The sequence below is a fragment of the Arachis ipaensis genome, chromosome B7 (assembly GCF_059453495.1).
Source record: "Arachis ipaensis isolate K30076 ecotype BB chromosome B7, ASM5945349v1, whole genome shotgun sequence".
In the NCBI taxonomy this organism is placed as follows: Eukaryota; Viridiplantae; Streptophyta; class Magnoliopsida; order Fabales; family Fabaceae; genus Arachis; species Arachis ipaensis.
Window position 1 is genome coordinate 119091319 of NC_142442.1, and position 72089 is coordinate 119163407.

The 72089-nt window shown below is 36.7% G+C and overlaps 3 protein-coding genes, 1 non-coding gene and 2 pseudogenes across 5 annotated transcripts; 3 read left to right on the plus strand and 3 right to left on the minus strand.

Moving 5' to 3' along the window:
- The first annotated feature begins 19872 nt into the window (after window positions 1-19872).
- On the plus strand, window positions 19873-21273 carry LOC148553891 (uncharacterized; annotated as a pseudogene).
- Window positions 21274-32742: 11469 nt separating this feature from the next.
- LOC107609941 (endoglucanase 2) lies at window positions 32743-36982 on the plus strand. 2 transcript variants are annotated; one of them, XM_016312007.3, is made up of 6 exons: window positions 32743-33849; window positions 34353-34636; window positions 35321-35758; window positions 35888-36035; window positions 36203-36369; window positions 36455-36982. In XM_016312007.3, the coding sequence occupies exons 1-6, from the start codon at window positions 33633-33635 to the stop codon at window positions 36785-36787; spliced, it is 1587 nt and encodes a 528-aa protein (XP_016167493.1). In that variant the 5' UTR covers window positions 32743-33632; the 3' UTR covers window positions 36788-36982. The 2 variants fall into 2 exon arrangements, with proteins under 2 accessions (XP_016167493.1, XP_088349393.1); XM_088493267.1 differs by lacking the exon at window positions 32743-33849 and adding an exon at window positions 34036-34163.
- Window positions 36983-38556: 1574 nt separating this feature from the next.
- LOC148553892 (serine/threonine-protein phosphatase 7 long form homolog) lies at window positions 38557-41008 on the plus strand. The gene is made up of 2 exons (XM_088492416.1): window positions 38557-39483; window positions 39576-41008. The coding sequence occupies exons 1-2, from the start codon at window positions 38557-38559 to the stop codon at window positions 40878-40880; spliced, it is 2232 nt and encodes a 743-aa protein (XP_088348542.1). The 3' UTR covers window positions 40881-41008.
- A 199-nt stretch (window positions 41009-41207) lies between these two features.
- Window positions 41208-43891, minus strand: LOC148553893 (uncharacterized; annotated as a pseudogene).
- A 19325-nt stretch (window positions 43892-63216) lies between these two features.
- Window positions 63217-64188, minus strand: LOC107607538 (uncharacterized). Its single transcript, XM_016309483.1, has one exon. It carries the CDS (start codon window positions 64186-64188, stop codon window positions 63217-63219), a length of 972 nt encoding a protein of 323 aa, XP_016164969.1.
- Window positions 64189-68550: 4362 nt separating this feature from the next.
- LOC148553894 (small nucleolar RNA R71) lies at window positions 68551-68654 on the minus strand. Its single transcript, XR_015893498.1, has one exon. It is a non-coding gene; the product is annotated as a small nucleolar RNA R71 (small nucleolar RNA).
- Window positions 68655-72089: the final 3435 nt, after the last annotated feature.

Sequence of the window (72089 nt, forward strand, 5' to 3'; positions counted from 1 at the left end):
TGCTTGGTTGTATTTTAGTATAGACTTTTCTCCTCTTTGGCTTTGGTAGAGTAATTAGTGACTCTTGAGTTATCTCATTCCTTTGTTGATTGATAATTAGAAGTTGCTAATTGACTTGAATGCCACTAAAGCTAGTCTTTCCTTTAGGATTTGGTTAGGACTTGTGGAATCAAGTTAATTTCTCCACTTGACTTTCCTCTATGGTTAGAGGTTAACTAAGTGGGAGCAATGGACAATTGTGGTCATAATTGAGAAGGATAATGAGGATAGGACTTCTAGTTCTCATACCTTGCCAAGACCTTTTCTAGTTGTTAGTTTATTTCTTTGGCAATTTACAATTCTTGTTTCTTATTCCAAAAACCCCAAAACATACTCTAACTAATAACAAAACACTTTATTGCAATTCCTAGGGAGAACGACCCGAGGTTTGAATACTTCGGTTATTATTTTTAGGGGTTTATACTTGTGACAAACAAATTTTTGTATGAAAGGATTATTGTTGGTTTAGAAACTATACTTGCAACGAGACTTCATTTGTGAAATTCTAAACCATACAAAAATTCATTCATCAAAATGGCGCCGTTGCCGGGGAGTTGCAATGGTGTTATGTTATTGGTTATTGTATATATGTGAATATTGTGACTAGCTTGATTTTTTGGATTGCTTGTTAGTTTTTTTGCTAGTTTTAGGACTTTGTTTCATTCTTTCTTATTAGCTTTTATTTTTATTTTCTCCTTTCATTATGAATTCTCACTTTGGCTATGAGTTTGGTTCTAACTATGTTGTAAGAAATGAGGGCTACAATGAGGATGTGCATCAAGGATGGGACAATCAAAGATGGGAGGAGCCATATGCATATGATCAATCCAATTGGCAACAACCCCCATCAATGCACTATGAACAAGAGCCATTCTATGATGCATATCAATCCAATGGCTATGGTAAATCCCCTTGTGACTTTCAAGAACCACCACCATATGCCTATGAGCCATATCCACAACATAACCCTCAACCATACTCACAAGTCCCTTCCTACCAACCACCTTCATATGACCCTAATCTATATCCATCATTCCAACAACCATATGAGCCATATGAACCACATATAGAGCCACCACCATTCCAACATCAATACTTTTAAGAGCCACCCTCTCCATACTATTACCAAGATGAACCACCTCCAATGTATGAAATTTTTCTCTCACAAGATGAATTCTACTTCCCACCACAACCTCCCATGGAAGAATACTCATGTCCATCGATACAAGAGCCATATGATCCTAATCATGTTATCCAAGCAGAATAAGAGTCAAGGGATCGTCTCAAGGAAGTATTGGATCAACTTCAAGCAACCATGGAGTGTGTTGTGCAACAAGTGGAAAAAGTGGAAAGTGTTGAACCACCACACCCCTACCAAGAAGAACTACCTTCCTACTATGAGTCCTTCTTCCAAGATAATAAACCCTTCCATCCACCCCAACCTCCAATGGAAGACATCCTTGATGCTCTTGTTCAAGGACAAGAGGAGATGAAAAAGGATGTGCAACAATTCACGGCCACCTTGGACGAGGTGGTAAGCCGGTTAGCATCCCAATGCTTGAATACTCAAGGAACTCCCATGGCTACATGTGGAGAATCAAATAAAGATCATAACATAAAGGAGAGATTGGAAGCCCTGGTGGAGAATGAGAGAAATTGCTTTGTATTGGACCAATTGGAGGAAGCTAGGATTGTTGAAGAGAAGGAAGAAGTGGTTGAGGACTTAGAAGATGCGGAACCCCCATGAGAACATAGAGTCGAAGAAAATCCCACCAACAAGATTGAAGTTGACGTTGAGGAGGAATGTGCACAACCTCCACGGTGTATCCCATATGAAGACTTGGATGGGATAGAGCGAGAATTGAGTTCCCTCGGTGATGAAGATCAAGCATCAAATCCTAGTGGTGAAGAATCCTTTGAACTTGAAGAACCTTCTCCTGATGAGATAGAAAGTAATGTGGAGGTAAAATTCTCTCACCCTCCCATTTATGATTTGAGTAAGGGAAAAGAGTTAGATAAAATTGTTGAACAAAGGATTGAGATTAAGAGATCTTGTGAGGAGGCGGAGGTCCTTAGAAAAAGGAGGATGGGATACGCTTTGTCAAGATCCTTGGAAGCTTCTTTACCTAGGTTGTCATCCACTCCTTCATTCGAGTGGGTAAAATTCATCTCTATTAGCTTTATTGTCCCACTTGAGTATGACTTGCTTTAAACGGATGGTCAACTTAGGATGCTTTGTGGGATGAAGCGTAAGAGAAAGATGTTTCGTGGTTGGCGTTGTAAATCAAGGGTCATTATGGTTGATACGTCAAGGATGAAATGTAAAGGTTGGAATAGTGCCCAACTAGATGGGTCTAGGAGGATTGTTGGGCACTTCATTGAGAATTCATCTTACTTGCCACCCGGATGGATTAATAATGATCAACTTCAAGACGGGTGTGAAAATAAAGTGTGGGATCCTGGATCGCACAAGGAGAATCAATTTTGGAAGCCCTTGTCTTGTGAAGAACTCCATCAAAGCTTGGAGCCATTACCTTTGAAGAATAGAGCTTATTGAGACTCAAGCATTGGTGGATGTTCAAGGATGAATTCAAGCACAAGCCACCTTGATGAGGAGCTCCCCATAAGTCCAACTTAAGGACAATAAATAAAAGTGCTAGGTGGGAGACACCCCACCATGGTAAACTCTTTCCATTCTCTTGTATATATACTTAATAAGTGATTTGAGTTGCCATTATAGGTAGTTTTCTTCTTTTCTATACTCTTATACATTTTGTTTTGATTGATAGGTTGTTGTAATGTGTTTTGATTAGTTTAGATTGTTGTTAAAGTTGGTTACTTGAAGTACAAGTTTTGTTTGTTTTGTCTTTGAAAATTTTTCAAAAACTTAAAGATTTTTGTTAAATTTGAATTTTGGTTGCTTTAGAATGTTTATATGTTAGAAGAGTGTTTATAGGTTTAGTTTAGTTTTGGAGAGAAAGTTAGTTTCTAGAGAGAGAAGCTCTCACTTCTCTCTAGAATTAGGATTAGATTAGATCTAGATTAGGATTTCTTAGATCTAAGTTAATTTTATGCTTTGATTCACTTTTCCTTTGCAATTTATTCTTCTTCTACCCTTCCTCACTCTAGTTTAGCATTTAATTCTTGTAACTCTTTACTTTTATGATGATGCACTTTTGTTCTTTCATTTTCATTTTAATGCAATTCATGTTGTGCCTTCCTTTATTGCTTTGCTTTATTGATGTTGATTCCTTGCAATTGAGTAGTGTAGATGCCTTCCAAGTATTTGATAAAATGCTTGGTTGGATTTTAGTATAGATTTTTCTCCTCTTTGGCTTTGGTAGAGTAATTAGTGACTCTTGAGTTATCTCATTCCTTTGTTGATTGATAATTAGAAGTTGCTAATTGACTTGAATGCCACTAAAGCTAGTCTTTCCTTTAGGATTTGGTTAGGACTTGTGGAATCAAGTTAATTTCTCTACTTGACTTTTCTCCATGGTTAGAGGTTAACTAAGTGGGAGCAATGGACAATTGTGGTCACAATTGAGAAGGATAATGAGGATAGGACTTCTAGTTCTCATACCTTTCCAAGAGCTTTTCTAGTTGTTAGTTTATTTCTTTTGCAATTTACAATTCTTGTTTCTTATTCCAAAAACCCTAAAACATACCTCTAACCAATAAAAAGAACACTTTATTGCAATTCCTAGGGAGAACGACCCGAGGTTTGAATACTTCGGTTATTATTTTTAGGGGTTTGTACTTGTGACAAACAAATTTTTGTATGAAAGGATTATTGTTGGTTTAGAAACTATACTTGTAACGAGACTTCATTTGTGAAATTCTAAACCATACAAAAATCCATTCATCAAAGCCAATACACTTAACTTCAACATCAAATATGCACTGTTAATTCATGCATTCAGAAAGTAAAAGGAAGGGCCACCACATCAAAATAGTTGGACTACTCTTATTATATAACTCGAGCTTATGTATCTCACTATTCTTTTTTCAAGAAAAATTTTCTTTTAAGCATGGTGAAGGATACATAGGATATTTTATAGCTTAAGACAATACAAAACTATGAAGGGACAAAATGCTAAACATGATCATGCACCAGAAATAGAAAACAGGGAATAAGGTAAAGGAAGGGGTAATGAAACTTAACCACCTCAGTTATGGCGACTGCTGATCTTCCATGAAGATGATTCACGTTCCTTTGGTGCTATTGATGATAGCATAAACCCAGAGCTTGATCTGCAACACCAAACTTAAAAAGTTTGCTTGTCCCTAAGCAAAGAAGAAATGGGAGGGAAGATTGAGTGGGACAGGTTTAAATTTGAAGTGGGTGGGGCATTGGGTGGGACCCACTGGCTGAGGAGGCTCCAAACTTTGAGTTTTTTGCCCCTCCTACCTGGCGTTCAATGCCAGGCATGTGTTCTTCTGGGGCATTGAACGCGCAGCCTTGCTCCCTGGATGGCGTTCAACACCAGACTTGTGCCTGTCAGGGGCGTTGGATGCCCAGAGTGGTCATTCTCTGGCGTTCGACGCCAGCTTCTTGTCCTCTATGGGCGTTGAACGCCCATTTTCCTCCTTGTCTGGCATTCAACGCCAGCAAGGGGATCTTCCTAGGGTGTTCTGTTTCCATCTCCAAATGTCTCTGTCTCTGTTCTAAGTACTACACATGATCACAAACATTAGAAAGCAAGAAAAAATTTTGAAAATAAACTAAAATAAACTTAAATGAAAATAAACAGAAGAAATAAGGACAAAAATACTCTACTCATGGTTGGGTTGCCTCCCAACAAGCGCTTCTTTAATGTCATTAGCTTGACACTCGATTGCTGACTTTCTTCCTCTTCTTCCAGTTGGTTAGCATAAATGACTCCAAAGGGGAAAAGGAGGAGATCAGTGCCCTCAGATTTGAATTCCTCCTAACAAGCTTTCTTTTATTGTTATAAGCTTGATTCTCCTTGCTTGTTAGGGTAGGGGTTGTACTGTTTTTCCATCCCCTATGCATCTTCCTCTTGGGACCTTCCTCCTTAGTGGGTGGTGACTGCCCAACACCAAACTTAAGTTTGATGTCTGGGGAAACTGTATGATTTTTCACCAAGGGAGGAGGCTTCAGTATTATACTCTGCATGGAAGACCTCCTCTGTCAGGGGGTAGTGGAGGTTTAAGGACTTTGATAATCATGTAATCCTTCTGTAACCTCATCACCAATTTGCCTCTCTCAACATCAGAGAGGTTTCTTCCAGTAGATAGAGACCATTGCTCCAAAACATCAGAAAAAAAAATATTGATTTGCAGTTTCTTAGAACCTTCCAAGGATTATGAAGGTGTGGTTCTTCAGGCTTCCTTCTCATGAAAGGGGCGTGTAACAGTGTACTTCCAGCCTCTTCTTGAGTCTCTTCTTCATCTAGTTCCTCAAAATTGTGTACCATCTTAGGCTCAGCCTCCTTGGTATTAATGAGGGCCTTACACTCTTCTCTTGGATTCACTTCTGTGTTTCTAGGAAGAGTGTTAGGGAATCTCTGAAGTTTCTGAGGAAGGTTCCTCTGAATGACTACACTGTGCTCCTTAGTAAGCACCATTGTCTCTACTTCCCTCCAATCCCTCTTGTTATTCAGTATTTCCTTCATGAACTTAGCATATGAAGGCATTTATTCAAGAGCCTCTACAAAAGGGATTTTGATCTCCAGTTTCTTGAAAGATTCTAAGAATTTAGCAAATTACCTATCCTTTTCTGCTTTCTGGAGTCTTTGAGGGTATGGTAACTTGGCCTTGTACTCAAGGGCCATGAGGGGTGCAGGGTGAGTGTCTATAGTGCCTATAGAAGGGCTACCAGCTTGCTTAGGAGAGGTGGTCTCAGCACTTACACGTGTCTAGCCTCCCTTGAACTGGTATTCAATGCCTGGGCTGCCCCCTTCTAGGCGTTGGATGCCTGGGCTGCCCCCTATTGGGCGTTGGACGCCCTGGCTGCCCCCTCTGGGTATTGGATACCTTGGCTGCCCTCTTCTGGGCGTTCAACGCTCTCATGAGTGTCTTGAACTACAGCTTGTTCACCTTCTGCCAGCTCTTCTCCCTGCCTCTTACTGTTTTGAGACTGGGTGTTCAGGGTACTCCTTAATTGAAGAGCTTGGCACTCTTTCTTATCTATTCAAACAAGTGTTGTTTAGCTTGGTTCAACCGTGCTTCCATATTCCTTATGGAGGCTTTTGTCTCCTGCACGAAGCCTTGTTGGCTCTTTACAAGTTCTGCTATTGCAGGTGCCAGGTCAAGAGTACCCCGAGGCTGTGGAGGCTGAGGAGGAGGGTTGTTAACTGAACTTTCCAGGCTCAACACTTGTTGTATGAGAAAGTTCAGCTGTTGGACTAAAGATTCATTTTGTTCATGGATAGTAAATTCGGTTGACACTCCTTTGTCCTCCCTTTTCATTGAGGTCTTCTTTGATGAGTATAGGTATTGGTTGTTAGCCACCATCTCAATGAGTTCGTTGGCCTCTTCTAGAGTCTTCTTCATGTGTAAAGAGCCACCCGCATAATTATCCAGGGATGCCTTGGCTCTTTTAGAGAGTCCGTCATAGAAGATATCTAGCTTGACCCACTCTGTGAACATTTCAATGGGACATTTTCTGAGCATCAACTTGTACCTTTCCCAAGCGTCATAAAGAGACTCATCATCCTCTTGTTTGAAATCTTAAGTGTCCAGTCCTAGCTGGGTTAGCTTCTTTGGGGGAAAGTACTTGTTCAGAAATTTGCTGACTACCTGACTCCAGGTATTCAAGCTCCCCTTGGGTTGGACATCTAACCAATCCTTTGTTTAATCTCTCAAAGCAAATGGGAAAAGCATCATCTTGTAGACTTCAGGATATACTCCCTTGATCTTTACAGTATCACAGATCTGCAGGAAGTCAGAGAGGAATCTAGTGGGGTCTTCCTGAGGAAGTCCATGAAACTGGCAAGTTTGTTGCACCAAGATGATCAACTGTGGGTTGAGCTCAAAATGAGCTACTCCAATAGGAGGTATACTAATGCTCCTTCCATAGAAATAAGTAGTGGGAGCTGTATAAGATCCCAAGGTTCTTCTAGGTTGTGCATCCTCATTTGGATCCATAGTGATTTTAGTGTTCCTGCACAAACAAGAGACAATAAAAAGTGGGAGTCTCTATGTCAAAGTCTAGAGAACTCTCAGTGAGATATCCCAAAGAAACAAGAAAAGAAAATTTTTTTCGAATTAATTTCGAAAATAAATTAAGAAATTGGAAAAGAAATGATTAGAAATTTTGAAAACTAAAAAGAGAAAGTCAATTAAAGATTTTGAAATTCAAATTTGAAAGAAAGAAAGACCAATGAAACACCAAACTTAAAATTAAAATAAGATAAAGCAAACAATTAATTAAAAATAATTGAAAATAAGATAGAAGATATGATTTTGAAAATTTTTTAAATTTAAAAAGAAAGAGTCAATCAAAGATTTGCAAAACTGAATTTTGAAAAGAAAAAGTCAACAAGATAAGATAAGATTTTAAACTTAAGACAGAAGATCTGTAAATTTTTTTTTTAAATAAGGAGAGAATTAGGTGAAGGATTTTCGAAAAATATGAGAGAGAAAAAGGGTAGAAGATTTTTGAAAAAGAGAAAAGAGAAAGGAGTTAGGAGGTTTTGAAAAAGAGGAAAGAGAAAAGAATTAAAGAGAACCAAACTTTTAAAATTAAAATAAGATAAAACAAGTAACTAACTAACTAACAAGATTTGGAAATGATTTGAATAAGATAAAAGATTTTATTTTAAAATTTAAAAAATCAACAAAGATTTGAAAATAAGATAAAATATTTGATTTTGAAAATTTTGAAATTTTAAAAAGAGAAAGTTAAAAGAAGATCTTGAAATTTAAATTTGGAAAGAAAAAGTAAAACAAGGAAAGATAAGATTTGAAAGATTTGATTTTGAAAATTTTTGAAATTGAATTTGAAAAAGATTTGATTGTGAAATTTGAAATTGATTTAAGATAAGATAAAGATTTGAAAAAGATTTGAAAAGATAAGATATGATAAAGATTTGAAAAATTTTTGAAAGGAAAGATATGATAAAGATTTGAAAAGCTTATATCTTAAAGTTAAAATTAAAAATTGAAACTTTACCAACAAGAAAACACCAAAGTTAAAATTTTTAAATCAAGATAAGAAAAAGTAGCAAGATTTTCGAAAATTTGAAAAAAGATAAGATAAATATTTTTTTTGGATTTTCGAACTTTAAAGAAAAATAACTAAGAGACACCAAACTTAAAAGTTTTAAGATCAAAGACACTAATTTTTGGAAAATTAAGAAGACAAACAACTAAGAGACACCAAACTTCAAATTTTTTTAAGATCAAACAAAGAAAAACACCAAGAACAATTCGAATACCAAGAAGAAAAAAAAGAACAATTTTCCAAAAACTCAAGAAAAGACAGACCAATAGAAAACCAAGAAAAGGTTCCAAACTTAAGAACTGATATAAGACTCAAATAAAAGAAAAAGATTACTAAGGAGAAGAAAAGGTTTTGAAAATTTTTTTAAAAAGAAAACAACAAACACAATTGAAAGAACAATTAAACCTCAAAAAGTATCTAATCTAAACAGCAAGATAGTACGGTAGTTTGTCAATCTCAGAACAATCCCGGTAACGGCGCCAAAAACTTAGTGCGCGAAATTGAACTCCGCAAATTCTGCACAGATGAACCGGCAAGTGCACCAGGTTGTCCAAGTAATACCTCAGGTGAGTGAGGGTCGAATCCCACGAGGATTGTCGGATTGAGCAACCAATGGCTATCTTGAAAATCTTAGTAAGGCGGATAGAAAAGATAGTGGTCGTGAAAAACACAAAAAAACAGAATAAGGAAAGAATTACTGAATTGGGGTGAAAACAGTGATAAGAAATCAGTTGAGGCTTCGGAGATGCTTCTTCTTTCTGAATCAACTTTTCTTACTGTCTACTCCAACAATGGATGAATCATTCTATGGCAAACTGTAAGTGATTAACGCCGGGGCTAGTGGTCATTAATCTCCTCTGCTTCAGATCACACACCGGTGCTAATGGTCATCCAATCTGAACGAGGGTGAAGCTCTAGCAATTCAACCCCTGGTGATCCTACTCAAAATGCCACAGACAAGGTCAGATCTTCCGGATCGGAGAATGAAGCTTTATGATTCTATTCTATTCCACAAAGGCGCTAATCGCCCCGTACCTCGGCTGAACAGATATTCCCATATCCCTAACGAAGTCATGGATTATCCGTCTAAGAGATGTATAATCAAGCTTGTGATTCAATACTATCCCGCTAGGGACACGCAAGAACCCATGTAGAAAACGAGTCATACTCTCGTTCCACCCGATTTCATTAGTTTGAAGAACGAAGATACATCTTAGAATGGAATCAAACATAGATTGAAGTAGAAACAGTAATATTATTAATCCATGAGAATCAGCAGAGCTCCTAACCTTAACCTAGGAGGTTTAGTTGCTCATAGCTTACAGAAAATAATAGTAGTAATGTGTCTGTGCTTCTCCCCTTCTGGGAGGCATAGTCCTCAGGAAGAAGGAAATCCTTTATTTATAATAAAAACTCTAAGACTAAACCTAAAAGATATTGTTTTTAATTAAAAATTACAAAAGGGAAATAAAATAAGCTACGAAGTGCTAAAATCTACTTTGGGGCCCACTTGGTGAGTGTTTGGGCTGATGTCTGGCGTTCAAATTAAGTTCTGGGTGTTTCCTACTCCCCTTGGGGCGTTTGAACGCCAGTTTGGGTGTTCAACTTGGGAGGTTACTCCCTTTGGGGTGTTGAACGCCAGAAAAGGGGTAAGTTGGGCATTCAACGCCCATTTTGGGCCATCCAATTTAAAGAAAAGTATAAACCATTATATATTTCTGAAAAGCCCTGGAAGTTAGCTTTCCAACTCCGTTGGGGGCGCTTCAATTGGACCTCTATAGCTCCAGAAATGCTCGTTTGAATGCATGGATAGGGACGGACATAAGGGGGGGCGAGTGGCGGCCTCGGCCCCCCAACTTTTTTTAATAGTAATAAGTTATTATGTATAATTTAATTTTTTTAAAGAATATTTAGTATTTAGTCTAATATAAATAAAAGTTTAGTCTAATTTAAATATTAATAATTTTTAATATCTAAAAAATAAGTAACAATATTAAAAAAATCTGAAAAAGATATTATTACTAATATTTTTAATTAAATAAAAATTTTTAAACCTCATAAAGTGAATTCTTTTTCTTCTTGTGGCCGTTTTTTTTATTCGTTTGGTATTAATTCTCTCTGTTTCAACTGCCACAATTAAGAGATCTTTTTCAACTATGAATATTGTGAAAAATAACTTAGAAACAAAATAAAAGATGAATTTCTTTCTAATTGTCTTTTAATTATATTGAAAAGAAAATTGTTGAAAATTTTGACACAAATTCTATTATCGATGAATTTTATGATACGAAGAATCGACACTTCGTTAGTAAAAAGTATACGCATATTTTTTTTACTTTAAAATATATTCTCTATCCGTATATTTTTATAATACATCTTATATTATATAATTTTTTTACATAATTTTTAATATTATATGTGTTATTGCCCTCCCCCCCCCCCCATAATATCATTTCTGGATCCGTCCCTGTGCATGGAGGTCAGGAGTTGGCAGCATCTACACTCCTTTCTTCGCCTCTGAATCAGACTTTGCCAAATTCACCCAAAATTCACCTAAAATCATATGAAAACCAAAAAAGACTCAAAGTAGCATCCAACAAGTAATTTTTGCACTAAAACATAATAAAATTTAATCAAAAATACTAAAATTAATAAGAAAATAATGCGAAAAAGCGTATAAAATATCCACTTATCAGAAGGTTTGGGGTTAGGTTGGATGATATATCGTGGTAGTAAAATAGAAATGTTGGATTTTGAAGAGATTTTTTGATGAGGCTAAACTCACAAGGATTAGAACTAGAGTTCTACTTCGCTCTTCCTGAGAGAGAAAGTTGCTCTCCTGAGAGAGAAAGGTCCTATCCTTAGTTATTAATATCTTAAAATCTGGTTTTATAGCTCCACGTGTCGTATCCTTCTTCATGAAGGTTTTGTTTGTTTTCCTCTATTGGGGTTAAAAAGTCATCAAATGTGGTGAAACTATGAAAGATAGAAGTCTCCAAAGTCTTACCAGCTAAAGTCTTATCACGTGGTGGTAATGGATGAAAGTTTCAACACCTAATTAAAGTACCTGTTAATTCAAAAAAATAATAAATATAAATTCAAAGCATTAAACAAGTGTGTCTAAAATTTGGCCAATTTGTTCTGAAAATCTACTCTGTCACATACATCATTGATGTAAATTTTACCTATAAAAAGAAATAATTCATTAATCAAAAAGGCAAAATCTTTTTGAGCAAAAGAACCCAATCCATCCAGTCCCTCTTTTTTTATTACCTATTTTCTATGCATCACAAATTTTTCATTTGTCCAAGCATCACTATTATTTGACACAATTACTTCATTATCATTCAGACAGTCACAAAATATATTGAGTATACATAAAAGATTATCTTTGATTTTGAACATGTGGTTGCTGTCTTTCGAGATTGGTGTGTCATCAAAAATTCTACATGAATAAATCATGGAGCTGTTGTTCCTCTCTCCTTCTTCCTCCCTCTCTGACTGAAGTCTCCATTTGTTCTCATTATCAAATTCTCCCTCCTCAAGTTATTAGTAAATATGTGTGATTTAAACAAAAAATAAGACAACACATACCCCTTGATATTTATTTACTTTTTTACTTGGGCCAAGCAAATATGATTAAAATAGAACAAGCTCACTGCAATAGTCCAAAACAACAATGCAACACATTCCTTTTTTCATTATTTATTTGTTTTTTTTTTTTCAAAAACCATGAATGGCAAGAAACCACCTATCTTCAAGGATTAAGTCAAAAACTTTAATAAGTATAACTTACCAAAAATCTAACTAAAATATCTAAAGTATGACAACCTAAATCAATCTGAATATATAATTTGTAATGTATTTTTTGGTATCTGAAAATAAAAGAAAAAAAGAAACAAAAAATAAAGAATAAGCACTCTCTAAATGACAATAAGTACATCACAACGCAGCAGAAAAATGTAATATATTTTTTTTAAAAGCAACAAGCTCAAGACAACATAGTGGAACAAAGAAGAATGTAATATGTAAAATAACGTTATTGAATCTATTGAAGTAAGAACCATTAGATTGAAAACATAAATTTAAAAGCACATGCAAACAAAGTGTTGTAATACTGCAGCTCAAGAAGAAAAACATAAATTTATAACAATTCCATCAACAATCCAGCATTCCAACATACATAACAATTCCATCCATCAACAATAACATAAGTCTCAATGAAAACATAAATCTAATGACATAGAACATAAGATACAGAATCACTGGTGGGCAGATTTTAAAGTAGTTTAAGTCTCAAGTGGATTGAGTTTCGATGTGTGTTCTAATTTTTTTGTTTTGGGTCAGTTTTGTTGGCACCAAGTCCCAAAAAAAAGAGAATTAAAGTTGTATTAAATTTTTAAATTAAAATTTAATATTTAAAATAAAATATTATTATATCTTGCATTTTAAATGTTACATTATTCATTTTGATTATTAAATTTTTACAACTTTAAATAAAATAATTTTTTTAATTTTAAATTTTAAATATGATGTTAAAATTTCTTTTTAAATTTATTTAAATGGATCTAAATTCAAGCTAACAAATTTTAAATTTTTATATTATTTTTAAAGTTGTATCTATTAATTTAAATTACATAGTATTTAATTCTATATTATAATTTAATATATCTTAAATAATACAAAAATATTTGTTAGTGATTTTTTATTTTTTATTTTGATGCTTTATTTTGTTAGACATTATCAGTATAAATTTTTTTCTTGTGTTCACCATTATCAGTTTTGTTTTTAAGCGATTTTTTTCTTAAGCTCAACATGGTATTTATAAGTTTTACTATTTGTATTATAAATTTATCCTTTAAAATATCTTTGGATAATTTAGTATTCAAACTCAAGGATTTAATATTCACATTAAATAATTGGTTAAGAAAAATAATTTAATTAATTATGATATATGTAGATTTAATAATTTAAACAACACTAAACTATTATTATATTTGACCTCAACGTTTAAATTAGCATCTTTTATAATTTACTAATATTTATAGTATCTATAGGATGTAGGTGATGAATTGCATATAAAGAAATAAAAGAATCACCATATAGAAAGTACTTATGGTGGTTAACTTACTCATATAAATTTTAGAGTTTGTCAATTGAGACATAGAGTTTATAATGAATATAAATGTTGCCTTAATTGACCTCAATATTTAAATTAGCATTTTTTTAGAGTGCAGTAATATTCGTTATATATATAGAATACAAGTGATGAATTGCATATAAAGAAATAAAAGAGTCGTCATGTAATTAGTATTTACGGTGATTTAACTTACTCATGTAAATTTTAAAATTCATCAATTGAGAGGTATGGTAGTTTTGTTTTTAAGTATTTTTTTTCTTAAACTCCACATGGTGTTCACAAGTTTTATTATTTTTATCGTAAATTTATCTTTTAAAGTTATTTTTGGATAATTTAGCATTCACTTCTAAAATTTAATATTTTAAATTTTGGATTCAGACAGTAAAATGTTCACATTTGATAATTGGTTAAGAAAAATAATTTAATCAATTAAGATATAGGGCAAAAAACCATATTAAGCCACATGCAGAAGAGTTTAACCAAAATACGCCAAACAGAAATTTGTTTCAGCAATAAGCCAAGAGACATTTTTATATAAATCGAACCAGCAAGGTTCGAACTGTATTAGCTAGTAATTCGAACCAAGTTGGTTCGAACTAGTATTGGAAAATTTTGAATAATTCGAACCGGATAGGTTCGAACCAAGAAAGCATATAATTCGAACCTGGTTGGTTCGAATTATGGGGAGAGAGCTTGGTTGTAGTAATTCGAACCAGGCTGGTTCGAATTACATGCTTTCTTGGTTCGAACATATCCGGTTCGAATTAAAGAGAGGTTGATTGTAGTAATTCGAACCAGCTTGGTTCGAATTACGTGTATCATGGTTCGAACCAGGTTAGTTCGAATTAGTACGAATCAGAGCTCTATATAAACGCTGTAAACGTGAATTGCTCTCATTAGAGGACGTAAGATGGCTAGTGAGGAGGAGAGTTTTGCTGTTTTGGTACACCATAAAGGATCCATCAAGAGGAAAACTCGGTCCGGAGTGAAGTTCACAGATAAGAATCCTCTCTATATTGTGGTGAATCGAACGACAAGCTATGATGACTTGGTTAGAGCTGTGCTGATGAAACTTGGCCTGGAAGGTGCGAAGCGGATTAAGAAGTTTTTCTATCGCATTCCAGTCACGATCCTGCACGATACGGTGAAGTATGATTGTCTGACGATTGGTAGTGATGAGGACCTCCAAGTCATGTTTCTTTGTCGGAGACAGTTTCCGGAGGTCCGCACACCAGAGTTGCTGGCAAAGCTGGTTGATGTGGTATCCAGCTCAGGGGGTTCGAACCGGAATACCGCCAATGTAGCCACGGCAGCTGGCTCCAGTTCGATGGCTGCTGTGGCTTCTTCCTCCGTCCCAGTTTACGAGCCAGCGGCCCAACTTGTCGCCTCTCCGTCATTTGCTGTTGATTTGAATGACGGCGTCCGCGACGAGGTAGGATCCTTTGATGTTCTGGCAAACGCTTTACAGGGCGTTCCACCGGTTGGCGTCGGAGACGGAGAATTGGGTGATCCTGATGAGGACGACGTTGAGCCCGAAACGATTGAGGACGATAGCGGGGACGAGGTTCAAGCGGCTGGGCCTGCATTGGCTGGCGGTGGTTCTAGCTCTGGCACACAGCAATATCCACCATATTTTTCTTCTCTGGACCTGGACGCCATGACGCATGAGGTTGCGCTAGGTCACCCTGTTGGATTCGGAGCTAGAGATGCGGAAGGAAATGCTGGTCTCACAGAGTTCCAGGTTGGTCAGCAATTCCAGGATAAAGATGAGGCCCTGTTAAGTGTGAAGACTTACAGCATCCGGCGAGGGGTACAGTACAAGGTGGTGGAGTCCGATCACCGCCGGTATGTGGGCAAGTGTTCCGAGTTCGGGAATGGGTGCACATGGTTGATTCGGCTCAGTCTCCGGAAGCGGAAGGGCATTTGGGAGGTCAAACGGTACAATGGCCCTCACACTTGCCTGGCCACATCCATATCAAGTGATCACAGAAGTTTGGATCATTCTGTGATTTCCGCGTTCATTATGCCAATGGTCAGGGCTGACGCATCGGTTAGCATCAAGGTGCTCCTCAACGCCACGGCAGCGCATTTTGGTTTTAGGCCGACTTACAGGAGGGTTTGGATGGCGAAGCAGAAGGCCGTTGGCATCATCTACGGTGACTGGGATGAGTCATACAGCGAGATACCTAGGTGGGTGTTGGGTGTCCAGCTGACGATGCCTGGTACTGTTGCGGTCCTCAGGACGAGCCCGGTTATAGTTGGAGGACAAGTTGACGAGTCTCAAGCTTATTTCCACAGACTTTTCTGGACTTTCCCTCCGTGCATCGAGGCATTCCGGCATTGCAAGCCGCTAGTCAGCATTGACGGCACACATCTATATGGTAAGTATGGGGGAACGTTGCTGATTGCGATTGCACAGGACGGGAACTCCAACATTCTACCTGTCGCATTCGCACTAGTAGAGGGTGAGAATGCGGAGTCGTGGACATTCTTTCTCTCGCATCTACGGCAGCACGTGACCCCGCAGCCCGGTCTGCTGGTTATATCGGATAGGCACAACGGTATCAAGTCTGCGCTTGAGGCCCCGGACGGAGGTTGGTTACCACCATCTGCGTACCGTGCATTCTGCATACGACACGTAGCGGCTAATTTCGCCCTTACCTTCAAGGGCAAAGACGCTAGGAGGCTTCTCGTGAATGCAGCGTACGCGAAGACTGAGGTTGAGTTTGATTACTGGTTTGATATACTGCGGTCTGAAGACCAGGCGATGTGTGAGTGGGCGAACCGTATTGATTACTCCTTGTGGACGCAGCATCGCGATGAGGGGAGGAGATTCGGTCACATGACGACGAATATCTCCGAGTGTGTGAACTCAATCCTGAAGGGTGTAAGAAATCTTCCTGTAGCATCCCTGGTGAAGGCAACATATGGTAGGCTGGCCGAACTATTTGTTCGTAAGGGGCGAGAGGCTGAGGCCCAGATGGGCACCGGACAGCAGTTCAGTCAGCATTTGGTGAAGTGTATTGAGTCCAACTTGAAGACGGCCAGGTGCTTCACGGTGACGTTGTATGACCGTGATAACTCCGAGTTCACCGTAGCGGAGACCACTCCGACTGGTACTTTCTCATTGGGTACTTACCGAGTATCGCTTGCCTCCCGGACATGTGACTGTGGGTACTTTCAGGCGCTTCATTTCCCGTGTCAGCACGCACTTGCATGCTGTGCCTACGCGCGTGTGAACTGGAGCTCCTATGTTCATAGCGTCTATCAGATTAGCTCGGTGTTCAATGTCTATCGGATGGGATTCACACCTCCAATCCCGGAGGGCTTCTGGCCACCCTACGATGGGCCCACGGTGATTCCGGACCCAAACAGAAGGCGTGCGAGAGAGGGGAGGCCTAGATCCACAAGAATACGGACGAATATGGATGAGGCAGATCCAAACAGGCCCAAACGGTGTGGCCTTTGTCGCCAACCCGGACACACTAGACGTAGATGCCCACAGGTAGTAGGATCGTCTCAGACAGGGCGAAATTAGTTTCCATGATGTTATTGTTAGTGTTGTTTACATTTAAGTTGTCTTGTTAGATGCATTGCTTGACCACGAATGTACCTTGTTGAGATTAATGCATTGAACTTTGGTATTTGTGAGTAGTAATGAATATGTTGTCTTTCATTAGAAGTTATGCTACAAGACTCGTTCATCCTCATTTTAATAACTAAACGAAATCATTATATATCATCATGTTTCATTTAATACAAATAGTTAGGAACAACATACATAAACAGAGCACTACATAACAAGAAAACTACACCTAACTATCATACATGACTGAAATAGAGGAAACAACATACATGAAATGTGACTCATCTAAACAGATCTGTCAGCCTTGCCAAGATGGTATAGCCCTGCCATCTGCAAGTATGGAACGTATCTGTCATCAAGACGCATGCCCTGCTGCCGCCTCATGCTCCTAATGCATCGCTCAGGCTGCGCATGAAAAGAACCGCATACTGAGATATATAACTACACAGGTTTTACAGTAAACCGGTTCAAATAAACCGGTTCACAGTAAACCGGTCTACGTAAACGGGTTTACATAAAACGGTTTCCATAAACAGGTTTACATTAACCATTTTTCTAAATTAAACAGCATAACATTACATGAAGGATAACTAACTGGAAAAGAAACCCATAAACCACACAACTAAACCGCTAGCATATACCACAATTACCGAGACCCATTAACAAGAAACAAATTCAATAAACCGGCTTACTTAAACCACCTAGCATTAAACAACTACCATAAACCACATAAAAAAACCGCTTGCAAAAACCGCTAACAAAAACCGCTAACATAAACCACCAACATAAACCACTACCAAAAACCACTGACTTAAACCACTAACAAAAACCACTACCCTAAACCACCACCCTAAACCACTAACATAAACCACTAACTTATACCGCTAGCTTAAACCACTATCATAAACCACCTACAAGATCCCCTCACCTAAACCGCCTACATAAACCACTAACATAAAGTACCATCTAACTAAGATACAAAACCACTAACGCACAAGTAACGCTAGGATCAAAAAAAATTTCCGTACTAACCTCGTCGTTGATGACCCCGGCTATATGAGCGACTCCGTCCAACCGATATAACCGTGCCGGATCGTCCTCCATCAGCAGACTCGTCCGTTCAGGTCTTTCTCGGAGAGAATCTGGGTCGTTTTCTCTGGGATTTTGTGGGGTAGGGGGGAAGGATAATGGTTCGAATGAGGGTGATTCGAACTCCTTTTATAGTCGAATCACACATAATTCGAACCAGCCTGGTTCGAATTATGAAGGAGTGCATTGGGAGTAATTCGAACTGACCTGGTTCGAATTACATGGACTAGAATACAAAGCATAATTCGAACCACCCTGGTTCGAATTATGTGTTATTCAAGTTCGAACCACACTGGTTCGATTTATGTATGGGAGAAGTTCGAACCACCTTGGTTCGAATTATTCAAAAACGTAGAACACTAAATCGAACCATCTTGGTTCGAATTATGAGGGAGTGCAATTCGAACCACCTTGGTTCGAATTGTATTAAAATACACTTTGGCTCATTGCTGAAACGAAATTGGATTTGGCGCATTTTGGTTACAAGTTTCTTGCTCTGGCTCAATATGGTTTTTTGCCCTAAGATATATGTAGATTTAATAATTCAAACAACATTAAGCCACTATCATATTTGAGTACATTTAATTTGTATTTCTTTATACTTTACCAATATTCATAGTATTTATAAAATGTAGGTAATAAATTGCGTATAAAGAAATAAAGAAGTTACTGTGCAATTAGTATTTATGATAGTTAACTTACTCATGTAAATTTTAGGGTTCACTAATTAAGACATAGGGTTTATAATGAACATAAGTATTAGGTTAATTGACCTCAATCTTTAAATTAGAATTTTTTAAGAGTGTACCAATATTCATGATATATATAGAATATAAATTATGAATCGCATATAAAGAAACAAAAGAGTTGCTATCTGATTAGTGTTTACGGTTGTTAACTTACTCATATAAAATGAATATAACTGATAGGTTAATTGACCTCAATATTTAAATTAGCATTTTTTTTAAAGTGAACCAATATTCATATAGAATATAAGTGATGAATCACATATAAAAAAATAAAAACTTGCTATATGATTAATGTTTACTGTGGTTAGCTTAATCATATCAAGTTTAGAGTTCACCAATTGAAATATAAAATTTAAAATGAAAATAAAAATTAAAATAATTGACCTCAGTTCAAATATAAGAACAATATAAGCTATATATATATATAAACAAGCCTTGGACACGGTTCGGTTTATTTCAACTGTTTCCCAAACAAAACGGTCAGTCTATTAGATGTCAACATCCTCGACTTCCTTTTCCTTAACATCCGAATTCATGGTCTTAACATGAAGGAAGGATCTATCCCAGCAGCTTTAATCTATAGGATTCAATATAAGGTCATGAACACTTGTAATTCTAGAGTCCTTCTTAAATTCCAAGACCGTGAAACCACTTTGTTTGTTACAGACATAACAAAAGCCAACGTCACGGTCCCAAGGCTTATTAGGTGGGATGAAATTGACCTTCCTAAGTCATGGTCAATTGATCGAGCCATTTCTACCCAGACAAGCACCTCTCTTACGAGAAATAAAACAGGATGAATCAGGGAAAGTAGAGATTTTCTTTGATAGACAAAACTCTTTTTCCTCTAGATCTGAAGCAGAAACATCTAATGATTTTGCTTCAGCAAGAAGATCCTTTTCAGTGACTTCTCAATCCCAGTTTTCAAAAATTTCAAGACCCGTAAATTCTGAAATTCATATTTCGGGATTACAAAATAATTCAAACATCTCTCAAGCGGTTTACCAAACCGATGATGATGTTGAAGTTGAAGTAGAATCTTCTATTCAATCTCCAACATACTCTTCTATGGTGCCCAATGAGTAGCACAAAATTTGTTATAAACAGAGAAGCTTTACGTAAAAACCTTTACTCTAAGGAGTATGACCTCAACAGAGAATGGTATTTACGTACGTATACAGCTACTCAAATTTCGTCATTCAAAGAAAAATACTACAATTTTCTAAATGATGTTAAAATGCATATTCCTTTCTTTGAATGGTTTCATGCTTATTCCATAAAAAATTATATTGATTATCCTTTCAAAACTAAACAAACTTCGCTTTCAGCAAATATTATTTCAACTTGGAAAGTCAAAGATGGAAACTTAGTTAGATCTGAGTTTCCTCCAAAAGGAGCTTTTATTATTTCAAATACGGAAGGACATAACCCTGTTATGGCCTCTCCTTTTAAATCAAAGAATGTAGATGAAGCTGTCACCCCAAAAGATATTAAAAATCTTATTGAGCAATCAAATTATACCAATAGATTTTTACAATGCTTGGGTGACAACCTTTCATCTCCAGGATCTAGTTTCTCTTTGAAAAATATTTTTGAAGCTTCTACTTCTAAAAGTATTGAGAAACCCCTTTTTAAACCTTTCAAAATGAGTAGTAAGGCAAAACAGAGTCTTAAAACCTCTATTTTAAAACAACAATCTAGTGATTCAGAAGTCATGCAAAAGATCGACCAACTTTTAAATCGTTTTACTACTATCCCTGAAACTCCTACAAACTCTGGTGAATCTACATCTCGTATTCAAACTCGCTCATCCAAGGCCATTAATGCCCTTGGCCATAATTCCAATGAATCTTCCTCTGATCAGAGTGATGATTCGGGCAAATCATCCCTTAAAGTCAGCCCAATTATGACCAACTCTATAACCCAGTGGAAGGGCCTAACCAAACCTTCTGCATACGGTTATAATCGTGTCTCCTCCTCGGATCTAGCTCTCAAAGAAAGAGAACTAGATTTTGTCAGCTTCAATGCCAATAATGTCTATGAATAGAACATAGACGGCAAAACCGAATATAACATTATGAGTATGCTTCAGCATATGACTATGGTAGGCACAGCTTACCAAGCTGCTCATGAAACCTCTAAAGAAGTAATAGCCAACGTTATTGTTTCTGGGTTCAGTGGTCAACTCAAAGGATGGTGGGATAACTACCTTTCTGATAACCAAAAACACTCAATCTTTTCTGCCATAAAAGTCAATGATCAAAATGAACCCATCATTAGTGACGACGGGGAACCTATCCCTGATGCTGTCAACACCTTAATCTTTACTATAGCCAGCCACTTCATTGGTGACCCATCTCTTTGGAAAGATCGTTCTGCTGAATTACTTTCCAATTTAAGGTGCAAAACTTTGTCTGACTTTCGATGGTATAAAGACACCTTTCTTACTAGGGTCTATACCAGAAAAGACAGTCAATAGCCTTTCTGGAAAGAAAAATTCCTTGCAGGACTTCCCAAATTCCTGGGAGATAAAGTAAGGGACAAAATTCGCAGCTTAACTCCAGACGGGATAATACCCTATGACGAGTTAAGTTATAGACAACCTATTTCTTTTATCCAAAAGGTTGCTCTAAAGATTTGTCAAGATGACAAAATCCAATGGCAACTTGCTCGAGAAAAAACACAGAATCGTATCGATCTGGGAACTTTCTGTGAACAATTCGGTCTTCCTGCTTGCCATCCAAGGAAATCTAAGAGACCATCCAATAAAAAGGTTTTTAAGCCCAATCCTGAAAAAAAATTTTAGGAGATCTAGAAAAGGTTTTCAAAATTCTAAGAATGAAAAAATTTTTCAAAAGAATTTTCAAAAGTATCCACAGAAAAACTCCATTATTTGCTATACATGTAAAAAACCAGGACATGTTAGCAAATATTGTAGGTTAAAAAGAAAGATTAATAATCTGAACCTTGATCCTCAGATTGAGGATCAGATTAACAATCTTTTAATTGAAAGTTCAGATAATGACTCTGGACGAGAATCTTCGGATGATATCAACAACATCCAAGTAGATGATATTGAATCATCCTCAGATTCCGATGTTAAGCAGATTAGTGTTTTATCCAAAGATCAAGATCTCTTGTTTGATGCTATAGAGGCTATTGGTGATCCTGAACAAAAGAAAAATTTTCTTTTGAAATTAAAAAAATCTTTACAAAAAGAGAAAAAACCCAAAAATTTGGTCCTTAGCAATAAATATGATGTCAAACCTATTTTCAAAAAATTAGAAAAATAAGTTATTCATCCTATAACCATCCAGGATCTCCAGACTGAGGTTAACAACCTCAAAAGAGAAATCCAGGAAATCAAAAGAAATCAAGACAATCATCAACTCATTCTCTCACAACTAATGCAAGAGGAAGAAACTGGTGATTAAGAACTTGATCCTCTTATAAACCAAACTGAGTTTTCTAACAAACAAGAAAATGAAGTTTCTAACGACAATGAGGGAAAAGAAATCCTGAGAATAATAAATGTATTCTCTTTTATGAAACATCGTGTTCATATCAAATTGTATTAAGGAAGGTTTGATCCCCACGAAATATTTTGAAAAGACTACTGAACGTCTTAGCTCGATAACGGGTGAAAGACTAAATATCAAATTCAAAATAACCGATGCTTTTGTTGAAAAGGGTAATCTTAGGATTCCCACCAATTTCATCATAGAAAAGGATATTAAAAATGATGTAGTCTTAGGGACACCTTTCATAATCCTTTTGTTTTCTTACCTAGCGGATTTTCCTGGACTTACCTCTTTTGTAGGAGGGCAGGTAACCTTCTTTGAATTCTTAGACTCACCAACCTAAAAATCCTTAAAGCTAATTGAATCCAAGACCAAACAAATTTGTTTTTTGAAGGAAGAAATCTCTTTTAAAACTCTTGAATCTCAACTTTCCCAGCCAAAAATTCAAGATAAAATTAAGAACCTTTTGAATCAAATTAAGAACTCTATCTATTCGGATCTGCCTCATGCATTCTAGAATAGGAAAGAACATGTTGTTGATCTTCCCTATGAAAAGGATTTCAAAGAATAAAAAATCCCTACAAAAGCCCGCCCCATTCAAATGAATGAGCAGCTTTTGCAGCATTGTCAAAAGGAAATTAAAGATCTTTTGGATAAAGGATTAATCCGTCCTAGCAAAAGTCCTTGGTCTTGCTCAGCTTTTTATGTAAATAAGCAAGCTGAGATAGAGCGAGGAACCCCCAGACTTGTCATCAATTACAAACCTTTAAATCAAGCTTTGCAATAGATTCGTTATCCTATTCCAAACAAAAAAGATTTACTCAATAGATTAAACTCAGCAAATATCTTTTCAAAGTTTGATATGAAATATGGTTTTTGGCAAATTCAGATTAAAGATTCTGACAGATACAAAACTGCATTTACAGTCCCATTTGGACAATATGAATGGAATGTAATGCCGTTTGGTCTGAAAAATGCCCCATCTGAATTTCAAAAAAATCATGAATGATATTTTTAACCCATACTCAAACTTCACAATCGTTTACATAGATGATGTCCTAATCTTCTCCCAAACTTTAGGAGAATATTTCAAACGTGTTAAAACCTTTATGTACATCATCCAGAAGAACGGACTTGCTGTTTCAAAATCAAAAATTGTCCTTTTCCAAACAAAAATTCGTTTTCTTGGTCATATGATTTCCCAAGGAACAATAACCCCTATCAAACGATCAATACTGTTTGCAGAAAAATTCCCAGACTATATCCTTGACAAACCTCAATTCCAGAGGTTCCTAGGATGCCTTAATTATGTCTCGGACTTTATCCCAAATCTTAACAATCTCATTAAGCCTCTTCATGATAGGCTTAAGAAAAATTCTCCGCCATGGACGGACAAACATTCTGACATCATCAGATTTCTCAAAACCAAAGTTCGCAATCTCCCTTGCCTTTACCTACCTGTTCCTCATGCATTCAAAATTATTGAAACAGATGCATCTGACTTAGGGTATGGTGGTATTTTGAAACAAAAACTGCATGATAAAGAATGTATCATTGAATTCGCATCAAAGCATTGGAATAATACTCAACAGAGCTATTCCACCATCAAAAAAGAAATTTTAGCCATCGTTTTATGTATCACAAAATTTCAGTCTGATTTACTCAATCAAAAATTTTTAGTCCGAGTTGACTGCAAATCGGCCAAAGATGTTTTACAAAATGATGTTAAAAATCTCGCATCAAAACAAATTTTTGCCAGATAGCAAGCCATTTTAAGTGTCTTTGATTTTGATATTGAGCACATCAAGGGTAACTCAAATTCTCTCCCTGATTTTCTCACATGTGAATATCTGCAGGGAGACAAGCACGGACATGACGATGCCTAGAAAGGCAACTTTAGCCTCTGCTAAAGGCAGAGGCATCCGCCTAGCTCTACCTGGGCCAATCAGAAAATCAGGGTCTAGCACCCTAACTGGGTCTTCTACCCAACAACCTACCCAATAATCCTCCAAAGGCTCAGCCCAACAATCAATTGAACCAGCAATCACTCAATCCAAACAAACTATGGCAGACTACGCCTTCCCAATCGAAACCATCCTGGCTCTACAAGACCAAGGTCTCACAAAACTCAACAAAAAATCTTGGGCCGACATTTGTAGTGAGTTAGATGAAGAAATCGACATAACTCAACTGATATCCCAAATGGCCAGCCAAAAAACAGTAATATAAAACCCAAAAGAAAAAGCTATTACCCAATCACCCCAAACATCCTCAAGCACCATCAAAAAACAAAAAGCCCAAACCAATTACATGTCCACAAACAAGACCTCAAACATTATCCATATGGAGTCTGAATTTTGGGATAGCTCACCAAACAAAGTCATCCCAAAAATTTTTCTCACTGGTTTCCACTTCAGGCCTTTGGCACCCAACAAAACCTGCTAATTTTATGAATTCATCCTAATAGATACTGACTCAGTGTCTATTAAGCATTACAAAGACAAAACCAATCCTGAATTTATAACCCATTCAACCATCCAAATCCTCAGAATCTTGTCCCCAAAGCAATTTGGGAACAATTTAAACAAAATTCAAAAATTTTCTCAAAATTATGACCCAATAGGTTTTAATTATTAGGACTACATGGAAGCCTGGACTAAAGTACTTTGGTTTCAAAATACTCAGTACAAACATTCATGGTTAATCTATTTCAAAAGAAATATCAATTATGTTTTTTCAAATTGGTTCTACCAATGATGGGACTTCTTTGGGCCAATCCCAGAATTCTACCCTCACCAACAGATGAAGGGTATAAAATTTTTCTCAACTTTTTCACTGGCATGGGTATTTTCCTGGCAATACAAATATGCCAAATCAGGCCACCCCAAATCACTTCCAATCCTACAAAGGCATGGTTACGTAAAATGGTGGTCTCAATTTGATTCAACAATGGCCTATCCAGAAAAGGTTAGAGAATGGTTCAAAACCAATCCAGACAGTCAAAAGATTTCAGACCCAGAAACGGCTTCGTTTCTCAATCAGAAAGCCCAAATCGCTGCAGCCCTCGTAGGAGCTCAATCAAAAGAAACCCTAGCAAAGAATCTTCAGCGAATCATGCAAATGATCGAAGAAGATAAAAAATACAAAGAAAATCCCACTTCGTCAGCAGAATCCTCTAGCGGTTATAACCAAAATGAAGATGACTGCTTTGGAATTGACCTCGGGGAGGATTAGTCTTCAATCTCTAAATATATGTAATCACAAAAATCAAAACCTATACTGTAGAAATAGTACCGGTTATCTTCACCTGTACTGTAGAAACAGTAGAATCTTTGGCTATAAAAGGAGGCCTCGTTCTCATGTTGAGGCACCTTTCAGTTTTACATAACATACAGAGAAGTTAGAGAAAAAAGCTCTGAGAGTTCCCTTGTAAGCTCTCCAGCTCTTCTTCTTCCCTCTTCTTTCTTTTTCAATCTCAATCCTTCAATAAAAATTTTATCTAGTTCTTCAATTTTGTGTTCTTCATTTTGCATTTCCTGCATCTGCATTTGCATATGCGTGCGGACTACTGCTGCATCTAACATCATACTAACTTGCATATGCGTGCGGACTACCGCCGCATCTAACTTCAATTCTACTTCCTTGATCTTGCATATCATACTGCATTGTTACTGACTTTTACTTTCTCGCCTTCTTCCCCTTTTCCTCCTTGATCCGCTTCGGGACATCTGGTATCAGAGCCTTGTTTATATATATATATATATATATATATATATATATTAGTAGGAAAGTAATAATAAAAATTATTAATTAAATTAATTACATAATAAAAAATACAAATAATTCTTTAACCAAAAAATAAAATTATTATCTTCCCATACTATATTTTTAAAAAAAGAATTAAAAAATAAATTAACTCTTAATAAATTATATATTAAATATTATATATATATATATATATATATATATATATATATATATATTATCAACTATTTTAAAATAATTTAATTCATATTCTTATTGAATAATATTTATTTAAAATTATCATTTAAAGCACGGTGTTGTAGAATAAATAAATAAGGAAGAGAAAATAGATTTAAAACAAGAAATATAAATAGATAGCCTTAGTATTAATATTATACCTATCAATATAATTACTCAAAATAATAAAGATAATTCATATATGTAAATATATGTAGCAACGTAAAAGAGAGGAAGAAATATTAGTAATGTATAGAAAGAGTATTATTGTTGTATATAAAGGGAGAGAGAATAGTATTTATTATTGATCGTAGTGTAGTTTCCATTGAGAGGCTTAAGCCTCTATTTATAATGAAACATTTTCAAACTACATTTAATAGAGTCATTCTTGGTAAAGAGAGTTTCATTATAAATGGGCATCCACATCAGTACTTATCACAACACTCCCCCTTTGATGACGATTTAGGATTATTGCCTCGTTAAAACCTTACTAAAGAAAAACCCAGTGGGAAAAAACTTTAGTGAAAAAAAAAGAGTACAATATCCTTTGGTGATGGGACTGCCTCATTAAAAACCTTGTCAAGAAAAATCCAATGGGAAAAAAAATCTGACCAAGGAAAAAAGAGTACAGTCTCCCCCTCTTGCCGACATCATTTAATGTCTCGAACTCGGCACATCCCAATCTCATGTATCAATCTTTCAAAGGAGAATTTTGGGAGTAACTTTGTAAATAAATCTGCCAGATTATCACTTGAGCGGATCTGTTGGATATCAATTGTCCCTTGATTTTGAAGATCATGAGTGAAGAAGAATTTGGAAAAAATATGCTTTGTTCTATCACCTTTGATGTATCCGCCTTTAAGTTGAGCAATGCATGCTGTATTATCTTCAAACAGAACAGTTGAAGCTATCATATGATCAATCAGTCCACATGATGACAGAATATATTGGATCAAACTTCTGAGCCAAAAACACTCACGAATTGCTTCATGAATCGCTAGTATTTCGGCATGATTAGAAGATGTTGCAGCAATTGTCTGTTTCCTGGACCTCCAAGATATAGCCATTCCACCATATGTGAACAGGTATCCTGTTTGAGATCTCTCTTTATGTGAATCAGACAAGTATCCAGCATCTGCATAGCCAACTAGTTGTGACTTGGATCCATATGGATAAAACAATCCCATATCAATCGTTCCATGAAGATATCGAAAGATTTGTTTGATTCCACTCCAATGTCTTCTGGTTGGAGAGGAACTATATCTTGCTAGTAAATTCACAGCCAATGATATATCGGGTCGCGTATTATTAGCAAGATATATTAGCACTCCAATGGCACTAAGATATGGTACTTCAGGACCAAGGATATCTTTATTTTCTTCTTTAAGACGGAATTGATCCTTTTTCACATCCAAAGATCTTACAATCATTGGAGTACTTAATGGATGTGACTTATCCATATAAAATCTCTTCAAGATCTTCTTTGTGTATGTCGTTTGATGAATAAAGATCCCATTTTTTATATGCTCGATCTGCAGGCCGAGACAAAATTTAGTTCTTCCAAGATCTTTCATCTCAAACTCTTCTTTTAGAGTTTTTATAATTGTTGGAATCTCTTCAAGAGTCCCAATGATATTTAAATCATCAACGTACACAGCAATTATAATGAATCCAGATGCAGATTTCTTTATGAAAACACATGGATAGATATCATCATTCTTGAATCCATTTTTGGCCAGATAATCAGTAAGACGATTATACCACATTCATCCAGATTGCTTCAGACCATATAAAGATTTTTGTAATTTGACTGAGTATAACCCTTGCGAATATTCATTGGATGGTTTAGATATCTTTAGTCCTTCAGGGACTTTCATATAGATATCCCGATTTAATGAGCCGTATAAATAGGTTGTTACCACATCCATTAAATGCATACGCATTTTGTGATATGCGGATAAACTGACCAAATAACGCAATGTTATCGCATCCACTACAGGGGAATACGTTTCTTCATAATCTATACCGGACCTTTGTGAAAACCCTTGTGCCATGAGTCGGACTTTGTAGCGCATAACTTCATTTTTCTCATTTCGTTTTCTCACAAATACCCATCTGTATCCAACAGGTTTTACATCTTCTGGTGTACGGACTACAGGTCCAAAGACTTCATGTTTTGCAAGTGAGTCTAATTCAGCCTTCATGGCTTCTTCCCATTTTGGCCAATCATTCCTTTGTCGACATTCTTCGACTGGTCTTGGCTCAAGATCCTTACTTTCATGCATGATATTTAATGCCACATTATATACAAATATTTCATTAACAATTGTCTTATTTCGGTCCCATTTTTCTCCTGTAAAGACATAATTTATCGAGATCTCGTCATTTTCACAATTTTCAGTTACCTGAACGTCTTCTGGCGTTAAAACTATATCAGAATTTTGGACAACTGCAGATGTCTCTACTATGTCTTTTTCAACAGGAATAGTATTTACCTCTTTTCTCTTTCGAGGATTTTTGTCTTTGGAACCGACAGGCCTGCCACGCTTCTGGCGCGTATTTGCTTCGATGGCAATTTGTCCAACTAGAACATCAATTCGAATTGGGGCATTTTCCTCTGGTATATAAGATTTGGTTATCCTCTTTGTATCGAAGAATGCATCAGGCAATTCATTTGCTATTCTCTGTAAATGTATAATCTTTTGAACTTCTAGTCCACATTGCCCTGATCGAGGATCTAAATGCATCAACGATGATGCATTCCAATTAAGTTCTTTTTCAAGAAGCTTATTCTTTCCCCCTAATGTTGGAAATTTTGATTCATCAAAATGACAATCCGCAAATCGGGCTTTAAATACATCTCCCATTTGTATCTCAAGATACCTCACTATAGAGGGAGAATCATATCCATCATATATCCCCAATTTTCTTTGGAGTTCTATTTTGGTGCGATTAGGTGGTGCAATGGGAACATATATTGCACACCTAAATATTCTTAAATGGAAAATATTTGGCTGCTGGCAAAATGCTAATTGCATAGGAGAGAACTGATGGTAACTCGTTGGCCTCAAACAAATAAGTGCTGCGATATGTAAAATATCATGCCCCCAAACTAAGGTTGGAAGATTTGTTCTCATAAGCAAGGGTCTAGCAATTAATTAGAGGCGTTTAATAAGTGATTCTGCTAACCCATTTTGTGTGTGAACATAAGCTACTGGACGTTCAACACTTATTCCATTAGCCATACAATAAGCATCAAAGGCTTGGGAAGTAAATTCACCAGCATTATCAAGACGAATTATTTTGATTGAATTTTCTGGAAATTGTTCTTTTAATCGAATAATTTGAGCCAGTAATCTTGCAAACGCCAGGTTGCGAGAAGATAATAAGCACATATGTGACCATCTTGAAGATGCGTCTATTAGGACCATAAAATATCTAAAAGATTCACATGGTGGATGAATAGGTCCACATATATCACCTTGAATCCTTTCTAGGAATTCAGGGGACTCAAATACAATCTTTATTGGTGATGGCCTTAAAATTAACTTCCCTTGATAATATGCAGCACAACAAAATTCACTAGTTTTTAGAATCTTCTGTTTCTTTAGTGAATATCCATGGGAGTTTTCAATAATTCTCCTCATCATGGTTGTTTCCGGATGACCCAATCGGTCGTGCCAAGTTATAAATTCATTTGGGCTAGTAAACTTCTGGTTTACAATGGCATGTGATTCAATTGCACTAATCTTGGTATAATACAACCCAGATGAAAGTGAGGGTAACTTTTCTAATATAACCTTTTTATTTGAATCATGAGTTGTGATACATAAGTACTCATGATTTCCCTCATTCATTGTTTCAATATGATATCCATTTCGGCGAATATCTTCAAAGCTCAACAAGTTTCTTAGAGACTTGGTAGATAATAGTGCATTATTTATTATGAATTTTGTTCCTCCGGGGAACAAAATTATAGCTCTTCCAGAGCCTTCAATCACATTGCCTGAGCCAATAATAGTATTAACACATTCTTCTTTTGGCATCAGATGGGTAAAATATATATCACTTTTGAGAATAGTATGCGAACTTGCACTATCCGCAAGGCATACATCTTCATTATACATCATTGACATTCTCTTCAAAGATAAATAATAATAATAAAATAAGTAGTATGCACAGTTAAATTGAATACTTGATCGGAATTATTTTTCTAAGAAACGCTATATATAAAAATAATGTCATATACTAAAATTTTATTTTAAATCTTGACATATTTAATGATTTCAAAACATAAACATTAATATTTCATTATTTATATACATCATATTTAAAACTTAAATACATAGAAAATAAAACTTAATAATAAGTTCTTTACATTATTTATTTACATGGATACTTAACAATCTCACATATTAAACTATTTCATCATTGATCAAATGACCAATATTTCCTTCGGGATCTTTAAAGAAATCAGATACATCATAATGAGTAGTGAAATTTTCAGCATCATTTGAAACAAAATTTGTTTCCTTTCCTTTGTCATCTTTTTTTAAAAATACTTGGTAAAGATCGACTAGGTGCCTTGGGGTACGACAGGTACGTGACCAATGGCCTTTTCCACCACAACGGAAACACTTATCCTCTGTTGATTTGTTTTGCCCAATATTTCTTTCTTTATCCCACTTCTGGTGAGATCCTCTCTTTTGAATATAATTCATTTTCCTTTCATAATTTTTCTTGTTATTAAAACCTTGCCATTTACCTCTTCTAGGGCAATTTGCCGCATTTACCTCAGGAAATGAGGTGGCGCCAGCTGGGCGCGCTTCGTGATTCTTTAAAAGTAACTCATTGTTGCGTTCAACAACAAGAAGGCAAGAAATTAACTCAGAATATTTTTTAAACCTTTTTTCTCGATACTGCTACTGCAGGAGCACATTCGAGACATGGAAGATTGAGAAAGTTTTCTCCAACAATCATGATCAGTTATCTTTTCTCCACATAATTTCATTCGTGAGGTGATTCGAAACATTGCAGAATTATATTCATTTATGGATTTAAAATCCTGTAGACGCAAGGGCGTCCATTCATATCGGGCTTGAGGAAGTATCACCGTTTTTTTATAATTGTACCTTTCTTTAAGGTCTTTCCAAAGATCTGCAGGATCTTTTAATGTGATATTCATTTTTCAATCCTTCGTCAAGATGACGACGAAGAAAAATCATGGCTTTAGCTTTATCCTTCTAGGATGCATTATTTTCAGCCTTAATGGTATCTCCAAGATCTATTGAATCAAGATGAATTTCAGCATCTAATATCCATGATAAATAATTGTTTCCTGATATATCAAGAGCATTGAATTCAAGATGAGAGAGTTTCGACATAATGAAAATTTGTTACCTGTGTCTTCCTAAAAATTTGATCAGAGTCTCGTGCTGATAACGTGTTATAGAATAAATAAATAAGGAAGAGGAAATAGATTTAAAACAAGAAATATAAATAGATAGCCTTAGTATTAATATTATACCTATCAATATAATTACTCAAAATAATAAAGATAATTCATATATGTAAATATATGTAGCAACATAAAAGAAAGGAAGAACTATTAGTAATGTATAAAAAGAGTATTATTGCTGTGTATAAAGGGAGAGAGAATAGTATTTATTATTGATCGTAGTGTAGTTTTCATTCAGAGACTTAAGCCTCTATTTATAATGAAACATTTTCAAATTATATTTAATAGAGTCATCCTTAGTAAAGAGAATTTCATTGTAAATGGGCATCCACATCAGTACTTATCACAACACACGGGAAATAAAACTAGTTTTCTTACAAGTCTAGAACTAGAACAAAACAAAATTTTGCCCTAGCGTCCCCCATTCACACTACTCATTTTTTTTTTTGAACATGGTCATGGGCCAGAAGCTAAACCCGGCCTAGAAACAAAACCCGAACTCGCTTAAACCCAGAAACCAACCCAAACCCCCATTCACACTACTCATTTGTATCATTTATTCTTTTAATTGTTTTTGGTTTGGGTCAACTTTTATTGAACAGCGAAGGACAATAAGCCCAAAAATACATTATTGGGCCTAGATAATGAACCCAGATTCGTGAACCACAAAAGCCGTATGCAATTAGCGCCAAGCCGCCAACTCCATAAATCTCGCATACATTGATTTGATAAATCAGTATTATGAACTTACCAAAAAAAAAAAATCAGTATTATGAAAGTTGTTAAAATGGATATGTTATTCTTTTTCATGCTACAGATCTGACTTCTGTGATGCTTTACTTTTTTCAAAAGGAAAAGGATTGATGATGAGTACAATAGAAAACAACTCAACAACACTAATTTACAATGTGGAATTGAAAATTGACACGAACCTCTCCCCCTAAGAATACTTCTTGCGGTATGCACAAGTCAAATATGAGATTAACGTGAAGACCACCACTCATCAAAACTACAAATAGAAAGTGCAAAAAAATGCCATAAAATAAGTAGCAACACGGGAAACAAGTATGTCCTAATACTAGTGTCTACTACCATAAAACAAGTGATGCATCTTCCACCCACCGTTTGCAGAAATAAACGACAAAAAAAAAAAAAAAAAACAAAACAAAAAACAAAAAAAAAACAAAGGAATTGCGTTAAGTGTTTGATTAAGGTTTAAGTAAAATGAATGGTTTAAGCTTTAATGTGGTTGCTTAAGATGAAGGGTCCTTCTCATTATAACCACTCGACGGTCCAAATTCAATAACAACTCCACCGACGAAGCTCGCATCAGTCACATGGTTTTGACTCTTTATTGACTCTTATGCCCCTCAATAGGCCAATACCCACCGACGCAGCAGCAAGGGCACAATCGTCATTTACCACGCAAAACCACAAGATCTCAACTACGCCTACCTCCAACGAGATCCTCTAGCGGGAACATTGGTCGTCGTAGACTATTCTATTCCATTCCAATTCAATCCACGCTCCCAATTTTCTGCATTGTTTCGATCCATTCAGCTACGCTGTTTCCACACTGTACTATTACAGGCTGTTACTTCTTTTTCCCCTTTCTGTTGATTAATTTGTTATTTGTTAATCTGAAACTGAATTGTTACCGAAGATAGGCATTGCCATTGTTATTGGTCATAGTAAAATTTGGATTCTGTTTCTCTCTTTGAGGAAGAGGGAACAACCGGCATTGTAGTTAGCAAAATGGCAATGCCTTGAGTTTGGGGGTGGTTTTGTTCCGTACAGATCCAAGTTTTCCTTTTTTTTTTCCCCCAAACTCTGCGGTGGAGTTTTCATTTTTCAGCATTGTGAAGCGCATTTTGCAGAATGGGAGAGAAATCGAAGTCAGGAGGGTGCTGTGGCTGGTTTATAGCCTTTTTGATTCTCGCTCTGGTGGTCGGTGCTATCGTTTACACCGTTAAGAAGAAGATCGATCACTCCCATTCCGATAAGCCACTTCCGGTACCTGGTCCTCCCGGCGCCATCGACCAGAAATATTCCTCTGCACTCAAAACTTCCATGCAATTCTTTGATATACAAAAATGTATGCTCTTTTCGTATTTGGATTTTACAATGCTGTTTGTTTGCGATGCGTCTTAATCAATTTATTGTTTCTTTTCTATCAGATTTATCATGTTGCAGATTATTTCTATCTTTTTTTATTTTTTATTTTTTTATTTTGCTCATCTTGACTCTTGACTCGGCTTAAATTATTGAAAGTAGTTAAGAGGTGGAGACCGACAAGAGAAAGAGATTCAATTATTAAAAAGTACCTAGATTTTAATGTGTTAAATTGAAAGACGACTTGTGAAAAGATATTATCGTCTTACTCTTATCTAAATCGATGGGAAAAGACTGGTAATAGTAGCTGATGTTGTTTGTTTTGTTTTACTTGTTGCATCTTGCATGTATATATCACTATGAGATCTAGAATGTAACAAGCTTCATATTTTGTTTACTTGTTTTATTGGGCGTATTGCTGATCTTATTTTCCTACTATCTTGGATTTTCTATATGTTGAGTTAACAATCATATTTCGTGATGCAGCTGGAAAGTTAACTGACAACAAAATATCTTGGAGAGGAGATTCGGCTCTAAAGGATGGAAGCCAAGCAAATTTGGATCTGTCAAAAGGAATGTATGATGCTGGGGATCACATGAAGTTTGGGTTTCCAATGGCTTTTACTGCTACTGTGTTATCTTGGGCTATTCTGGAATATGGAGATCAAATGGATGCTGTTGGCCAGTTGGAACCGGCCAAAGATTCCCTCAAGTGGATCACTGATTACCTTATCAATGCTCATCCTTCTCCCAATGTTCTTTATATTCAGGTTACTACTGTGCTCAACAAATCCTATTTGATGCCCTGGCTTTATATTCTAGTTATCTGGTTTACCCACATATAGTTATTATATCGATCTATCTTCTACGCTTAAAAATGACATGAGCACACTGGATACCTCGTGATTCTTGGACTGTATCATTGGTACATTAGAATTCGATTTTAATTCATTCACGGTGAAAACATTTTGAAGTGTCAATAATTCATATGGAGCGACTGATTTGGAAAACAGTTACAAGCTTCACCTGGAAGTGTAAATATTTCTTAGTACGACAATGATGTAGCTACATTCGTGTTTTCCTTTAGTTTTAAAACATTGATCAACTTAAAAATGAAAACTAGATTGTTTTTCATTATGGTTTTCAGTTTCCAACATAATTGTTGTTTGTGGTACTAATGCCAGGACAGGCCATGAGATTTGGTAAGAGATCTTGTTCATGACAGTCTATTGATTTGGGATTTGCCAGACTGTGTACTGTATATCCCTTGATTTCTAGACTGTTGGATAGGCATATGGTTATGAATAAATTTGGAGAATTTTTTGTCCCTGTTATGTTTTGCCCCTTCAACCATTGTCTTCTGTAATTAGGACTCTCAGGATTTTTACACGCAACTAGTTCTGTTAAACCCTTTCCTAACTAGTTTCAGTTCCCCAAAATCATTGGTGGTACAGGTGGGAAATCCTGTTTCAGATCACAAATGTTGGGATAGGCCTGAATCCATGACTGAACCACGGCCTCTCACACAGATTAATGCATCTAGCCCTGGATCAGATGTTGCAGCTGAAACTGCAGCAGCAATGGCCTCGGCATCTTTGGTCTTCAAAAAGAGTGATTCTACATATTCAAGCACTCTCCTCAAGCATGCAAAGGAATTGTTTACTTTTGCAGATAAAAATAGAGGAATATATAGCGAGACTATACCTGATGTTGCAACATACTATAACTCAACTGGATACGGTGATGAACTTTTATGGGCAGCTAGCTGGCTCTATCATGCTACGGATGATGATTCTTACCTTAAGTATGTGACTGGTCAAAATGGAGAAGATTATGCACAATGGGGAAGTCCAACCTGGTTCAGTTGGGACAACAAGCTTGCTGGAACTCAGGTATCTGTCACTAAATCACTAATAAGGAATATGTTTGATTTTTAATAACTGAATACAATCACTAGATGTTATAAATGTTGCTATAGAAAAAGGATTATGCTTGAGCAATAACTCATGTTCTTGGTGCAGGTTTTGTTATCCAGATTAAGCTTCTTTAAGGCAAAGGACATTTCAAGCTCATACGGTTCTGGCCTACAAAATTACAGGAAATCAGCTGAGGCTGTAATGTGTGGCCTTCTTCCAGATTCTCCAACAGCCACAAAAAGCAGAACAGACAGTAATTTCCTTCTCTAATGCTATATTATTGGATACTCGATGGTAGCAAGGGAGCGACACTACCATTAGAGGAAACTATTGAAATACTTCTTTTTTCTCTCTTTCTTTTTCTGCTGCTATGTCTTCTCTAACCCCCGTTTCATGTGATTTAATTTCTCTTCAATACAGAGGGCCTCATATGGGTTAGTGAGTGGAATGCTCTGCAGCATCCTGTTGCTTCTGCATTCTTGGCTGCTATTTACAGTGACTACATGCTTACATCACAGACCGCAAAACTAAAATGTGATTCCAGTTCTTATAGCCCATTAGATCTTCGAGACTTTGCCAAATCTCAGGTACGTATCCATTTATTATTTGCACAGATATCCATCCCAGAGTAATTGATGCGTGTCCATATTGAAAATCTCATTACACTTGCAGGCTGACTACGTACTGGGGAAGAACCCTATGCATATGAGTTTTCTAGTGGGATATGGAGATAAATACCCGCAATTTGTACATCACAGGGGTGCTTCGATCCCTGCTGATGCAAAAACTGGCTGCAAAGATGGCTTCCAGTGGCTCGACTCAACTGATCCTAATCCCAATGTTGCTACTGGAGCACTTGTTGGTGGACCATTCTTGAATGAGACTTTTATTGATTCCAGGAACAATTCTATGCAAACAGAACCAAGCACATATAACAGTGCTGTAATAGTTGGCCTGTTATCAAGTTTAGTCACCACATCTTCTATCGCTCAATCTCTTAAGTAAGCTGTAATTCCTCGCCATCCTCAATTCTACTTAAAAATGGATGAAAAAGATTGGTGCTTAATGTAGTATATTATATTTGTATCACTATGTTTGTATGAGTGTAATCTTGTGGCTTTTGGATAGGTTAGTCGTTTGTATATGTAAAGTTTGATTTGGCATTATTAGCGCATTAATTGAGCTTCTTTTTGTAGTGGTGCACGTTTGTAGAACGTATCTTTAACATTTTTGTTTCCGAAAAATCGTATGGTGATCACCGTATAGTGGTGATCCTTGGTTGCATTAAATTGTACGAAAAATCTGCAAACACAAATCTTGGAACATTCTACATTACTTTGCCATCAAAGATTAAGATACCTTGTAAGTTGTAAGTTGTAACTACACGGCTAAGCTAGATCCGTTATTGCTAGTGACACCAGAGAGATTCGGCTCCCAGTAAAAACTCTATATATATGCATTTTAAAGGAATACAAACAAATTGCTAGGGTAAAGGACTTTGGTCTATTATGGTTTATGTTTGAAAACAAAATCGTCTCAAGTATTTTTTAATTTGAGAAATATTTTTAGTGTTACAATAAATTTTTGAAATAATCATTCTGTTTAATGAGATTTGATTAGGAGGATAAATTGATAAATTTAATTATCTTTCTAACTTTATAAAATTGACACTTGTTAAAATTTTATCCAATTCATAACATCAATTTTGTATTCCTATTTTACCCACAACTAATAAAATAAAGGGCAAAATACTATAATAAGCCAACGTCAATCCAAATTTACCTATATGAGCCAAAATGAAAATCGATACAGCAATGAGCCAGATCATATTTTTATGTAATTCGAACCAGGCTAGTTCGAACTCTATCTTCAAGTAATTCGAACCAAAGCAGTTCGAATTTCAAAGAAAAATTGAACGTAAATCGAACCAGACTGGTTCGAACTACCTATACAAGTAATTCGAACCATTCCAGTTCGAATTATGGGGAAATAAGTTCTGCATGTAATTCGAACCACCCTGGTTCGAATTACGCTTAAGCAAGGTTGTTAGTAATTCGAACCACCCTGGTTCGAATTACTAGTGATTCGGCTATATAAGGAGTTCGAATCAGCCTCATTCGAACCATTCTCATCTTTCCCTGCCCCACCAAATCTCTGAGAAAACGACCCAGATTCTCTCCAAGAAAGACCTGAACGGAATACTCTGCTCATGGAGGACGATCCGGCACGGTTATATCGCTTGGACGGAGTCGCCCATATAGCTGGGGTCATCAACGAAGAGGTTAGTACGGAAATAACTTTATTTTACCGGTACATGTGAGTTAGTGGTTTGGCATGCGGGTTAGATGTTGGTTTAGTTGGTGGTTTATTTTAGCGGTTTATGTTAGTGATTTCTGTTAATGGTTTAGGTTAGTGGTTTTTGTTAGTGGTTTATGTTGGTGGTTTATCTTAGTGGTTTATCTTAGTGGTTTATCTTAGTGGTTTATGTAAGCGGTTTACATTAACAGTTTACGTTAGTGGTTTATGTTAGTGGTTTACGTAAGCGGTTTAGTTGTGGTTTTATAATGTTAGATCTTTGATGTCAGTAGGCTATGGTGGTTTCTAATTTAAGTTTCTTATGCAAATGGTTCTCGTTCTTGGATTTTTAAGCGGCTATGCATAGTAAGATTTTTTGGTTTAGGGATTATCGTGTTGATTATGTTTGTCACCGGTAATTAAGTTGGTTCTAATAATGCGGTTCATTTCTTCCGCAGCCTCAGCGATGCATCAGGAGCATGCGGCGGCAGCAGGGCATGGTCCTGGATGACAGATACGTTCCATACCTGCAGATGGCTGGTCTTTACCATCTTGCAAGGCTGAACGATAGATGGTTCAGGTTGGACGAGGCCATTGTGAGTGCGTTTGTTGAGCGATGGCGTCCGAAGACGCACACTTTTCATATGCCGTTCGAAGAGTGCACTATCACACTGCAGGACGTGGCATACCAGCTGGGTTTGCCAGTGGACGGGCGTTACGTCAGCGGCTGCCTATCAGAGTTCCATGTATACATCGATGGTGGCCGTCCAGCCTGGGTTTGGTTCGAGGAGTTGTTTGGAGTGGTACCTCCTCCTAGCCAGGTTCATAAGTACGCGGTCAACTGCAGCTGGTTTCAGGAGACGTTTGGTGAGTGCCCGGAGGGAGCTGATGAGGATACTGTGTGTCGTTATGCCCGTGCGTACATCATGATGTTGTTGGGCACGCAGCTTTTTGCGGACAAGTCGGGCAACCGCGTTCACATCAGATGGCTTCCGTTTGTAGCTAGGCTGGAGGAGATGGGGACCTACAGCTGGGGTTCTGCAGCACTGGCATGGTTGTACCGGTGCATGTGCCGTGTGGCGAACAGAAATGTTATCAAGCTAGCGGGCCCACTTCAGCTACTTCAGTCATGGATTTTCTGGCGATTTCCTCGGTTTAGGCCTGCAGGATTTGAGACGTTCAGCTGGCCACTGGCCTCGAGGTACTTCCCTAATCTTTGTCTATTTCAATTTACTACACATAACCGCGTGTTCATTCATAATGTATTGGATACCCTAAGCACACATATAAGTAGCGGTAACACATGTGCATGTTGCAGGTGGTCAGGTTACATCCCTTCCAGTAGCGAGAAGGGTCCTAGAGTTCAGACGTGGAGGCTATGGATAGACCGGTTGCAGGATAGAGAGGTCAGTATGTTACTTAATAAGTTTTTTTATTTAACCACAATTTACGAGTTGGCATCACGAGTTGCCCTGACATTGTATCGTTCTGCGTGCAGTTTATCTGGATGCCGTACAGTAGCCCTGACGTACTTCAGGTCGTGCATCCCGAGGTTTTGGAGCCTCGACATATGGTGCTGTGGCGGTCTGTTACATCGCTTATCTACTTTGCCGTCATAGAGTGGCATCAGGTGGACAGAGTTCTTCCGCAGTTTGGAGGGGTGCAGCCTCGTCCACAGGCTGCCCTGAACATCGACTTTCTGATGTCGAAGGACGGCAGAGGCGGCGATCGATGGTTCCCGTCCCATTTGCAGAAGTGGCATCAGTATTGGGAGGACCGTACGGAGAGCGTGCTGAGATTCGATGTTGTTGCTGACCCTGGTCCGTCGCATCAGTTCTTGGATTGGTGGACTCAGCACGGGAAGAGGTTTTTGTCTCCGGATCCGCAGTTGGGCGATCCGAGAGCCGTTGCTATTCCTGTTGAGGCCTCACAGCGGGGAGCTGGGCAAGTACCTGAGATGGATCGGCCTGACGACGTGCCGGATAGGAGGCGGGTTGATAGGAGAGCTCGCGTGGGCACACGTCATAGCCAGCGTGACTGGGGTTGGCTTGAGCGTGCTATGGAGGCTGGCGACGAGGCCGGCCCCGCTAGGGGTCGACGACGACATCATCCTGGCAGAGGTAGAGGGCGTGCTGCGGTTCATGCCGCTGCACCTGACCCTCAGGACGATGACGCTGATCAGCATGGGCCTGAGGGCGGGGATGGTGCAGGGGCGGCCTCAGTTGCTGGTGGTAGTACCCAGGATGGGGTTCACGGAGGTGAGTGGTATGACTCCGGGATGGGTGACGGGGCTGAGCCTAGTGACGCTGGACTTGGGTCCGGTCCTTTTGGACATTACTTTGTTGGAGTACCCACCGACGACCAGCCTCAGCAGGACGGTACTCCATGGGTTATTCCCAGATCACAGTGGCAGGACTTCCTTGGGGCAGATACGCTCGATCCTGACTTCGGCAGTCCACGGTTTCTGGCGGAGATTTCGGCTATCATGCAGGAGGACGAGCCGGGCAGGAGGCGTCCTCAGACCCCTGCCACGCAGGCACCATTAGATGTTGATCTGAACGAGCCTGCTACGACTCCTGTTGGTGACCAGTTTGCTTTGGGAGGTACCCCACATTCCGCTTACACCGCTGCATCACAGTCTGTCGCCGGGCCGTCTGCCGCACCACTCCATTTTACGCCACCCGCACAGCCTGCCCCGCATGAGGACGCAGATGAGATAGAGGATGAGGAGCCGTTTATCCGCAGAGGTCAGAGGCCACGGGTTCCCCGTCGTTGTGGGACAGGCTCCCACTTGTTTAGATGATTTACATTTCATGTATTTTGGACGTTAGGGTTCACTCATGTATTTTAGATGATTTACTTTAGAGCTATTTTTCCTTGTTGTTTGCTCATCTTATTGTACTTAAAAATCTGTTATTTACCTAGTGGATTAGTGACTATGTATTATCATTGAATCATAACACTGTAGTTATCAACTTTTGCAGTCATGGGATTCCTAACCATATTCAAATTCAGATGCAACTTTTTCATTACTAGAAGGTAAAAGGATAAACAGATAACACAAATCATCTTAAATAACAAGTAACATGAAAAATAAAATCAATGAACACTAACAATAACAAGATCGCTACTACTGGCCCCCCATGTGAGACGGTCCTCCAAGCTGTGGGCAACTCCTGCGGGTGTGTCCGGGTTGGCGACAAAGGCCACACCTCTTTGGCCGATTCGGATCTGCCTCGTCCATGTTCGTCCGTATCCTAGTGGATCTCGGACGACCCTCTCTTGCCCGCCTCTTGGCAGGGTCCGGGATCACGGTTGGCCCGTCGTAAGGTGGCCAGAATCCCTCCGGTATCGGCGGTGTGAATCCCATCTGGTACACACGGAACACTGAACTAATCTGATACACGCTGTGAACATAAGAGGACCAGGTAACCCGTGAGTAGGCGCAGCATGCAAGTGCATGCTGGCACGGGAAATGAAGTGCCTGGAAGTACCCGCAGTCACAGGTCCTGGACGCAAGCGATACTCTGTAGGTACCTAATGAGAAAGAGCCCGTCGGAGTGGTCTCGGCTACGGTGAACTCGGAGTTATCCCGGTCATACAAAGTCACCGTGAAGCACCTCGAATTCTTCAAGTTGGCCTCTATACACTTCACCAAGTACTGACTGAATTGCTGTCCGGTTCCCATCTGGGCCTCAGCCTCTCTACCCTTGCGAACAAAGAGTTCCGCAAGCCTTCCATATGTTGCCTTCACCAAAGAGCAAACAGGGAGGTTTCTGACACCCTTTAGGATTGAGTTCACACACTCCGAGATATTCGTCGTCATGTGACCGAATCTCCGTCCCTCGTCACGATGCTGAGTCCATAAGGAATAATCAATCCGGTTCGCCCACTCACACATTGCCGGGTCTTCAGACCGAAGAATATCAAACCAGTAATCAAACTCAACCTCGGTCTTGGCATATGCGGCATTCACTAGAAGCCTACGTGCATCCTTGCCCTTGAAGGTAAGGGCAAAATTAGCCGCTACGTGTCGAATGCAGAATGCACGGTATGCAGATGGAGGTAACCAACCCCCGTCCGGAGCCTCAAGCGCAGCCTTTATGCCGTTATGCCTGTCCGATATAACCAGAAGACCGGGCTGCGGTGTCACGTGCTGTCTAAGGTGGGAGAGAAAGAATGACCAAGACTCTGCATTCTCACCTTCTACTAGTGCGAATGCAACGGGTAGAATGTTGGAGTTCCCGTCCTGTGCAATCGCGATGAGCAAAGTACCCCCGTACTTCCCATACAGATGGGTCCCATCAATGCTAACTAAAGGCTTGCAATGGCGAAATGCCTGGATGAGCGGTGGAAACGTCCAGAAAAGTCTGTGAAAAAAAGCTTGAGACTCGTCTACTTGTCCACTAACTCGAACGGGGCTCGTCCGTAGGATTGCAACAGTACCGGGCATCGTCAACTGGACTCCCAAAACCCACCTGGGGAGCTCGTTGTATGACTCATCCCAGTCACCATATACGAGGGCAATTGCCTTCTGCTTCGCCATCCAGACCCTCCTGTAAGTCGGCCTAAACCCGAAGTGTGCTGCCGTGGCATTTAGGAGCACCTTGATGCTGACGGATGCATCACCCCTAACCATTGGCATAACGAACGCGGAAATTACATGATAATCCAAGCTCCTGTGGTCACTCGAGATGGAGGTCGCAAGACAAGTGTGAGGTCCATTGTACCGCTTGACCTCCCAAATGCCCTTGCGCTTCCGCAGACTCAGTCGAATCAACCATGTGCACCCATTCCCAAACTCAGAACACTTGCCCACATAACGGCGATGATCAGACTCCACAACCTTGTACTGTACCCCTCACCGGATGCTGTAAGTCTTCACACTTAACAGGGCCTCGTCTTTATCCTAAAATTGCTGACCAACCTGGAACTCTGTCAAACCAGCAGTCCCTTCAGCATCTCTAGCTCCGAATCCAACAGAGTGCCCTGAAACACCCTCTTGCCTCATGGCATCTAGGTCCAAAGAGGAAAAATGTGGTGGATACTGCTGTGTGCCAGAACTAGAACCACCGACTACCAATGCAGGCTCAGTCGCTCCAACCTCGTCGCCGCTGTCATCCTCAATCATATCCGGCTCGACGTCGTCCTCCTCTACATCACCCAACACTCCGTCACCGACGCCAACCGGTGGAACTCCCTGTAAAGCGTTCGGCAGAATATCAACTGATCCTACCACGTCGCCTACTCCATCATTCAGATCAACAGCAAAAGACGGGGAGGCGACTGGTTCGACCGCTGGCTCGTACACAGGGACGGACGAAGAAGCAACGGCAGGCCTTGAACTCGAACCGGCTGCCGCTGCTTCAGTGGTGGCATTCTGGTTCGAACCCCCTGAGCTGGATACCACATCAACCAACTTTGCCAACAACTCTGGTGTCCTAACCTCGGGAAACTGCCTCCGACATAGAAACATGACTTGCAGGTCCTCATCACTACCAATCGTGAAGCAATCATACTTCACCGTATCCTGCAAGACAGTGATTGGAATGCGATAGAAAAACTTCTTCACTCGCTTCGCACCTTCCAGACCGAGTTTCATCAGCACAGATCTAACAAGATCATCATAGCTCGTCGTTGGTTTCACGACGATACAGAGAGGATCCTTATCTGTGAACTTCACACCGGAGCGAGTTTTTCTCTTAATGGATCCTCTATGGTGAACCAAAACCCCAAAACTCTCCTCACTAGCCATATTACACCCTCTATGAGAGCAACTCACGTTTAGAACCATATATATACTGCACTGTCTACCACTAATTCGAACCGGACTGGTTCGAATTCAATTTGTGTAATTCGAACCAGCCTGGTTCGAATTACTTGATGCAGCTTCTCCCTATATAATTCGAACCAGTGTGGTTCGAATTATGTGATAGGTTTTCCTCCCAAGTAATTCGAACCACCCTGGTTCGATTTAGGTGAATGAATTTCCCTCTTCATAATTCGAACCACTCTGGTTCGAATTACTAATGAATTGAGTTCGAACCACACTGGTTCGAATTATATAAATATAAGGTTTGGCTCATTGCAGAAACGAATTTCAGTTTGGCTTATTTAAGTAATTTTCAACTTCCCTTGGTTTATTCTAGTTTTTTGCCCTAAAATAAATCAATTACAATATTATTAAATCATCAACTGTAGAAAAACTTGTTTTAATGAAACTTTACTGAGTATGATATTTAGTTTATACATCTGCATGTTTTACAAGAAAATTATGAAAACACGATTCTCTGAACATGGCGAAGATTTTTATTATGTTATCATTGATTTGGCCATTTTTAATTTTGTTCTATATAAGTTAGATTATTACTTTATCCTTCTTTTATACATCTGAGATGAATTGAAATTTTGAATTTTTTTTTTCGATCATTGATTAAAGCTCTCCACCAGAAAATGGGAGAAGAGTTCAAGAACTCAAGTCGAGCTTACAAAACAACAACGACGACTTACATCATACAAACAAAACTAACACCACATCACAAAACAAAACAGAAGCAAAATACCCTGCAGAGTAAGCTGGGCTTGAGGTATAACTTGTCCTGTTTAGAGATTGAGTTTTCCTTCGCCTGAGGTAAAAGAGGTATACGCTGGTTTCAAGAGAAATGGTAGCAGCGGACACCTGCAAAGATACTCCGACACTCAAGCTAGTGCGAGTAGAAGGTGAATATAATATTATCCAGAATGAATAGCGTACCTGTGACCTAATGAGTCACTTGTATTAATAAAGTTGTTTGTGTTTGGGGCGGTTATTAGTATTTCTTAGGCTGTTTTAGAGAGCTTTAGCTAATCATCCGATAACTACCTTTTAGTGATCCGGTTTAGGTTTGTTTAGAGAGATTTGCAAAGAAATTCTTGCAGTGACTTGAGATTGGCACGTGGTTATTTGACTTTGTTTAGATTTCGAGTTTATAGGTTCCTCTTTAAAAAGGTTATAATTAACGGATCACTTCCTAATCCAAAAAGACAAACCCAAATAACCTTATGACTTCGCTATCAAGAATATTAGACGCAATAAAAACAATAAATTATGAGGAAGGCCCTCATAAAAATACTAAGAGAGATTAAATACAACCTTTTCAAATGTTGAACTCTTTTCGCTCATACTTTATATTAAGATTTTGAACTTGATTATTTAAAAAAATAAATATTATAATTGATAATTGTGGGAAAAAATAATAATAAAAAAATACACATTTGGATATATTTTGATAAGAGTTAATTTTGTAGAATTAGGAGGATAATTAGACTTACTAATTAGTCCTCCCAGTCATTTTTCCTGTTAAAAATATTAGTTTTAGGACAAAATTATTCCTAATAAAGGTTAGTCATGAAACAAAAAAGGACAATGATAATTATAAAGTTAAAAAATGTTATGGCATTCAGTGGGAGTTGAAACTTGCAAATAAGCTATATCAAATTTTATAGTCAATCAAATTACAACAGAAAAAAAAAGACAAAGTTATGCGAAAGTGTGATTAAAAAAATATTTTTTTACTAATTTGTTTGTGTACATCTTACCGACAGAAACACTTTTCGAGATTATATCTAGTTTCACTAAGGTCATACGAAGGGGTGGGTCGCACATTGCAATGAGTTTGAAGGGGGGATAGTAATAGCGTAATGGTTAGGGTGGAATGAAGGGTTTATTATTTTCTTTTTTTAATTTTGTAGTTGGACAAATTGGATTGAAATAACCATTTCAAAAACTTACTACAATGTTAAAAATATTTTTAAAATAAAAACTGTTGAATACGATCTTTTTTTATTTCCGGTTAACGAATACGATTTTAGTTATTATTACTTTTCATTAGGTAAAAAGTAACATCAAGCATAAATTAAATTAGTCTAACTACACATCTAAACATCCAAGTATTTTTTATCTAAATTTAATTAAATTGGCTTAAATTTAATAAAAATCACTTTTATTACACTAGTGTATCTTACACGCGCGTTTCAAAAACGTAACTTCTTCTTCTTAGTCTTCTCCTTCTATTTCTTCTCCTCCTCCTCCTCCTTTTAAATTCGTACACGTAGGTTCTTTTTCTTCTTCTTTCGTTATCGTAATCATCAACAACACTAATATTTTGCTAACAAAAATCAACATTTTGAATTTATATAATGGACAATATTCTGTTTATTTAGTATTATACAGTAGTTTCGCTTTGATAATATTTTTGGTTCATTTTAAACGCAGGTGTTTCTGAATTCGAATTTATATAATAGACAAATGTTCGGTTCATTTGGTATTATACATTGATTTCGCTTTAATAATATTTTCGGTTCATTTGCAGTACAAGTGTGTTGTCAATGAATAATTTGTCCCAATGATTGGAATGACTTTCAAGAAAAATTGAATAGAATGCAATAAAATCTAATACAATTGAATAAAGTGATAATAAATAATTTTTTTTTGCTAAAAATAGACTCAATCATTAACAAAAACTCATCGAATTTATTTCTGAATCCAAATGAATCTCAATTAAACTAACAAATAAACCGAAATTACTTAAGGAATAAAAGATTTGGTCAATACTTATCAGCAAATGAACCGAAATAAATTAAAAAATGAACCAAAATTATTTAATGATAGCAGCAGAAAAAACCAAAACTAATAAAAATGTTCACAAAATGTTGGTATTATTAATGATGACAATAACAAAAAATCAAAGGAAGAAGACGCAATATTGAAGAAGAAAAAAAAGAAGAACCTGCGTGCACGAATTTGGAAAAAGAAGAAGAAAAAGAAGGAGGAGGAGGAGGAAATAGAGAAGGAAAAAGAGAAAAAAAAGGGAATGGAGAAGGAGAAAGAGGAGAAAGAGAAAGAAGCGCGTAATTTTAGTTAGATTTGGTTAAGTATTTTGCTTTGATGTAGAGTTTTATTCAAATTCAATATGGATTTAGCTAATATGTGTTTTAAGTATATTATTAGTAATATATTTTAAATATTTTTATTTAATGAATACAAAACAATGGTATTAAAAATTTAAATCTTTTATATTTTCAATAAAAAATTTTTAATTTGTAAATTTAACATATGTCTTTAGAACACATATTAATTAATTAAATCCATTAAGTATTAATACTCAAATTCGTGCTTAAAAAATTAATCGTTTTTTAAATTAATTCTTGAAAAAAATTATTAATCGTATTAGTTCCTACAAAGTATAACCAAAAGTCAAATCGTTTTTTTTGTCAATTAGTTAATGACGTATCATGTTAAGTGTCACATAATATAATGACATACTATTGATACTATATATCACAAAATAATAAATCATACAAATTTAACACATGATATGTCAATCAATTATTTTATAATATGTAATACTTAACATGACATTATACTCAATTGAAAAAATAATTAATTTGATTAATAGTTATATTTTTAAAGAACTAATATAATTAATAAAATTTTGAGAGAACAAATTTAAAAAATTAGTTACAAACGAATTTGAGTATTAACTATGAATTTGAAAAATTAAATCAGGGTCATCTTTAAATAAATTTTGTTAATTAAATAAATTTTAATTTTTTATTTATTATATTTTACATTAATAATTTAAATTAAAAATTAAAAATTTAATATTATAAAATTTAGCGTTTAATATTTGAAAGTTAAAATTTAAAATTTAGAGTTTAAAATTTAGTGTAAAAAGCGCTAGCTCTTTATTTTCTTCGGAGTAAAGTAAAGAAGTGAACTGATCTGAAAGCCTAACCAGAGAACTAGACGAGAATGTTTACTTGCAGGGTTGAACACCAGGTGTTTGGAGAAAGTTTCATGTGGGAGGCCCCATATTGTTTTAGAATTTCAGCCGTGTCCACGTTTCAGTACATGATATTCACCAAACTTTCAAAGACGTCAATGATTTTGTTTCAGAAACTAAGTACACACATACTTTCAATGGCCTTTGGGCAATATTCAAAAGCACCACTTTGTTTTACGGGGAAAATAATGTGAATGTGAAAGTTGAATCTAACTTGGGAAGAGGTGGAAACTAGAACTGAACTAGATAGTAGCAAAACACACATGTGAAAGTAACGAAAAACCTGCGCAAATGCAATGGATTCAATTACTTAAATATGCTTTTTGGTGGGTCATCAAACATCAATTCCTTATTATGTCACTAAGTTGGCTATCATCGAAGCCAAATCAATATTTTATTAAGTGTTACTTCTTTTGGTTTCTCTTTAATCTTTTTGACCGAAGATAAAGGAGAGTGAAATGATGGATGGGATGCACACACAATAAAAGACGAGCCAAGCTTCAACATTATTAATTCCCACCGCTGCCAGATGGCAAATGCCAGCGGACAAATTTTATCAACCGAGCTGATGCTTATCCAATGCCTAAACGATAAAAAAAGAAAACTTGGAATAAAGGGCAATAATCAAAAGCCAGTCGAAAAAGGTATTTTCAAACGTTAATATTTAAAAGACAATAAAAAATATTAAATAAAATAAATTTAGAATTATTTAACTGTGATCTTTTATTATCTTCTTAACATTACTTATTTTTAAATTACCAACTTTCCATAAATAAATTGTAATCATAGCACCCTTCCAGCCTCCCTCCAAATGCAAGTTCCAGGTTCCTACTTCCTACCTTACCAATATTACCATTGCCTCCTGTTGGGTCACCATTAATTTTCATTTCTTTTTCATCTAATAATGGAATATGGGAATAAATTATCTCAAATTCGACTAATTATATTAATTTAGGTATATATGGTTTTGATAATGTAATCAAATTGACCTGTTCAACTGAGTTAATTGACATTAATTATTAGATCGATTTAATTCAGATAAAAAAATTAATTAAAAAATCGATTAAAGAATCGATTAATCGATGCGATATTTTAGCTGTTAATCAAGTTAAAATAATAATTAGTCACCAAAAAAAAAAGTTAAAATAAAAATTATTTTTTAAAAATATATTTTATTATATCCGATTCAACTGAAATTAAAACTCAGTTAAAATTTTAATCTTTTAAACCTCTAATTTTATAATTTAATAATCAAGTTAATTTTAAAAACTTTAAATTTAGATAACAATTTATATATAATTATTTTTTATATAAAAATAATAATTAAAAAATATTAAATTATTTAATATTTTTTAACGGTCAATTTTATACTAATACAATGTTATATACTTTTTTTTTATCAATAATTTGTTTTCCTTTATTTTGTGTCTATTTTGGAATTTATAAAACTCTTGATCAAAGAATCCAAACACTTATCACCTCAACCAATCACACGTGGGCAATAATTCTCATTCAATTAAGGAAACGCCGTGCTGAGGGGAGTTCTTGGGGGTGGGCCAATGGGCCCAGGACACTTATCTGCAGACATCACAAGCTCTCATGAATGGTGACTGGTGAGGGTGTGGGGACACCGGACATTTACCTTTTAATTTGTGTCTTTCTCATACACACGAGGCACCCTTTCTGAGTACGGTCAAGGACAGGTGCCCTTTCACCCCCGTCTGGCTTCTCCCCATACTTGGGTTACATTCATGCATCTGAATCTGAAAAAGAATCATCAACAGTCAACACCTTACCATTAGAGATTAGACTATGTTCCCAACTACTAGCTCCTACTTCTAGTTTTAGCTTTAGCTGTAATTATGGTAATAATGTCCAACTCACTTCTTTTTGGGAATAAACATGATGATACATGCGGGTTTAGTGATCGAATCCAGAAATTTTTAGTAAAAATATACATATAATAGATAAAAATAACAAAAAATTTTACATAAACATATTGAATATATATAATTAAATAATATAAAAATATTAAATAATTGATAATATTTTTATTCATATTAGTATATTATCCATATTTAAATTTAATATTAAATATTAAATATATAAATATGAGATTAGCCAAGATAGTAGATTGATTTTTTTAACCAATAAATTTTTTATTTTGAGTATTAAAAATAGTAAAGCACGTATTTTATAAATTATTTGTGATGAATAATATTTTAGAAAAAAATACACTAAACTTTTTATATCTTTATTATATATTTTATAAATTACGTAATAATTATTCAACCATTTAATAAAAAAGATTAAATTTGATTTCTAATTATAATAAAAAAGTTAAATTGATAAAAGTACAAAATTCTTTATTCAACTAATTTTTAAATAATTTTTATTTAATTTATGTTTAAAAACTAATCATCAAAATACATATGTAGTTTATTAGTAAATATTTATTGCTAGAAAACTACTTATTAAAAATAGATTTATATACAAATTAGATTTGGTCTTTATTACAGACGAATTTTTAGTTATTGATGAATATTGTCCATCAGTAAAAACTTTGTTAAAAATTATTTATCGATAGATTTTTTCCGGTTAATAATTAACCGAAAGATTTTTTTGTCTGTAATTTATTGACAGATTTTTTCTATTATCGGCATATTTTTCTTTGGTAATCATCCCATCTATTTCACTATAAACGTCAGATTGTTCGACAGATTTTCTGTCAGTAATTAAATCCTAAAAAAGCATTTATAACTCTACATACAGACGGATTTTTTGTCTATAAATCCGCCAGTATAGTAAAACAGAATTTTTTTTAGATTTTTTCATTGCAAAATAAACATATTTTCATACAAAATAAATATAAATATAATCAAGACAAATTTTAATTCAATTTTCATCTAACTTGTTTTAGAACATTCATAATATTCCAAAAAATAAACAAGTTCGTCGTATTTTCAAACTAAAAGAAAAGCATTATAAATAAAGAAGTCAATTCAGAACAAAAAAACAAGTGTATTGATACTTAACTATAAACATCAGTGTATTGTTAACGTTCAACCATACTAAAAATATAAGCTATAATTCTCAGTATCATCTTCATCCTCATCATCATCACAGTCCTCATCCAAAGAGATTGAGGGTAGCGGCAGCAGTGGAGATAGTGGAACAGTAGTGGAACTACTTGAAGTCTTAACCTTCTTATAATAGCTAACATAAGGCTCATTCTATCTCTCTTTTTTTTTTAACTTTTTCTTTTTGGCCTTTTCAACTGTCAATTCTTTACAAACCAAGCATTGTAAATTTTTCCAGTTGGCATTTTCTCTAGTTTGTACTGCAACTTGAGAGAGACAAAAAAATGCAGGCAATACTATTGAATACCAACTTCTACAACTTCAGATGAAAAATTATCTAAGCAAGACAATTAGATTGAAGCAAGAAAATCCTTAATAGAAAGTGATAAAAGTGTTTTCAAGGTTAGATGCAGCAACGGACAGAATCAGTAGCAAATGTGTAGAGGAAGTGAAGCATTTTAAAGTGCAAGACATGCACTATATAGCTGACTTCATGACAGCATTGGAAGGCAGGAAAATAGAGTGAAATTAGAGTATCATCTCATACACATACTTCATAAATATTTTTTTTTCTTTGAGCTTTATTTGAGATTTCTTTGTTATGGCTATCTGATGTCTATCTTTCTATAACTAAGAAAAAGGCTAAATCATGGTAAAGTGAGAAAATTAAAAAAGTCATGAGTAAAAAGATTTAAAAGAGGCAAAAGAAATAGATTGAAAAAGTTAAAGTAATTTTCTGTGTATTTAGTTTTGTTGATTGAGATGAACTAGGATTAGTTCTCCTTAGCCAAGTTAGGATAATATTTGGTAGCTATTAAACCAGGTTGGATTCTCCTTAGTCAAGTTGGAATAGTACTTGTGGATACTAGGTTTAGGTTAGAAACTTAGTAGGTGATACTAGATGAATTAGGTTGTAAACTTTAACTAGTTTTATCTTTGGTTTTGTTTATGTATTTAATTTGGATTAACTAATACTAATTGTTTTCTTGTGTAGGATAAAATTACATAGGATAAGACTCACGATGTCATGATCAAGAAGATATTAAATCACCGCATGGCTAGGCAGAATGATGAGGGGTTCAACCGTCACCGAACCACCTATAGGGCCAACAGGGCATTGGTCAAGGTGTCCAAGTATACTGACGGTTTAAAGACTTTTATGAAGATAAATGCTAGGATAGTATATAACTTGTTTTAATATATTAAGTTTATTTTATCTTCGTTTTTTTCTTTAACCCTCAATTTATTTAACCGCTCCATTCAACATATGCAGTCTAAGTCATTGGACTGTGAGGTGACGATGGCGGAGGTCTTTAAGTATACTCTCACACTGAAGGATAACAAGGAGAGATTTGCTAATTAGCAATCCAGCAAAGTGGAGAAGATGGCAACAACTCATCTACTTCCATAGTTGATTATAATACAATGTGGTACCAAATTACATCTGAGCTGTACAAGAATCATTTCTATAGGCTGAGGTTGTTGTTCCTAGCAGCCTTCACATTTTCACTTTGAGGGTTTCGTCCACCTTAGCTACCAGCCCTGCAGATCCCAAGATGTCGATTTGGTGAGCAGGTCCATAGCTTGACCCACAGCCTTCAGGATCAGGGTTAACAGTTGTATCTGCCTGAAAATAGGCATAATGAGCTCCTCACATACATGCCAGAGAGGAATTCTTGTGATGTAAGGACAGAGTCCCTGAGGGAGGAGTTTAGGTAAAAACTGGAGCAGATCCAATGGATGCAGCAGCAAATGGTGATATACTATGATCAGATGCGCACTGGTGATATATTATGACCAGATGCACGCTAGTGGCAGCACCACTGTTGGAGGGGGCTCCTCATCCTCTACACAAGCACTAGTATAGGCACCGAGACCATCACCTAGACCGCTAACATAGCAAGACCAGGGGGACAACTACGACGACGATTATCATGATCCATAGTGATTAGGGTTTTGTTTTATTTTTTATAATATTTTAATTTATCTGTTTGATTTTTTCTTATGTAACTTTGTTATTTAAGATTTTAGTTGAATATTTTGTTTAAAAATAGTATTCGATTTTCATTAATTTTAATTTGAATATTAATTCTAGACAAATTGATTATGATATATCAGGTTATAGCATGTATTTTTTATAGTCTTTTTAAAAAGAAAAAAATTAAAATTCATGATTACCATAGGGTAAATTCGCCAGTATGAATTAATTTATTTTTCAAATAATATTTTATAATTTCAAAAATGCTATTTGTACACCAAAATCAGCCACTAATGTATTTGTGTATAATACAGTGTGGTTTAATTTATTTTTAATTTGTATTTGTATTTCAACATATATTTTATACTAGTGGCTGATTTTGGTAGCTAATTTTGGTATACACGTAGCATAATCGTTTAAAATTATATATTGCCATCGGATTTATTGTAGGACAAATTTGACAGTAATAAATGTGCAAAAAATAATTTAATGGCACTATGTTACCTTCGAAAAAAATTTTTGAGGCAAAGACTCAAAAATTTGTCTATTAAAAGTTAAATACTGCAGTTAAATTCGCTGGTAATTAGGAACAAATAAAAAAATTCGACAGTAATCATTACCGGCGAGCTTTTATACTGTCCAAAATTGTCTACCGCTAGATCCGATTATAATAAATTTGCAGGCGAATTTTTTTTGTAAACCCACCCGTAAATCTAATGGTTTTCGGTGAGTTTCTTGTAGTAGAAGTAAGGAGGATAGAGAAAAAAAGACAAATGCAAGTCAGAAAGAATGGATGACTATAGTGGTTGAGGGCATAACTAGGAGAAAAGTAGGAGCAAAAGGACGGGAAGAGGAAGACAGGAGCTGCAAATAACTGAAGGCAAAGGTATGAGAGTAAGAAGAAGCGAGAGAATAGGAAAAGGAAGAGATGAGGGGCAATAGTGACATCAATAACAGAGGGAGAGAACAGAAGAAGAAAGAAGGTGGAAAGGACAACAACAGAGTAATAAGAGATAGGGAAATGAATGGTTAAGATAAAGAATAAAATCGTGATTGGAGGCTTGTACTAATGGCTTATATTGAGCCTCGATAAAGATCACATTAGGATTTTAGTCTTTGTGGAGACACTATATGAATCCTTTAGTAGAGTGTGTCTTAAAGAATGTGTGTGGGGGGAGGAAGGGAGAGAGGGAAAGGGGGAGAGAGAGTTGTATGACAAAAAAAAAATTAAAATTTTGAAAATAATTAGTAAAAAAAAGAATTTGTATCTCGCAAGCAAACGATCTCCTATAAACATAGACACTAAATAAATACTGCTTAATGTCGTGTGAAGCTTCTTAGCTTATAACTAACGAACTTGTTAGTCATAATTTCTGACTTAATGACTAAACTATCATAACGTTAATATTGTTTATCAACCTAAGGTCTATATATAAAATACTTTCTACCTCTTAACAAAGGGAAATTCATGAACTTCTACAAACTAATATCATATTTTATGCTTTTATTCTCTTAGTTCTAATATTTTATATTCATAGGATTCTTATATGTCTCTTAAATACTTATTAACTTGAGCCATAGTTATCTCGGATTGGACCGGTCGATTCAATAAAAAAAAACTAGTGAATTAGACTCGACACTAGTTTGAGTTAAGATTCTGACTGTTTCTGTAATTAACCCACAAAAAACTGATCAAATTCGCATCAAATTGATCAAATCCAGATTAAACCGGATCAGTTGATTCGACGGGTTAACATACCCGTGTGCCTCCATGGTGCACCAGTAGCGTGTTGGATTGCGGTAGGAGGAACTCTTTTGAATTAATTCAAAAAGTAGCCCAAGCATATGTTGAACTTGGGACCATGACCAGTTCTATAACTTACTCTTTTCCAAGGCCAACATCTCCCTTATAAATCTATAGGCTAACAATTATATACATTCTAAAAGCTATGCTTCTACTTGTCATATTAAAGACTAATAATAATTTTATGAGTGATGCTACGTATACAAATCTTTTTATAACCAAGTTCAATAAAATTGGTGCAAAATCCAATGAAAAAAATGTGTGCATACATCACTACTCTTTTTACGCGTTTTTTACAGTACACAAATTTTTGTTGGAGAGCACAAAAATTTATTGATATAACACACAAATTTTTGAAGTATAACACACAAAATTTTGCACATAACATAAACTTATCGATATAGTACAAATATTTTTACGCATAACACATACATTTTTGCACATAGCACACAAATCTTTACACATATCACAAATTTTTACTGCAAATGTATTTTATTAGTTGGATGAGTCAATATTTTAGTACGTAGTCCTTCAAAAATTTCTATCCTGCACATAAAAAATTCTATGCTATGCAATAAGATTTTTACGTTGTTCACACAAATTTATCTGTTATGCATATTTTGTTGGTTGGGTGTCAATATTTTAGGCAGGTGATCCTTAAAAAATTTTTGTGCTGTATACTAAAAATTGGTGCTGTGCACCAAAATTTATGTTCTCTAATTTTTTGAACATTTATAAGAGAAGAAGATGATGAAGACGATGAGAATTGAGAAAGATGATAATGATAATAAAAGAGGGTAATGAGAAAAAAAAAAGAGAAGAAGAAATTAACAACAACAACATCAAGAAGAAGAAGAAAAAAACTGTGGTGACAACGACAATGACGATGGCAGTGACAGCGACGACAATAATGACGTTGAAGAAGGAAGAAGAAAGAAAGAATGTGAGAAGAAAAAGAAGCAGTAGCAACGATTGTTAAAGGAGAGAGAATGGCACGGGTTTTTATTTTTAAACAATTTCGTTAAATTTGGTTATAAAAAGACTTGGACACCTAGCATTTTTATAATTTAATATGCTATATTAAAATAAATTTATTCGAACTTGAATAATATAAAATATTAATTTTATTTTTTAAATAATAATATTGTATTTATTTATTTTATAATTTAATTTTAATACAATATTCTTTTTTTGGATGACCATTCATACTATCAATCTAAAAAATAGTTATTTTACTAATTCAATATTACATAATTAAATACACATGTAAAATTATTTTATACTGACAGTACATCAAAATTAAATTCTTATTTTATTTATTTAAATTTTAACTATATTATAATTTTATATATTTATTTAATTATCACTGGGTCAAATGGTTCAATCAGTGACTCATCAGTTGAACCATTAAGTCAATAACCCAATAGTTTAGCCAGGTCAATTTCTGGTTCGGTTCTGATAACTATGACTTGAGCATCTAAGTGTCCTTTATAAGTACACACCCACCGTATTCTTTGGCATTCGAGTTATGTTCATTCCATCAAAAATAATAATAAAGGTGTATGACAACATTACAAGGGTCGAACTATATCTCGAAAGTTCATATATACAAGAATACTTTATAAGATATGTTCTCGCAAGGATACGCTGCATTGCTATAGGTCGGCTCCGCATAATTCTTGAAAGCTCTTGCAATTTCTGTCTTAGGGGCGTAGTATCCTCGTGAACTCGGACCCAAGTGTGGTACCTACAAAAAAGACTCTCAAGTCAGTGAAATATCTTAAAAAGAGAGCGAGTATAGTGTCTTGCGCTATGTTGGTAAACTTCTGCCTCCTTATCGTCGGCTTAGGCTCTGATTTATAGCTAATATAGCTGAATTATTCATCAGTCCGTTAGTCGTGGCCGACTAATGATAAGGATTTTAAATAATTTGAATTTATTTGGGTCTTGCCGAGGTATAATCCGGTTCCACCGATGTATAAGGGATACGGTACATAGCCCCCAAGCTTGACTTGCCGAACTTACATTTTAGCAAGTTGAGCTTTTGTCATATAGTTATACCTCAGTTGTGGACGAATATATTAGCCCCCAAGCTCAATGCACGTTGGTATTGTTCAAGCTTGAGTTTTGAAACAAATTAAATTTTGGAAATAACAATAGTAATTAAAAATTGGCAATTAATAATTATTGTACCTTATGAACCGGGCTGCAATAAATTTGCCTTTGCTTCTCTAGATGAGATTTGGTCCGTTCTTTTCATCATGATATGTGAACAGTTACACTTTGAATTACCCATTAAGTTAGTGGATATTATTAATAGTTTATTATGTTTTTCATCTTGGGAAGAGACACGAACTCTTGACTTTGGTCTTCATGCTTAAGTTCGCGAAAGGGACATGACTTTCGAAGGTTAGTTCTTTTGTCTTTGTCTATGTTTTTTGTCTTTTGACTATGGTTAGAGAGAAAGAAAAGGAAAATGTAGTCGAGGTTAAAAGCGAAAATACCTATCACTGGGTGCATATTGATGTTAAAACTCGTTCTTCTACCTATCGTGATAACAAGTCATTGTTGGAGCTTAGGGTTCTGAAACTGATCAAAGAGGGTTCGACTATTGGCATCGAACTCCTCCCTTGTGGTAGTGAGGAGAGGGTTTGTGAGAGGAGAGGAAACTGAGCTTATTTCTACATATATACTTCCTGTTTTACAGAACTTTATTTGAAATTTTCTTTTTCTGATTTTGAGGCAAAATTCTGACGCAATTGAACTGTGTTTCCTCGCAGTTACACCTAAACTCTTTGGCTTTTCTGCGAGCTTATGAATGTTTGATAGCTTTTCTGGAATATCCTACTTCGTTAAATATTTTCTTTTCTTTGTTTCAATCTAAGGGGGTGCGGAAAGGGTTGTGGGTTTACCTTAGCAACTTTCCAAGTCGTTCTATCTTCTTGTTATATAAATCTTCTTTTAAAAACTTCAAGTCTATGTTTGTAAAAGTTTGATTGCAAGAGACCGGATACCCTTTTTATTTGGATGGTGAGTTGATAGAGATGTTTCCCTTGTATTGGTGTCCTGAGCCAATGTAAATTCTTGAGGCTGTGGAGAGAAATGAGGAAGAAGATAAGTTTCTAGATTTTTTTGATAGAATGTTTTGTTGATGGTGAATGTTTGTCAATTCTTGGGTTGTTGAATTTCGAGAAAGAAAATGACAAAGAGGGTTAAAGGCTTATATAGGTAATGTATTTTAATTGTTTTTTGCTTGTTGGTTGCTAATTGTTCACATAGCACTTCATTTGTCTGCAGGTGGTAGGGTGCCTAATCTTTCTACTTCTCGGCTGCAATCTTTTCTTAAAAAGAAAAGCAGAAGGGTGGGTAGCGGTTCAGGTGTAAAGAAAAAAACTGGTGGGGATGTTGCTCATTCAAGTACCAGACTTCTTCCTTCTCTTAAGAGAAAAAGGATCGAGTCTGAAAAGTCACTGGTGGTACTCTCCGAGGAGGACAAAGGTGATAATTTAATTTTTGAGAAGCAGAGGAAACTCCATGGGTATATAGAGGGGGTGAACTCCCAATCCTTTTGGAGCGAACACTATCCCGTATTTGAATTGGCTTACAGATTTTCTCAGTATCCTGGGGATATGCAACTGACTCGTCGTATGGGAATGGAAGGAATGGAAAAGTTTATCCAGGTTAGTATATATACTTTATGTTATTTGGTTTATGCTATTTGTATATGTGATTTAAGTTTTCTTTTATTTTTGTCATAGATTGTGGCCTCGCATTTACTGGGCGTTGGCCGTGCTACTAAATTGTTGGGTGAAGAGCATGGTGCTGTAGGTGAAAAAGTTGTGAATCTAGAACGACCAATGGGGGAGAAAGAGGACGTCATTGTTGACGTTACCTCTAAAATGAAGGATAGGGAGGAGGAGGTTGGCAGGCTTCAAGATCAAATCGTCTTCTCCATAATGAAATTAAGGAAAATAACAAGTCGAAAGGTCAGATGACTTCTCGATTAACAAGCTGGAGAATGAAGTTTTAAAAATGTTTGCTGTTGGCTTTGACTGAGCTGTGAGCTAGACTGCTATGTTTGCACCTGAATTTGATGTTGGGAAGCTTGATGTAACAAAGATAGTGGTGGATGGAGAACTTGTTGAAGATGAGGCGGGTGAGGAGCATGATGAAAATGTTCCTCCCCGGCCCCTCTTGAAAAAGATAAATTATTAGAAAAATTTGTATTTGAAATATTTGGTTTGATTACCGATCTGGTTTTGGTGTATTTTGTGAACTGTTATCCGAGGTACGATGTCGGTTTGAACTTTTAGAATATTTTGAATGTTTATTATCGCATGCTATTTGTAAATGTCGTTTCCAACTTTTTTACTTATGTTGATTTGAATAAAATGATCGAGTAGATAAAGCAATGTAAAAATAGAAAGAAGAATGTGTTTCATTTGTTATATAGAAAAGGCCTTTCAATTTTGAAAGGCGTGGAGTGGTCGGCCTCATTAAAACTTGTTCGAGTAAAATCCTCCTTAGGAAAAAATCCCGTGATAAAGAAAAAAGAGTACCTGTCCACTTCAACTTGGTTACAATGAAAGATTAACTATAATAAAACTTCAGAGGCGAAATGTTCTAAGTGTTGGGTAGGGCCATCCCGTCTAATGTTTTGAGGCAGTAAGCCCCCTTTCCGATGACTTTGGAAACTCGGAAAGGCCCCTCCCATATTGCTGCTAATTTCCCATGTCCTATGGTTTTTCAGACTTCTTCTATTTGTCTTAGCACTAAATATCCTTGTTGTAGTGTCCTTTGTTGTACTTTTTTGTTATACTTCTGTTGCATAGTTAATTGCATGGACTTCTGTCAAATTTTGGCCAAAGATCATTCTTCTTTTATTGTGTCGAGTTTGGCTGATCTTGCTTCTACATTGGTGTCTTCATCAAAGTACTCGGTCCGAGTTGAGCTTTGACTGACTTCTATTGGAATCATAGAGTCCGTCCCGTATACTAATCGGAACGTGTTTTCATTAGTCGTGGATTGTGGCATCGTGTTGTAACTCCATAGTATCTTTGGTATTAGCTCAGCCCAGCATCCCTTAGCAGCTATTAATTTTTCTTTAAGGCTTGCAAGATGATTTTGTTAGCTGCCTTTGCGAGCCCGTTACTTTGTGGGTGCTCAACAGAGGAGAAACGATGCTTAATGTGAAAGTCAGTTAAAAATGATGCAATTTTCTTGTCAATGAACTGCCGACTATTATCAAAAATAATTTCTCTAGGCAAACCATATCTACATATGATTGATTTCCAAATAAAGGTGCGTACCTTGTCCGAGATTATTATTGCAAGCGGTTGTGCTTCTATTCACTTAGTAAAATAATCAATTGCTACTAATAGGAATTTTACCTATCCTGGGGATACTGGGAATGGTTCGAATATGTCCAACCCCCATTTGTAAAAAGGCCAGCTAACATCTGAAGTGTGCAATAGTTCAGCTGGACTATGAATGAGTGGTGCACATTTCTGACATGCATCGCACTTCTACACTTTGTTCATGCAATCTTTGCGCAAGTTCGGCCAATAGTATTCTACTTGTAAAATTTTCGCGGCCAAGCTCCTTCCTCCCGTGTGGTGGCCACAAATGCCATCATGAACCTCGGCTATGGTGGCTTCTGCCTCTGATTGTCTGAGGCACTTCAGCAATGGTCCAGAGAAACCTCGTTTATACAGGTCTTCTCCCATGATAGTGTAATGGCTCGCCTTGTGCCTGAATGACCTTGGGTGTTCATTGTTTGGTATTTTTCCTGTTCTTAAGTATTAGATATATGGACTTCGCCAATCTTCTTCCTATGATATACTTAAAATAATTTTGGCATCTAAACTCGGTTCTGTTAGTGTGATATGTAATATAGTATCTGATGAATCAGTTATTCTGGAAGTAGTCAATTTAGATAAAATATTTGCTCTACAATTTTGTTCCCTAGGTATATGTGTTACTTCGAAATTTTGAAATTGTTGCATTATATCTTTCGCTATATTTAGGTATTTAACTAGGAAGGGATCTCGTACCTGGAAGTGACCGATTACTTGTTGTACTACAAGGAGAGAGTCACAGCATACCTTTAGGCTTTGGATTCTGATCTTTCTTGCTAGTCTTAATCCGGCCAGGTGCGCCTTATATTCAGCTTGATTGTTGGTTGTTTGAAAAAGAAATTTTATTGACTGTTTTGCATGCACTCTGATGCTGTCCTTTAGTAAGATTCCGGCTCCACATCCATTTTCGTTCAGTGCGCCATCTACATATAGCTCCCACTCAGTGGTTGTACTTTCAATAGTGGTAAATTCTGAAATAAAATCGGGGGATCCTCGTGATTGATAGCAGATATCAAATTCTAAAAGTTATATTGACTATTTTGTGAGTCGTCCTGCTAGGTCCAATTTTGCCAATACTTGACATAGTGGCTAACCAGTCCGAACTATTATTTGGTGCATTTGAAAATAGTGTCACAAATGCTGAGTTGTAATGATTAAGTCGAATGCCAGTTTTTTTATCGTTGGGTATCTTGTCTTGGCATTATGTAGGACTTTACTCATAAAATATACTGGGTGTTGTTCCTTTCCTGTTTCTGTTATAAGTATAGAACTGATTGTGTTAGTTGAAATTGAAAGGTATAGATATAGGGGTTTACCTTGCTGAGGTTTCTGAGGTATGGGTGGTGAATTGAGAAGAATTTTAAATTCAGTAAAAGCTCTTTCACACTCATCCATCCAGACAAACTTTTCGACTTTCCTTAGTATGTTGAAGAAGTGGTATGATTTTGCGACTGCTGCGGGCAGGAAACGTGACAAGGCTGTTAGGCAGCCTGTGAGTTGTTGTACCTCCTTGATTGACAGAGGTCACTGCATCTGTATTACAGCCTGAAATTTATCAGGGTTGGCTTCTATCCCCCTATGTGTTAGCAAGAATCTGAGGAATTCGCCTCCATGTACTCTAAATGCGCATTTTTCCGGATTTAATCTGATATTATATTTTCTAAGTTGTTAGAATACTTCGTTAAGGTCAGCTTTATGTTGTTCTTCGGAGGTTGATTTGACTACCATGTCATCAACATATATTCCGATGTTTCGGCCAATCTGGTTCTTGAAGACCTTGTACATCAATCGCTAGTAAGTAGTCCCTACATTCTTCAAACCAAAAGACATGACTTTATAACAGAAGTTACCATGATTAGTTATGAATGCTATTTTGTGTTCATCATCGGGGTGCATTAGTATCTGATTGTAGCCGGAATAAGCATCCATAAAATTGAGCACTTGGAATCCCGAGGTATTATTTACTAGTCTGTAGATGTTTGGGAGTGGATTGGAATCTTTCGGGCATGCTTTGTTTAAGTCCGTAAAATCTACACACATTTGTCATTTTTCGAGCTCTTCTTAACCATCACCACATTGCCTAGCCATGATGAGAATATGAATTCTCAGATGAATCCTACATCAAGTAATTTTTGTGTTTATGCTATTGCTGTGTTTCTTCTTTCTGTGCCCAAGTTTCGCTTTTTCTGTCATATAGGTCAGACATTGGGATTGATTGTTAGCTTGTTGCATATAAAGTTCGGATTGATTCCTGGCGTGTCAGCAGGTGTCCATACAAAAAGATCAAAATTGGATCTCAATAGTTCGACGAGGTGTTGTTTAGTTCTTGTAGAGAAAATAGAACCGATGTTAGTAAATTGGTCAGCTTCCCTTAATTGTACTTTTTTTAGGTCGCCTATTGGGGTGGGTTAACTGGTATTGTTCTGAGGGTCCAGCTTGGCCAGAGTTGGAATGCTCTCTGTATTGTAGACAGAGTGGACTCTTGGGATGATTTATTTTAGAATGGTCTTTAAGCCTGCATTGTAGCATTGCCCAGCTTCGTTGTGGTCAGTGTGAATTGTTGCCACTATATTGTCTTGCACAGAAAATTTTACACAAAGGTGAACTATGGAAACAATAGCTCCAAAAGAGTTAAGAGACGGGTGTCCTAAAATAATATTATAAGGACTAGTGCAATCAACCACTAAAAATTGGATATCTAGGGTTTTTGAGTTCAGGAACTCCCCTAGTGCTGTTCTCAACCATACGTAACCTGATACGGGGTACCCTTTCTCCGGAGAATTCTACCAATTCTCCGGTTGAGGGTTGCAGGGATTTATCGCTGAGTTGCATCTTTTTAAAAGTGGAATAGAACCATACGTCGGCACTATTCCCGGGGTTAAGTAGGACCTATTTGATTGTTAGCTCTCCCATGTGTACCGAAATCACCACTGGATCATCCAAGTTCCGGCACTGCAACTTGAAGTTGGACGCATCGAAGGCGATTTGTTCCATTGGAGGTGAATTGTGTATCTTTTGACAAGATCCATTCATCATCACCATGGCTCAGTAGCTTCTTTTTCTGGTCGCATTGGTTGCTCCTACTCTTGCAAAATCTCATAAAATGTAATTTATTTCTCCTTTCGAAGAAGGAGTTGCGACCGCTCCATGCCAAGTTCCTTTGTCTTTATGATCTGAACCATGGCTCAATTTGTCAATGTCCTTGGCTTCTTCCTTTTGATTTCTGAAAGTGACATATTTGTCCAGTAAACCGTGTCTGGCTAACCTCTCCAATAGGTCTTTGGCTACTATGCATTCATCGGTGGTATGGCCATACTTTTGGTGGAATACACAGTATTTATTTCTGTCTACATACTTCTGATCTTGATATGTTCCTGCTTTGCTGGGCGGCTTTATAAGTTTGTTGTGTAGGATTTCTTTAATTATATTCTCTCTCTTGGTGTTGAACTTAGTATACGAATCGAATTTTGGTGTCAATTTGAAAGGTTTCTTTAGGTCCTTGTTTTGAGATCTGTGCGGCCTTTCTTCCTCTTTTTGAGATGGTGGTCTTTCCATTCTTCGGGCTTTCCTTAGTTCTTCGACTTCGATTTGTCCAATTGCTTTATCCCTGAATTCTTCCAATGTCTTCGGCTTTGCCACTGCTATTGCTTCCTGGAATTTTCTAGGTCGGAGGCCAATTTTTAATGCATGCAGGTGTACTTCTGGATTGAGGTCTGGAATTTCTATCGCTGCCGTTGTGAAACATATCATGTAGTCTTTTAGGCTCTTATGTTGCCCCTGCTTGATTGTACTGAGGTAGTCTGAATCTCGTACGTAAATCTTGGACGCTACAAAGTAGTTTATGAATAACTTGGCGAATTCATTAAAGCTCGAGATTGAACTTGCAGGTAAATTAGAAAACAACAGTAAAGCAGCTTCATCTAAAAAAGTAGGAAAAGATTGGCACAAGATAGGATTGGAATCACTGTTAAGAAACATCATGGATTCAAATTTAGTAACGTGAACCTTAGGATCTCCGATTCCCTTGTACGGTGTCAATGTCATTGGGAGCGTGAAGTTTTTAGGCATTTCAAAGTTTATTATTTCTTCAGAGAAGGGGCGATCCTCCGCCTTTCTGTTTTGGGAGGTGCTCAGCCTGTCTTCGTGTTTGACTCAGATTGGTGTTCTTGGTGAAGGTCGTCATTAACCTTCTTGTGATAGTCCTTTTTGTTGCCATTGTTCTGTTTTGCCACTAATAGCTCTGCCGTTCGTTGGACTTCTGCTTGTAAAGCGGCGTTCGCTATTGATGAGCGGATAATTTATACCCTTTTTGGCATTATTTTTACATAGTTTTTAGTATGTTTTAGTTACTTTTTATTATATTTTTATTAGTTTTTATTCAAAAATTATATTTCTGGACTTTACTACGAGTTTGTATATTTTTCTGTAATTTCAGGTATTTTCTGGCTGAAATTGAGGGACCTGAGCAAAAATCTGATTCAGAGACTAAAAAAGGATTGCAGATGCTGTTGGATTCTGAACCTCCTACACTCGAAGTAGATTTTTTGGAGCTACAGATACCCAATTGCCGCGCTCTCAATTGTGATGGAAAGTAGACATCCTGGGCTTTCCATCAATATATAATAGTTCATACTTTGCTCGAGATTTGATGGCCCAAACTGGCGTTTAAAATCATCCTAAAACATCTTGGCGTAAAACGCCCAAACTGGCACTAGAATTGGAGTTAAACGCCCAAACTGGCACCAAAGCTGGCGTTTAACTCCAGGAACAGTATAAGCACGAAAAAGCTTCAATGCTCAGCCCAAGCACACACCAAGTGGGCCCTGAAAGTAGATTTCTGCACTATCTGCACTTAGTTACTTATTTTCTGTAACCCTAGGTTACTAGTTTAGTATAAAAACTACTTTTAGAGATTTATTTTACGTCTTTTAACCATCTTATGTTCTGATAGACCATTGTACACGTTTGGGGGCTGGCCTCACGGCCATGCCTAGACCTTTTTCACTTATGTATTTTCAACGGTGGAGTTTCTACACCCCATAGATTAAGGTGTGGAGCTCTGCTGTTCTTCATGAATTGATGCAATTATTACTGTTTTCTATTCAATTCACGCCTACTTCTTCTCCAAGATATACTCTCGTACTTAATTCAGTTAAGTCAGAATGAAGGGGTGACCCGAGACAATCACCCAATCTTCATTACTCACTTAGCCAAGATCGCGTGCCTGACAACCACAAAGCGGTCTACATGATGTTCAACGTAGTCATTGGACGACAGCCGGAGTATATTCTCTTAGATATCTAATACACTGACCGAGTTCGTGAGATTAGTATCTTCGTGGTATAGGCTAGAATAATTGGCAGCCATTCCTGGGATCCGAAAAGTCTAAACCTTGTCTATGATATTCCGAGTAGGATCCGGGAGGGGATGATTATGGCAAGCTTCAAACCTGCGAATGTTGGGCGCAAGTGATAGTGTGCAAAAGGATCAATGGATTCTATTCCGACGCTAGCGGGAACCGACAGATGATTAGCCATGCGGTAGCTGTACCTGGTATTTTTCATCTGAGATGAGAAATCCGACAGTTGATTAGTCGTGCAGAAACCGTAGAGGACCATTTTCACTGAGAGGATCTTACAGTTTGCCATGGAAGGAGGTAACGCATGGTTGGAAGAAGGCAATAGGAAAGCAGAGGTTCAGAAGCAACAAAGTATCTCTATACGCTTATCTGAAATTTTCACCAGTGAATTACATAAGTAACTCTATCTTATTTTATATTTTATTTATATTTTAATTATCAAAACCTCATAACCATTTGAATCCGCCTGACTGAGATTTACAAGGATGACCATAGCTTGCTTTAAGCCGACAATCTCCGTGGGATCGACCCTTACTCACGTAAGGTTTATTACTTGGATGACCCAGTGCACTTGCTGGTCAGTTGCACGGAGTTGTGAGAAAAGTGTGAGATCACGATTCCGAGTACCAAATTTTTAGCGCCGTTGCCGGGGATTGTTCGAGTTTGGACAACTGACAGTTCATCTTGTTGCTCAGATTAGGTAATTTTATTTTTTATTTTCGAAAAAAATACAAAACAAAATTACTTAGTTTTCGAAAAAGTTTTCAAAAAAAAACTGTGTTCTTCAGAATTTTTTAAGAACGGATTCTTGAGTTTCATAAGATATGTTGAAGCCTGGCTGGCTGTTTAGCCATGTCTAATCTTTTGGACTGAGGCTTCCACTTCTCATTGACATGCTTGTATGTTTTATGCTAAAGCTTGGCTGGCTATTTAGCCATGTCTAATTTTTTGGACCGAAGCTTTCACATAAAGCTTGGCTGGCTATTTAGCCATGTCTAAATTTTTGGACCGAAGTTTTAGACTAACATTGCATGATTCCTGGAATTCCTATTAAAAATTCTGAATTTATTTATTTTCTTTTTCTAAAATAATTTTAAAAAAATTACAAAAAAATTTAATAAAATCATAAAAAACCAAAAATTTTGTGTTTCTTGTTTGAGTCTTGTGTCAAATTTTAAGTTTGGTGTCAATTGCATGCTTTTTAAATTTTCTTTAAATTTTCGAAAAATATATGCATGTGTTCTTCATTGATCTTCAAGTTGTTCTTGATGATTTTCCTTGTTTGATTTTTAAATTTTCTTATTTTGTGTATTTTCTTGTTTTTCATAAGCATTTTTGAATTACTAGTGTCTAAAGTTTAAAAATTTTTAAGTTTGGTGTCTTGCATATTTTTCTTAAAAATTTTCAAAAATATGTTCTTGATGTTCATCATGATCTTCAAAGTGTTCTTGGTGTTCATCTTGACATTCAAAGTGTTCTTGCATGCATTTTTCGTTTTAATCTTAAACTTTTATGTTTTGTATCATTTTTGTGTTTTTCTCTCTCATCATTAAAATTCAAAACTCAAAAAAATATATCTTTCCTTATTTTACTCATAAATTTCAATTTAAAAATTCTATCTTTTCAAATCTTTTTCAAAATCAATTTTTTTTTTCAAATTCCTTTTGATATTTTCGAATTCTTTCTTAAAATTTTTCAAAATCTTTTTCATTTTTCTTTCAAGTTTTTCAAAAATTCTCCAAAATTGATTTTCAAAATATTTTTCTTATTTTTATTTCATAATTTTCGAAATCATAGCTAGCATTTAATGTTTTGATTCAGAAATTTTCAAGTTGTTACTTGCCTATTAAGAAAGGATCAATCTTTAAATTCTAGAATCATATCTCTTAATTTCTTGTTAGTCAAGTAATCAACTTTCAAAAATCAAATCTTTTTAATTTCCTTTTCAAATCTTTTTCAAAATGATTTTCAATCATATCTTTTCCAAAATTTAATTTCAAAATCCTTTTCTAACTTCTTATCTTTTCAAAATTTGATTTCCAAATCTTTTTCAATTAACTACTTAACTTTTTGTTTGATTTTAAAAGTTTTCTATTTCAATCATATCTTTTTCAAAACCACCTAACTACCTTTCTCTCTCTAATTTTGGAAAATCATTAACCTCTTTTTCAAAATTCTTTTTAATTAACTAATTGTTTTAATTTCTAATTTTATTTTAATTTCTAATTTTATTTTATTTTCCTTCTTAAATTCGAATTCTAACTAATAATTAAAATAAAAACAAAAATATTTTTCTTTTATTTTAAATTAAAATTCGAATTTCTTCTCTCTCTCATCTCTTTCTATTTATTTTATTTATTTACTAACACTCTTCTTCTTAAAATTCGAACCCACTCCCTCTCTCTGTGTTCGAATTCTCCTTCTTCTCCCTTCTTCATTCTATTTCTTCTATTCTTCTACTCACATAAAGGAATCTCTATACTGTGACATAGAGGAGTCTTATTCTTTTCTGTTCTCTTTTTTTTCATATGAGCAGAAACAGGGATAAAGACATTCTTGTTGAAACTGATCCTGAACCTGAAAGGACTCTAAAGAGGAAGCTAAGAGAAGCTAATGCACAACACTCTGGAGAGGACTTAACAGAAATTTTTGAAAAAGAAATAGTCATGGCAGCCGAAAATAACAACAATGGTAGAGATGCAAGGAAGATGCTTGGTGACTTTACTGCACCGACTTCTGACTTCTATGGAAGAAGCATCTCAATTCCTGCAATTGGAGCAAACAATTTTGAGCTTAAGCCTCAATTAGTTTCTCTAATGCAGCAGAATTGCAAGTTTCATGGACTTCCATTGGAAGATCATCATCAAGTCTTAGCTGAATTCTTGCAAATCTGTGACACTGTTAAGACCAATGGGGTTAATCCCGAGGTCTACAGACTTATGATTTTTCCCTTTGCTGTAAGAGACAGAGCTAGGACATGGTTGGACTCACAACCTAAAGAAAGCCTGAACTCTTGGGAAAAGTTGGTCAATGCTTTCTTAGCCAAATTATTTCTACCTCAAAAGTTGAGCAAGCTTAGAGTGGAAGTCCAAACCTTTAGACAGAAGGAAGGTGAATCCCTCTATGAAGCTTGGGAAAGATACAAGCAATTGATCAGAAGGTGTCCTTCTGACATACTTTCAGAATGGAGCATCCTATGTATATTCTATGATGGTCTATCTGAATTGTCCAAGATGTCATTGGACCATTCTGCTGGTGGATCTCTTCATCTGAAGAAGACGCCTGCAGAAGTCCAGGAACTCATTGAAATGGTTGCAAATAACTAGTTCATGTATACTTCTGAAAGAAATTCTGTGAATAATGGAACAACTCAGAAGAAAAGAGTTCTTGAGATTGATACTTTGAATGCCATATTGGCTTAGAACAAAATATTGACTCAGCAAGTCAATATGATTTCTCAGAGTCTGATTGAAATGCAAGCTGCATCAGGCAGTACTAAAGAAGCCTCCCCTGAAGGAGAAGCTTATGACCGTGAGAATCCTGCAATGGAAGAGGTGAATTAGATGGGAGAATCCTATGGAAACATCTATAATCCTTCATGGAGGAATCATCCTAATTTCTCATGGAAGGATCAACAGAAGCCTAATCAAGGCTTCAATAATAATGGTGGAAGAAATAGGTTTGGCAATAGCAAGCCTTTTCCATCATCTTCTGAGCAACAGACAAAGAATTCTAGGCAGAGCCCCTCTGATTTAGCAACCATAATCTCTGATCTAAGTAAGACCACTCACAGTTTCATGACTGAAACAAGATTCTCCATTAGAAATTTGGAGGCACAAGTGGGTCAACTGAGTAAAAGAATTACTGAAATCCCTCCTAGTACTCTCCCAAACAATACAAAAGAGAATCCAAAAAGAGAGTGCAAGGCCATAAACACGTCCAACATGGCCGAACCTGTAGAGGAGAGAAAGGCAGTGATTTCCACTTAGGAAGACCTCAATGGACATCCACTGATCACTAAGGAGTTCCTTCCTGAGAAACCAAAGTAATCTGAGGCTCATATAGAGACCATAGAGATTTCACTGAACTTACTGTTGCCATTCATGAGCTCTGATGAGTATTCTTCCTCTGAAGAGAATGAAGATATTATTGAAGAGCAAGTTGCTCAGTATCTAGGAGCAATCATGAAGCTGAATGTCAAGTTATTTGGTAATGAGACTTGGGAGGATGAACCTCCATTGCTCATTAATGAACTGAATGCCTTGGTTCAACAGAAATTACCTCAGAAGAATCCGGATCCCGGAAAGTTCTTAATACCTTGTACCATAGGCACCATGACCTTTAAAAAGGCTCTGTGTGACCTTGGTTCAAGTATAAACCTCATGCCACTCTCTGTAAAGGAGAAACTGGGGATCTTTAAGGTACAAGCTGCTAGAATCTCACTAGAGATGGCAGACAATTCAAGGAAACAGACTTATGGACTTGTAGAGGATGTCTTAGTGAAGGTTAAAGGCTTTTACATCCCTGCTGATTTCATAATCCTAGACACTGGGAAGGATGAAGATGAATTCATCATCCTTGGAAGACCCTTCCTAGCCATAGCAAGAGCTGTGATTGATGTGGACAGAGGAGAGTTAGTCCTTTAATTGAATGAGGACTACCTTGTGTTTAAGGCTCAAGGATCTTCTTCTGTAACCATGGAGAGGAAGCTTGAAAAGCTTCTCTCAATACAGAGTCAAACATAGCCCCCACACTCAACTTCTAAGTTTGATGTTGGGAGGCCAACATCAAGCTCTGAGTCTCTGTGAAGCTCTCTAAGAGCTCACTGTCAAGCTATTGACACTAAAGAAGTGCTTGTTGGGAGGCAACCCAATGTTATTTAATTATATTTATTTATTTTTCATTGTTATTTTATGTTTTCTTTAGATTGATGATCATGTGAAGTCACAAAAAGAACTGAAAAATCAAAAACAAAATAAAAAACAACATCAAAAACAGGATACCCTAGAGGACAGGCTTACTGGCGTTTAAACGCCAGTAAGGATAGCAGAATGGGCGTTTAACGCCCAGCCTGGCAGCATTCTGGGCGTTAAACGCCAGAATGGACAGCACTCTGGGAGTTTAACGGCAGAAAGGGCTGACTGGCGTCTGGCTGGTGTTAAACACCAGAAATGGGCAGCAAACTGGCGTTTAACGCCAGGAAAGGTAGCAGAGCTGGCGTTAAATACCAGAATTGGCACACAATGGGCGTTTGAACGCCAGAATGGTGCAGGGAGCAGAATTCCTTGACACCTCAGGATCTGTGGACCCCACAGGATCTTCACCTACCCCACCTCTTCTTCTCTCCTCTTCACACCTTTCCATAACACTCTTCCCCAAATACCCTTGACCAATCCCATCAATAACTCTTCCCCAAATTCCCTTCACCTATCAAATCCTACCCTCTTCTCCATAATCTCTTCACCACTCACATCCATTATTCATAAAACCCCACCTACCTCACCATTCAAATTCAAACTATTTCCCTCTCAAACCCACCCACCCATGACCAAATTCCCTCTCTCCCCTACCCTATAAATATCCCTCCTTACTACCTTCATTTTCACACATCACAAACACTTCTTTCCCCCTTGGCCGAACCCACTCCTCACCTCCATCTCCTCCATTTCTTCTTCTTCTACTCATTTCTTTCTTCTTTTGCTCGAGGACGAGCAACACTTCTAAGTTTGGTGTGGGAAAAGCTAAGCTTTTTTTTTGTTTTTCCATAACCATCAATGGCACCTAAGGCCGGAGAAACCTCTAGAAAGAGGAAAGGGAAGGCAATAGCTTCCACCTCCGAGTCATGGGAGATGGAGAGCTTCATCTCAAAGGTCCATCAAAACCACTTCTATGAAGTTGTGGCCAAGAAAAAGGTGATCCCCGAGGTCCCCTTCAAGCTCAAAAAGAGTGAATATCCGGAGATCCGGCATGAGATTCAAAGAAGAGGTTGGAAAACTCTCACCAACCCCATTTAACAAGTCAGAATCTTAATGGTTCAAGAGTTCTATGCTAATGCATGGATCACTAGGAACCATGATCAAAGTATGAACCCGAACCCAAAGAATTGGCTCACAATGGTTAGGGGGAATTACTTGGATTTTAGTCCGAAAAATGTGAGGTTGACATTCAACTTGCCAATGATGCAAGGAGATCCTCACCCTTTCACTAGAAGGGTCAACTTTGATCAAAGGTTAGACCAAGTCCTTATGGACATCTATGTGAAAGGAGCTCAATGGAAAAGAGACTCAAGAGGCAAGCCGGTTCAACTAAGAAGGCTTGACCTTAAACCCGTGGCTAGGGGATGGTTGGAGTTCATCCAATGCTCTATCATTCCTACTAGCAACCGGTCTAAAGTTACAATAGACCGGGCTATCATGATCCATAGCATCATGAATGGAGAGAAAGTAGAAGTTCATGAGATGATATCCCTAGAACTCTACAAGGTGGCAGACAAGCCCTCCACTTTGGCAAGATTAGCCTTCCTTCATCTCATTTGCACCCTATGCAATTCAGCTGGAATTGTCATAGAGGAGGACATCCTCATTGAAGGAGACAAGCCCATTACTAAGAA

What these genes read in the sequence shown, in the direction of transcription:
- LOC107609941 (XM_016312007.3), top strand. Translation starts at nt 33,633, where the DNA reads ATGGGAGAGAAATCGAAGTCAGGAGGGTGCTGTGGCTGGTTTATAGCC. An exon ending in CCAATGTTCTTTATATTCAG is followed by an intron (nt 34,637 to 35,320) that starts GTTACTACTGTG and finishes TTGGTGGTACAG; the next exon opens with GTGGGAAATCCTGTTTCAGA. An exon ending in CACAAAAAGCAGAACAGACA is followed by an intron (nt 36,036 to 36,202) that starts GTAATTTCCTTC and finishes TCTTCAATACAG; the next exon opens with AGGGCCTCATATGGGTTAGT.
- LOC148553892 (XM_088492416.1), top strand. Translation starts at nt 38,557, where the DNA reads ATGCGGCGGCAGCAGGGCATGGTCCTGGATGACAGATACGTTCCATAC. An exon ending in ACCGGTTGCAGGATAGAGAG is followed by an intron (nt 39,484 to 39,575) that starts GTCAGTATGTTA and finishes TTCTGCGTGCAG; the next exon opens with TTTATCTGGATGCCGTACAG.
- LOC107607538 (XM_016309483.1), bottom strand. Translation starts at nt 64,188, where the DNA reads ATGCCTAAAAACTTCACGCTCCCAATGACATTGACACCGTACAAGGGA.